Below are 59,208 nucleotides of genomic sequence, written 5' to 3' on the forward strand. Positions count from 1 at the left end.
GTGGCCTGCCAACAGTCTCCGAATTGCTGAACCCACTTGCTCTGCGACAGCCTCAATGCCCAACTCCACGGTCTAAACCTTGTGGATCTGTTCACTTCAGAATATTTCATCTCAGCAATTTCAAGTTGTCTAGTCTTCTCTCAAAATATTGTGGTGACACTGTACTTCAACAGATTTCATATGGATCACTTAAAAAAATGGTATGGCCACATATTAACTAAATAGACCATTTCTTCAGATTTGAAAATGAAGAACGATATAAACTATCTACTTACACAAATTTCATTTTATGTTTGGTAGTTTTTGACAATAACAAAAAAACTGAAAGTTGCTGTGTGATGCATTACTTTGTACACTGTCATCTATTCCAACAATTTTGGCACTTTTTATGATTGTACATAATGAAATATTAAGGGCATAATTTGCAATCTTTGATCAATGCTGATTGCTTGTGGAGAGGGAGGGAGGGAGGGAGGGAGGGAGGGGAGAGAGAGAGAGAGAGAGAGAGAGAGAGAGAGAGAGAGAGAGAAAGAGAGAGAGAGAACTGCAATTATTCAGGGGCGAGGGGAGGTGTATAATCTGATGTGACAGTATTTCTGCCTCACGAATACATTGTTGGAAAAAATAATGTTTTAGTCTATATATTTACATGATTTTATTAATATACTACAATTTGTGAACATATGTTGGAAGACGAGTCCATATGAAATTTGGATCATTACTATCATAATCTACAGAAGGATATGGGGATTTGCGATTTTTATAATAATCCGATGGGGCATGCATAACAAATTCCATGCACGACAAGAGTCTTGGTAGCTCCTCATCAGGACCTGTAAATCAGGTAAGTACACCGTCACATTTCTTCAAAGGAAAATATATACAAGTTAGCAATAATGTTAAAATGTCCTAACAAAATTTAGTATTTATGACAGAAAAATTTAGCTTATTCATAGCTGCAAAAGAAGTGCACTGTCAATAAACTCAAATATATTAGACAGGTAGTGTAGTAATGTTTTCTTCAGTGAAGCTAAAAGCAAGAAAATAACTGTTTATCTAGTAACAAACAAATATGCTCTCTCTGATCATGATGCACAGTTAGTTAGGATAAATAAAATACTGCCTCACAGTACGCATAATCCTCAGTGAAAATCAGTTAGAATATTTAATGACTATCATCACAAATGTTCTTAAGAATAGTTTACAAGAGATGACCTGAGATGAAATCTGTAATGAATCAGATGCTACCATAAAATTTAATCTATACCATGATAAATTCACATCATTATTTGAAAATAGCTTTCTGCATACACTAATCAGAAAGGGCTTTAAACAGTTGTGAATAAAATCATGGATATTAGAGAGATTACAGTATCTTGTGTAATGAAGAGAGAAATGTATTTGCTGGCAGGAATAAGTAGAGATCTTGCAGTACTTGTGCACTATAAAACCTACGCAAAATTACTAAGAAAAATTATTTAAAAAATCAAGGAACATGCACATAATATCATAAATCAATAACAGACATAAGGCTATACGAAATGTAGTGAAAGAGGGGATAGGGCAACTACCCGCAGACCAGGGTAACAACGCTGTTGAACTGAATGATATGGTTATAGATGGTGAGTCACAGGTAGCAAATATATTTAATAATCATTTCTTAAAGATAGTAGAAAGCATAACGACAAACAATTCAAGAGAAAAATTACAACATTACGTCCACAACACAACTCTCATAGAATCCAAGAATATGAATGTAGCATCAACTTCTGCTTCTGAAATGAAGAAAATTATACACCTTCTCAAAAATAGAAACTCATCTAGTTTTGATGGGGTTTCTAATAGAGTACCGAAACTTAGTTCCTAAATAATAAACTCTGTCTTATCAGAAACCTGTTATGCATTAGTAAAACATGGCATTTTTCCACAGAGACTGAAATATACTGTCGTCAAACCCCTCTTTAAGAAAGATAGAAGATATATCAATAACTACCTGCCTATTTCACTGCTGACACCATTTTACAAAAATTTTGACATGATGATGTATTCTAGAATAGTATCTCACTTGAGAAACAATAAAATCCTCTGCATATCGTGGTTTGGATTTCAGAAGAGTTGCTCTACAAAGACTGTCATTTAAATATTCACTCGCCAAATTTTACAATCATTAAATAACAAAATAACACCAGCTGGTATTTTCTGTGACCTATTTAAGGCACCTGGCAGTGTGAACCACAATGTTCTCCTAGATAATCTTAACTTTTATGGGATTGATGGTACAGCCAACCAATAGATAATGTGATATCCAACCAAAATAATGTAGGAAGTAGTACTTAGTAATTCAACCAATGTAGTCAACAGACATTCGGACTGCCAATCATGTATAAGGTTCCTAAGGGTCAATCTTAGCACCTGTATTGTTCCTTATATACGTAAATAATATTCCATGTAATGTACAACAAGCAGAGAGAGTTATTTCTGGAGATGACACTTGTATAGTAATCAATCTAAGCACTCGTACAGAAACAGAAAAATTTTAAACAGCATTCTTAGAAGTTACATTGACTGGTTTCCTCTGCTAGTATCATACTCAGTTTTAAAGATGCACAACATATTTGTTCCGCACATCTAGGAGTACTACATCAATGATAAGTGTAATATATGTTGAGGAAATAATACATAGTTTGCAAACTTCAAAAATCTTAGGTGTCATATTGTGGGAGTTTAAACTGGCAAAACCACATTTGGAACTCTTAAAACAAATTAGTTCAGCTGCATTTGCGCTTACAATTAGTGCAAATCTTGAGGAGAGACAATCAGTAAGGTAACATAGTTTGCATATCTTCATTCAATAAGGTCGTATATAATAGTGTCCTGGGGTTTTAAACAACAAAATCTTCATTGCTCCAAAACATGCTGTAAGAATATATGGTGCTCACCCACGATCATCTTACAAAGATCTGTTTAAGAAACTGGGTATTGTGATTACTGCTTCACACTACATCTATTCTATTATGGAGATTATAATAGAGGGAAACATTCCACATGGGAAAAATATATCTAAAAACAAAGTTGATGTGACTTACTAAACAAAAGCGCTGGCAGGTCGATAGATACACAAACAAACACAAACATACACACAAAATTCAAGCTTTTGCAATCAATGGTTGCTTCTTCAGGAAAGAGAGAAGGAGAGAGAAAGTCAAAAGGATGTGGGTTTTAAGGGAGAGGATAAGGAGTCATTCCAATCCCAAGAGCAGAAAGACTTACCTTAAGGGGAAAAAAGAACAGGTATACACTCGAGCACACACACACACACACATCCATCCGCACATACACAGACACAAGCATACATTTGTAAAGGCAAAGAGTTTGGGCAGAGATGTCAGTCAAGGCGGAAGTACAGAGGCAAAAATGTTGTTGAAAGACAGGTGAGGTATGAGTGGCGGCAACTTGAAATTAGCGGAGGTTGAGGCTTGGTGGATAACGAGAAGAGGATATACTGAAGGGCAAGTTCCCATCTCCGGAGTTCTGGCAGGTTGGTGTTAGTGGGAAGTATCCAGATAACCCGGATGGTGTAACACTGTGCCAAGATGTGCTGGCCTTGCACCAAGGCATGTTTAGCCACAGGGTGATCCTCATTACCAACAAACACTGTCTGCCTGTGTCCATTCATGCGAATGGACAGTTTGTTGCTGGTCATTCCCACATAGAAAGCTTCACAGTGTAGGCAGGTCAGTTGGTAAATCACGTGGGTGCTTTCACATGTGGCTCGCTCTGCCTTTGATCGTGTACACCTTCCGGATTACAGGACTGGAATAGGTGGTGGTGGGAGGGTGCATGGGACAGGTTTTACACATCCTTCACGAAATCCTCCCCACTCCACCAAGAGTCTTTCTGCCGTCCACCTAACCTTCGTAACCTCTTAGTTCATCCCTATGAAATCCCCAAACCACCTTCCCCACCCTCTGGCTCCTACCCTTGTAACCGCCCCCAGTGTAAAACCTGTCCCATGCACCCTCCCACCACCACCTACTCCAGTCCTGTAATCCGGAAGGTGTACACGATCAAAGGCAGAGCCACGTGTGAAAGCACCCACATGATTTACCAACTGACCTGCCTACACTGTGAAGCTTTCTCATGTGGGAATGACCAGCAACAAACTGTCCATTCGCATGAATGGACACAGGCAGACAGTGTTTGTTGGTAATGGGGATCACCCTGTGGCTAAACATGCCTTGGTGCACGGCCAGCACATCTTGGCACAGTGTTACACTGTCCGGGTTATCTGGATACTTCCCACTAACACCAACCTATCAGAACTCCGGAGATGGGAACTTGCCCTTCAATATATGCTCTCTTCTCGTTATCCGCCAGGCCTCAACCACCGCTAATTTCAAGTTGCCGCCACTCATACCTCACCTTTCTTTCAACAACATCTTTGCCTGTGTACTTCCGCCTCGACTGACATCTCTGCCCAAACTCTTTGCCTTTACAAATGTCTGCTTGTATCTGTGTATGTGCGGATGGATATGAGTGTGTGTATACCTGTTCTTTTTTCCCCTTAATGTAAGTCTTTCCACTCCCGGGATTGGAATGACTCCTTACCCCTCTCCCTTAAAACCCACATCCTTTCGTCTTTCTCTCTCCTTCCCTCTTTCCTGAAGAATCAACCGTTGGTTGCGAAAGCTTGAATTTTGTGTGTGTGTGTATCTATCGACCTGCCAGCGCTTTTGTTTGGTAAGTCACATCAACTCTATTATGAAGATTGTCGTAAACAATCCACCGCAGTTCAAAAGGAATGATGATGTGCATAATTACAATACAAAAAGGAAAAATGACATTCATTACTCCAAATTAAGGTTGGCTTTAGCACAAAAAGGGGTGTATAATGCTGCAAATAAAATTTTTGATAATTTATCCATGATATTTTGTCTAACAGACAGCAAAGTTAAATTTGAAAATAAACTGAAAATGTTTCTACTTGATAACACCTCCTATTCTGTAGAAGAGTTTTGTAATGTGCAAAAGGTGGTGGGTAGGAATTACTAACACACATTTATAGATTAAAAAACACTTATAAATGTTCAGCATGCAGCCACATTTGCAAATTACTTTGCAATGTGAATGTAAACTGACTCATTCTACATTATTGTGATTTATTGTACAAATGATCCATGGAAAAGGACTAGATATTCACCTAGCATTTCAGTCAACTGTCAACATTTATGCAGCCTGCAACAATATTCTAAGTAAAAATTAAACTAACAATAACAAAAAGTTTGCTATGTTATTTGCTGTAAAAGCAACATATTTCTTTAAGTTTTGTTCTTTTATAGGTGACTGACAACAGGTTATAAGTAAGACTCAACAAGAAGCACAATAGGCACAAATTATTAAAATTCAATTAATCTGCTGCTCCTGTACGACAGCTGACTTTTAATAATGTCTTATAAAGCTAAAACAAAAGCAAGGCCGACCTGCTGTTAGGGCAAATTATTTATTGGTTCCGTAATGTGAAACTAATTGATCTAATTAGTGAAGTTGCCAAGTTTACAAATTTCAACATTCATGCAGCTCTTTGAAATGTTTACTCAAAATAGCTTTTTATTTATGTCACAGTATTCTCCTACAGAAGCTCAGATATTCTGGCATCAAGAGATCTTGCTGACAACTGGTTTTTATCCTATCCAACTAAAAGAGGGGAAAGTGTTTTATTAAGAAACCAGGAGATCGTACACAATGATGATGTTCGGTTTGTGGAGTGCTCAACTGCATGGTCCTTAGCGCCCGTACAGAGGCCCAATTTAAAGACAATTTTTTAACACAGTCCAGTGTAGGCACTGTCATGAATGATGACGACGATGATGATGATGATGATGATGATGACGACGACAATGCAAACACCCAGCCCCAGGCAGATAAAATCCCCAACCCGGCTGGGAATCAAACCTGCAACCCCGTGATCCAGGGGCAGAGTACACAAAAAACACATTTTCAGAAGGGGGAATAATCACTACAGGTGTACCACAGTAATCAATATTGAGTCCACCCTTTTTCTTGTTATGCATAAATGATATGCCATGATATATCCAATAGGCTGAAATAGTTCCTGAATCGCAAGTATTATAATTGAGACTGATTGTGGAACTTCAACACTTGCAAATGTAAATTGGCCCAAGCATAAGCTCCACCTCAACATTAGCCACATACTTAATTTTGAAGGGGGTAAAAAGAAACGTAGTGGAGAAAAATGTATATTATATTATCCGTTCACAAAAACTGTTCACAATACGTTCATTATTTACCACTTTTTTTAATTTTTTTATTTTTTTAATGCTGTTATGAAGATAAATTACAGAGATTTATCAGCCTTCTGTAATCAAAATCTGCACTGATGTCACTGTTAAGTTCACTAATGGTATTTGTTTCACTGCTGTCAATATTTCCATTACTCTCTGCAAAGTACGTTCTGGTCGTTACCAACCAGGGATTGAAAGACAGCACATATTGAAATCTATGATGGCAGTGTCTCGTACGACTGTGAGCCACAAAGAAAGAATATACTCACGCATAAGGATGACTGATGGATTATTAATCTTGTCAGATCGCAAGAGAGGGTGATCTGCCTGTAAAAACCAATACAATGGAAAATCCAGAGTAGAATGTAAAAATATTTTGAAAAGGAAAGTTGCTGCTCACCATATTATAGCAGAGATGCTGAGCCACAGGTAGGCACAACAAAAAGACTGTCCCAAATAACGCTTTCAGCCTGTAAGGCCTTTGTCAAAAATAGACGACACACACACACACACACACACACACACACACACACACACACACACACACATTGCGAGCTGAAGCACGAGTGCGTAATGGGAGTGGCGACTGGGTGGGGGTAAGGAGGAGGCTGGGGTGGGGAGGGGGAGGGATGGTAGGTTAGGGGTGGTGGATAGGGAGCAAGCCGGGACAAGGTGGAGAGGGTATGGCAGCTACATTCAGTCGGGAGGTTAGACGGAGGGCAAGGGAGAGGTGAAAGTGGGGAGAGGGGATAGTGGAAAAGGAGAGAAGTAAAAAGACTGGGTGCAATGGTGGAATGAGGGTTGTATAGTGCTGGAATGGGAACAGGGAGGCTGGATGGGTGGGGACAATGGCTAACGAAGGTTGAGGCCAGGAGTGTTACGGGAATGTAGTATTCAGAGTGGTAGGAAATTCCTGTTACAGACTTCTAGAACTTGTAGCAGGGAGTGAGTATATTATATTTTTAATAGGAACCCAGGTCCAGAAACATCATCCAATGAGACTACAGAGCATCAAAGGTATAAGCGCGGCCGTCTGTAAATCATCACGGGGTGATTGCGTGATGATGTTACAGACTTTCTAGGATGTTGGAGAATGATAAATGTATTAACTTGAAGTAAGGATCTCTGTACCGGAAACAAACGAGTTGAAAGTTATAAACAAAAACCGTTCTGACACTTCTGACAGTTGAATACATGTACCAGTTCTTGTGTTGCGAAGAGTGTAGGGTTGGTAGCTTTCAGTGGTGGTAGTGTGGACAAAAACAAGGAAAAATGTCCAATAAACATGAGCTCTAAAGTGCGTACCTTAACAGCTATGAACACTTGCTCAGTAGAGGAGATGTGTTTCACATTAGCAAAGATGAACGAATGGTCATAGCTCTTCAAGTATTCAATTTAGAGTCCACATTTATTTGACATTTTCTTCTCATTTTTGTCCACACTACCACCACTGAAAGTTACCAGCCCTACACCCTTCACAACACAAGAACCGGTACATGTATTCAACTGTCGGAGGTATTAGAAGGGTTTTCATTTATAGCTTTCAACTCGTTCGTTTCCAGTACAGGGATCCTTACTTCAAATTAATACATTTATCGTTCTCCATCATCCTAGAAAGTCTGTAACATCACCACGGAATCATCACATGTATACGTACATTTACAGATGCCTGCACCTATAACTTTTATGCTCTGTAGTCTCATTGAATGACGTTTCTCGACATGGGTTATTATTTAAAATACAATGTACTCACTCCCTTCTACAAGTCCTAGAAGTCTGTAACGGGAATTTCCAACCACCCTGTATATTGCAGGGTAAGTTCCCACCTGTGGATTTCAGAAAAGCTGGTGTTGGTGGGAAGGATCCATATGTTACAGGCTGTGAAGCACTCACTGAAATGAAGAATGTCATGTTTGGCACCGTGCTCAGCAACCAGGTGGTCCACTTGTTTCTTGCCACAGTTTGTCGGTGCCATTCATGCGGACAGACAGCTTGGTGGTTGTCATGCCCACATACAATGCAGCACAGTGGTTGCACCTTAGCTTGTAGATCACATGCCAGGTTTCACAGGTAGCTCAGCCTTTGATGGGATAGGTGATGTTTGTGATCGGACTGGGGTAGGTGGTGGTGGTGCGAGGATGTACGGGACAGGTCTAGCATCGAGGTCTATTATAGGGGTATGAGCTGTGAGGTAAGGGGATGGGAGCAGGGGTTGTGTAGGGGACAGTATTTTTTTTTTTTTTTCAGCAATTCAGCATCTCTGCTATATGGTGAGTAGCAACTTTCTTTTTCATAATATTGGAGTCGATCTTTAAAATGACAACTTCAGTCACCTGTATTTTGAAGTCATAACTCTAGATATAACAACTAGGTCTGTCTTCAAATGCAGCAACTTCATACAGTGTGTCCATGAATTATCTTTACAACTTTAAAACTACATATTAACAAATAGCTTTCAATATGTGATAAGATAACTCAGAAGGTTCTTTTTACTGTCCAGGTGATGCAACTTTGATGCAATATTGATCTTGAAAACCTGATAAAATGCGGATGACACAGGAGAAAGCTTTCTTTGGGCAAAATTTTATAATTCAGAATAACAAAAGGGGGAGGTTTCCTACTCCTGTGGCTTGATTCATACACACGATGTCTAATACTGAAATGTAACAAAACTTCTTCCTGTGCCGTTTTGTGAAGGATCTGGTGTACCAAACAATGGTCGACACCTACAAGACTTGAAGCCATGCATTCATGGTGCATTTGACATTTGATCATATCACCATGGAGATCTCGAATTGTCTTTCCACTACGGGTGCACACATTGATGAGCATGAATAAGGGGGAAAAAAAGCACTTTACTAGTTTTCTTATCACATGTTGAAAACCATTTATCAATACCTAGTACAGTTTTAAAGCTATTAAAGCCATAGGTCATAAAGATAATTTACAGGCACCCTGTATTTTATTTCATATGTGAGGAGGATTTTTAAAGGCATTCAGTACCAGTATAGCTCTCTTACTGAGCTGCACACAAGTCTGTAATTCCAAACAGCAGCTAACTACTTCATCACTGTAGTGTTGTCCATACATTTTACTTGACGGAGGATCACTAACCACTTACAGAAATTTTCTTTGGGCAAAATTTTATAATTCAGAATAACAGGGGGGGGGGGGGGAAGGTTTCCTACTCATTTAGTAATAGCCAATATGACACTTAATTAGATACTCTGTGTCCCTTTATACACTGAAGCGCCAAAGAAACTGGTACAGGCACGCATATTCAAATACAGAGGTATGTAAATAGGCAGAATACGGCCCTGCAGTCGGCAGCGCCTAGATGAGACAAGTGTCTGGCGCAATTGTTAGATTGGTTACTGCTGCTACAATGGCAGGTTATCAAGATTTGAGTGAGTTTGAATGTGGTGTTATAGTCTGTGCATGAGCAATTGGACACAGATCTTGAGGTAGTGATGAAAAGGGAATTTTCCCATTAGACAATTTCACAAGTGTACCATGAATATCAGGAATCTGGTAAAACATCAAATCTCCAACATTGCTGCAGCCGGAAAAAGATCCTGCAAGAACGAAACCAACAATTGAAGAGAATCATTCAACATGACAGAAGCGCAACCCTTCCACAAATTACTGCAGATTTCAATGCTGGGGTATCAGCAAGTGTTAGCATGTGAACAGTCCAATGAAACATCATCAATATGGTCTTTTGGAGCCAAAAGCCCACTCATGTGCCCTTGACGACTGCACAACACAAAGCTTTACACTTCGCCTGGGCCCCTCAACACAGACAAAGAAGCCTGATGCCTGGAAACATCTTTCCTGGTCGGACAAGTCTCGTTTCAAATTGTATTGAGCAGATGGACGTGCACGGGTATGGATGAAACGTCATGAATCCATGGAATCTGCATGTCAGCAGGGGACTGTTCAAGGTGGTGGAGACACTGTAATGGTATGGGGCATGTACAGTTGGAGTGATATGGGACCCTGATGTGTCTACATATGACTGACAGCATCCTGTCTGATCACCTGCATCCATTCATGTCCATTGTGCATTCCAATGGACTTTCACAATTCCAGCAGGACAACGTGACATCCCACATGTCCATAATTGCTACAGAGTGGCTCCACCAACATTATTCTGAGTTTAAACACTTCCTCTGGCCACCAAACACCTCAGACATGAACATTATTGAGCATATCTGGGACGCCTTGCAATGTGCTTTTCAGAAGAGATCTCCACCCTGTCATACTCTTACGGATTTATGGATAACCCTGAATGATTCATGGTGTCAGTTCCCTCCAGCACTACTTCAGACATTATATGAGTCTATGTCACATGGTGTTACAGCACTTTGTGCTGTATTACTCAGCATGTTTCGAAAGAAGGGTATCTTATCAACACAACTGACATGTGTAAGTGGTAAGAGTACCACTGCCACATTTAGATTACATGGAATGGTTTCTCCATAAAATCAGTCTCTGTGCTATAGGAGGACTTTGCTGGATACAGGGGCCACTTCTCTGCATACATTTATGGCACCAACTGACCCTCCTATGGAATATTGTTTGTGATATATTTAAGAACTTTGCAATGTCCAAGGCCTTTTCAGGATGATTTGTCGAGAGCTAGGTATGCCATCATTTTTTATCTTCTACGAAAGGGAAGAACCCTAGCTTCAAGTACAGGATATGTTCCAGGTTTGGGGCCCTTTGCAGGATTTTCATGATGAAATGATACTTAATGTGATCGAAAGATGTATATTAGATTTCCTCTGATCAATACTTCTTTCAGATTCTCTAGCAGATGTACTCATCACATAACTAATAACTATGACATTGAAATATCCATCATAACTGCATCAAATTCTTAAGTTTGTTGATGTCGTTTTCTTATTGTCACCATTTATTGGTAAATAGTACGTTCTACTCTTTTAGTTTGAAAAAATCTGTGCCTGTCATGGCATAAAATAATGTAACTCTGAGTATCGTACCAGTTGCTGCCTAGACGGAATATCAACACTCAAAGACTGTTGCACTGTTCAATCGTATACAATGACTAATTTCCAAATATTGGTGATAGTGTTGCCCCATTCTGAATTAAGGAATGAGAAGTATAGTTGATGTTTCAATGACTGTGCAAATAGGCCATGACCTGGCTGAATTTTGAGGGAAAAAAATGTAACTTCTATTAGGGCCAGTTGCTACAAATGGAGTTTCATGGAACTTAAATAAACACAACATAAGCAATACTGCGCAGCAAAATGCCTGACCACACCATTAGAAATAATGCATGGAGGTAAATCATAATGGAAATTCAATATTCAAAATTATTATGTTTCTAATAATGTAAATAAAATAGAAAGAAACTTCCACATGGGAAAAATATATTAAAAACAAAGATTCCAAGACTTACCAAGCGGGAAAGCGCCGGTAGACAGGCACAATAAAATAACACACAAACACACACACAAAATTTCTAGAGTGCACGAGTATATACCTATCCTTTTTTCCCCCTAAGGTAAGAAGAAATTTTGTGTGTGTGTTTGTGTGTTATTTTATTGTGCATGTCTACCGGCACTTTCCCGCTTGGTATGTCTTGGAATCTTTGTTTTTAATATATTATTATGTTTTTATATTGATAAGAACGTGACTGGAATTTACATATAACAGACCAAAACTTCTCCTCATGGTGGCACCTTTCTAATACATAACATTTCACAAGACACCTTTCCACCAATATTTCATTTCTAGGTAGAGTACAATTCTACATTAAATACCTGGCAGTAGGACTCTATGGTGGGTGATGGTTCCAGGTGAGAAACTCAACAACTGACCACACAAGGAGTGTGGGTACACAAACTCAAGGGGTAGAAGCCTGTCTGATGCCAGAAGATGCCAGTATTACAAAACCAAACATTTATTGTTCACAAAACACAACAGTTGATGTACCAACATTCAGGCAGTCAGTGCTGGCGGGAGCACAGGCTGTTAAGTGCCTGCCTAGTATATGCTGACCAGGGGGCAGTCCATAGCCACAATGGCAGTGGCAGAGTTAAGAGTGTCAGCACCAAAGTCGTCATGAGATCTTTGCTCCACGGAGTTAGTGAATGTTGCCAGCTGCACTGCCCAAGACCGCCAACAGATTCCTGTAGATGATGACCAAGGTACCTACGATCCTGTCGTGGACTGCACACAGGAAATGAGTCTACCAGCTTATGCAGAGAAGCACCGTGGCCTCCTGGTATGAGAGAGATCAGCAGCTTCGAAGTTGGTCACAGGAATGGACATGGGCGGCAGTGGTGTCATGCCAACACAATGACAGATGATAATCTGTTCTTAGGTAGTGCCCTCATAGCTAGACCTTCAGATGGTCTGCCGGATAGTGGTTCCCACAGCTCCCCAACAGTCAGTCCTGCAGCTCATAGTGACCAAGTGGAATTCCAGCAAGAAAGGATCTCTGCTGGGGTGGAAATGCAGCAAAACTATGAGTTAACTTTGACTTAGGTGAGGGTACATAAATATGAGATTTGGTACTTAAAAGGCAGTTGTTTTTCAGGTCTGCTAGTTCCTCCACTTTGTTGTTGAAGTTCTGAAAAGTGTAAAAAGAATTCTGTCAAATCATACTGGTTTATATTGAGTAATGGGAAACATCCATTCAACCTCTTTTTCAATCACACGTAATGGTCGTGAATCAATGGTTGTATTTTTTTACAAACTGCTGATTTATATGTCAGTGAAACCATTTCAAAATTGTCTTCACCCTCCCTCCAGCCATACCTGATGACTTTGTAAAATATATCACTCTTAAAGCAGTAAAATAATGACATGCCATGAATGGAACAATGAAACGAACTGAGGGAAAAGTGTGCAACATCCTCAAACTATTGCCCTTGAGCAGCTTGTTAAGACATGGACCAACAGAGTGTGGTGGTGTGCACCAGAAGAGGAGAGAAATCTAGTGCCATAACTGGAAGTAACATGTATAAAATATTGGAATTATATATATATAGATCACTTGTTTAATATGCATTCTATGGTTACACTAAATGAACAGGAAAGGATGCTTTGAATTATTTTAGCACAAGTTTTTCATTTGTTTTACATTCCGAATTTACTAGTGTAGTGGCACCCTTGATGTTACTACTATCATATCGGTGTGTTGATGCACCCAGTTTGGAAAGCTGTGGTCTAAGCTCTGCAACATTTGCAATTTTGTATTAGATAGAATTACTTTTCCCATTTTCACTCACTAATGTTTTGTTGCCTCATATTCTGCTATAACTTCTCATTCAGTAACATGTGTTTGTTTCATGGAAGCATTCAATAAGAATAATATGCACTATCCACTCTAGAATCTGTTGTAGATAGCTCTTAAAAGTTTGGCATACTGGCAACAGTTTCACATTACACTTATTCCATATATGGGTGAACATTAATAAAACTGACAAACTGCAGGGATGGATACCTGACTGGAAATAGAGCAAGGAAGATCCTGTTAACATGTGTCTGGAAATGCATAACTGCCGCAGTAGATGGCCCTACTGAATGATAGTCCTCTGACAACGTGCCATGTGTTCCTTGTATGATGTAGGCTGTGCGATAGATGCAGCACATTGTAAGCAACAGAATTGTCACGTATTTCTTTTGGAAACAAACCAAGATGGTGTTTATGTACGGCCACACAGATGGAAATGGTCAAGAAGCAGCTTCGCTATACCAAAACCTGTACCCTTACAGACACCAACCACATCACACAACATTTAAAGCCCTTTTTGGGTGCTTCTGTGATAATGGGTCCTTTCAGACAGATGAACACGCTGGGAGGCTGCAGACTGTGTGGGCGCCAGATTTGAAGGACCAAGCTCTACAGGATATTGAGATGAATCCTAGTACAAGCTCAAGGTAAGTGCCCAACCAACACGGTATAAGCCATAGTACTATTATGTGTATCCTGCATGAGATGCTTCCCATATAGAGGCCACTCTGAATATCTGTTGTGACATGGATGCGGTGTGTGTGTGTGTGTGTGTGTGTGTGTGTGTGTGTGTGTGTGTGAGAGAGAGAGAGAGAGAGAGAGAGAGAGAGAGAGAGAGAGAGAGAGAGAGAGAGAGTCGTGTAATTGTGTAAATGGTCAACATGTTGCCACATTTTTTTTATAACTGACTCTTTATGCCTGCTAGAAAGAAGTTGTGATTACGATGCCTGAAACATCAAATAACTAGTTATTATAGTTAAAGCAAAATCAATCAATCTTTAATGAAATTTTTTTACTATGTACATAAGTTGTGATGAATTTATATAAAACCATTTATAATACAAAAAGCTATTTCATCATCATGTATGAAAAATATTCTTAACTTCTGTAGAGGTGTAGAAACATCAAAGTTGAATAATACTATGGGGAGGTCAAACAGGAAGCCAGTTCTATAAATCAGTTAACCTTCTACCCCTAAATTAAATTCCCGGGAAAAAATTTGAGGCAAAATACACATCACTCACTTCCGAAGACATCTAAGCAATTTGCGGCAGGGGTGAAGGATTGGAGAGGAGGAGGGGGGCAGGGGCAGAGAAAGACTGCTTAACCAGACATAATCAACATGTATGTAATGCACAGTAATCCCAAATTGTGAAAAACTAGCTGTTGACAATATACGAAATCTATATACTGATGAGTGTGATTTGCACCTGGAGAAATTGAACATGTCAAAAAAAGTTATATCACAGAGAACTTACATGCAACATATGAAACAAACACACCAGAGGAAATGAGTTCAAACAACACTTTAAGTTTAGTTTAATGCTCTCACTGAAGACCTAATTCACCAAAAATATATAACTTAGGTTGGGTGCAATTAACTGAACTAGTCCTGATGTCTATGTGAAATTGCAGCAGCTACTGCCTATAAGAGAAATAGAATAAACTTCCTAATTAAAGGTGAGTCAATCTCATAAACAATTAATTGGATTCTTTGAATTCAAAATATTAATCATAAAACCAATGTGTGCAAAGGCTTGTACAATAATGGGTAATAGCACATAATAAACAAGCAAAACACACACACACACACACACACACACACACACACACACACACACACACACACACACACACACACACACAAAAGCAAATGTACGAGCAGAGGATCTGAGAGGGGGATAGAGGGAGGATCTTTTGTATAGTGTAAGCTTGCTTGCTTAGTTACCAATTATGTAGGTTGATGGATCAAATCCCTCATTGGGATCAGGACTGGCAGTGGTAGGAATGAGCCACGTCAGAACACAGCTTTTTTCACAGTACTGATCTGTAAGAAGACCTCTTATTTGGGCATAATATAATCCACCATCAATGTCCTGCACAGAGACTATGTCTCCAACCTGGAAATAGCTACCCTGAAATTATAAAAGTACTTCTCATAAAACAAGCTTCAAGTAGAAAACAAGGATATGCATGAAATCAGAAAAAGTACTATTATTATTCTACCAAATAACTTATATACCCTCATAAATGAATCATATTACAGACAAAATAAACTTATGAGTTATAGTTTCACCCTCCTACTGACAAAAACATAAAATCAGTTTTTTAACATTTTTATGCAGAGACAGCATTTATATAAGAATATACAGCCTACAGTTGCAGATTAACTTTATCGTTTACCTAGGTTTCAACGTTAGTAATAACCTCTTCTTCAGAACCTGCAACACGTTAATATTATAATGCGCTAGTAAATTATATTAGATATGGTCATCCTACAGGATGCAATGTGTAGTACTTACGTAAAATATTATTTAAATGTGTGCCTAAAACAGGCCACGTCCTGAATGAACTTCATAAAACTTGATGCATAACCATAAGGTTTTGTCACTTCTATTAAACCAGCTGCCGAATAGTCACTTTAAGCCCGTTGTATTAAAGATAGAGGCAATTTACTGAACGATCAACTGTATCTAAAAAATAGAGCATACTTCGAAGGCTTCCAGCCTATACTAGGCTTACAATAATTCACAATGCATGTGACCTCACAGCTTCTGTAATAATAGATCCTTTCCTACAGATGTTCATACGAGATTTGTTGGTCAGTTTAGAAAGCTCTGTAGTAGAATGTAAAACATAGTCATGCTGGATACTGTAATTAACTTACAATAGTAAAATATAAAATTAATTCATAGCAAAAAGGTTATCTGACGTGTACATAATAAGAGTTTGATTCCATAAGTCTCGCGCATGCGCGCCGCCCTCTGTGAGGCAGACCACAAAGCCCTCGCGGTCTGCAGTCTCTAGTCACACGACGAGGCCCATACAATGGGCTTAAAGTGAATTTTCTACAGCTGGTTCAATAGAAGTGACAAAATCTTATGGTTATGCATCAAGTTTTATGAAGTTGATTTAGGACATGGCCTGTTTTATGCCAACATTTAAATAATATTTTACGTAAGTACTACACATTGCATCCTGTAGGATGACCATATCCAATATAATTTACTAGCGCATTATAATATTAACGTGTTGCAGGTTCTGAAAAAGACGTTATTACTAACGTTCAAACCTAGGCAAACGATAAAGTTAACCTGCAACTGTAGGCTGTATATCCTTATATAAAATCAGTTGCTTGTGATTTTAATCAAACATGTCTAAATGTTTATGAAATTCTGTAAGAGGCTTTACTTTTATTTTCTTAGCTTGAAGAGAGAACTAAACAAATCTCATTTATTCTCATAAAATGTATACTGATTAGTTTGAAACAATAAGAACTGTATCAAGATATGAAACTAGTTAACAGCTTGTCATATTGAAGACTATGACATTGTCATTTTTAATGCTGCTTCAATATCCATATCATTTGGATGCCTGTCCACCCCAAAGCAACAGACTCACAACACAGAGCTATTGAACTGGTTCCCCTGCACATCCTCCATTATGGCAAGCCTCCTGATGTAGGTGTTCACTAATCCTCATTCATCATGCGTCCTTTCATTCTTTCCACTTTTGTTATTCTCTTTTTTTTTCAAATATAGTACTCTCTCTCTCTCTCTCTCTCTCTCTCTCTCTCTCTCTCTCTCTCTCTGACACACACACACACACACACACACACACACACACACACACACACACACACACACATACAGAAAACTACTTTTGCAGCTAAGTTTAGCGATTATTACCAGAACAAACGCCCAATTTTCTGTTGCCACTGGGAGCAATCTGTCTCCAAATTAAGAGGTAAAATGAAGATGCAACAGTGACTCCACTCCCTGCAGCCCTTTTTTTTTATTAGAACACATATATTAACAGGCATCCCAGTCATAAGCTTTCCTGGGCAATGTGTTATTAAAACCTTAATGGAAGAGGATATGAAACCAAATTTGTTCATGACATACTTTCAAGGTTGACAAAACAAGGTACATTACAAGAAGCACTGGAGGTCACCTCCAATCACAAGTTCAACATGGTGTTGCACATTTATGAATGTTGCTGCCAGAGTATTGGGTGTGGCTGTCTGGATGTCATGGTGGATGGTGCATGATTTGTTCTTTTACACATACCTGTAATGTGACATGTGACCCTACAAAAAATGGGGGAGGGAGTGGGAGGGTAACTTATGTGACCATTGGGGCTATAATCCTGTGAAAATTACACTGTCAGGGAAAAGTGACTCCAACACAGTAGTACTAGCTTTACACATGTGATGTGGCATGATGCACCATCTTGTTGGTAGCAGCCAAGTGTCAGTTCCTTATCATCCAAATGATTCATAAATTAGTTGTTAGACTTCACTAGTGACAGTAGCGTAAAAAAAAAAGGGGGGGGGTCTGCTGATGTGCTGTTGTTTCAATGCACAGAACAAATGAATAAAGAGGTTCCTCAATGACTGCAAGTGGGTTGTCACTACTGCCTAAATGTGTGTTCATGTATCCTGACAAGTGAGACCATGCTTCATTACTGTATCATGTGCACTACCAGATCCCTGGCTTTTCAGTGATAACGCTTAAACCAATAGCAATATTTTAGAAATTTATCGCTATCAGTCTGCAACAGCTCATGAACAACTGTAAACTTATAGGGATTCAAGCCTGCTTTCTAAGGAGCCCCAGGACATATGTTATGCAATAGTCCAGATTCCTGCAATTAACAGCGAAGAGACTTTTTGGGTGACCAACACCAACAACTGCGTATCTCACTCACACTTTCTTCTGATAACTGCAGTTGCCTCACACCATGCAGCTCTAACAATGTTCCCTCTGTCTCCATGCCGATCTAGCAATGTTTCCTTTGGCTCTGTTTTGTCACCAAACCTTGGATGCAGTATTTAGATGGTTTACATAGATCACTGAAATATTCTAAAAACAATCACTGATGTGTCTTGAAGGTACCTCTTATGCAATATTGTTTCACAAGAAACACACACTCTTCAACAGAATATCGATACAGGAGCAAGTCATGCAGAAAACCACAAACAGTAAGCCATGCCACACAAATGCAAGATGTGAGACCCACACAAAGCTCACAGAACCTCAATGCTGCCACATTTCATAAGTGCTGCCACATTGAGTTATGTGAGAACATATGCCATGAAATTCAATACTCTGGCAGCAACATCAAGAACATGCAGAACTGTGTACACAGGTGGGGACAAATCAATTAGTGCACCTTCATTTCTCAACCATTTTTAACGGTATGTCATATGCAAATTTGGATTCATATCCTCTTCTATTAAGATTTTACTTACTTTTCTCAGGACCCCTTACAAATGGGACCAACTATACTAAGGAAGAAAGGTATTTGGAATTTTTAATAGATCAGACTTCAGCTGCACAATTTAATTGTGACAAATGAAAAATGTGTCAGGATGGGACTCAAACCTGGATTTCCCACTTCACGGGAGTGGTTACCTTAACCATTTCAACTATCCTAGCATGCCTTCATGACTGTCCCAAACTTCCATATATCACTTGCACAATTTTTGTGATTCCCACACAGGAGATACTTCATTATTATTGTTGCAGCCTGTTGAAACACCAAAAGTACCAATAAAATACCTTCTGAATTTGTAAGCTTTATTACAGAAAGTATGGTTAATATATAATGGACATAATAGTGTATTTATTTCTGACTGTATATGGCTAACTGTAAATATTGTAAATTACTGGGTAACAGCCAAGGAAACTTTATTTGAATGTATCAATAGCAATGATGAAGTGACAGTAGCTGTGTTATTGTTTATCTTTGCATATGGAGTGTGTCTGCCTTGCTGTGAGCAAGAGGAAGCAGAGCAGCTTGAGTCATGAAAGAGTGCGGAACCGTCTGTTCGGCGCTGCCGCAGATGCGGTGTGCAGCTATGATTGTGCCAGTGTGGACACACCTACTTCATTAAGCTTCAAGTTTTGGGAGCATGGTAGGAGCAGGCAGGCAGAGGAAGCTACAATTCTAACAATTGGCTGTCTCATAATTATCCGTGGCTCTGGAAATGACTCGTGGTTTGCAAATGACAGCAGTTCAGCATTGTCGTTGGCTACATTTCTGTCGTCTGCACAGCTACAACATGATAGGACTTTTAACAGACAGAATTACTAATATTGTACAGACATTACCCAGTGACATTTCTTTCACAAACTTTAATAATTTTATTGAATAATAAACTGCAGTAGCCAAAACTTTCAGGTCAACTGTGTTGTCATTGTCCTCCTCAGACATTATTGCCAAGCATAGTCCCTTTCCTTTCCATACAATCATCTTGTGTTGTAAAAATATGAAAATTGATTAACTATTTGCTGCCAGTTTTGTTTGTTTGTTAATGACCAGTTTCAGTCTACATTTTGCTGCCTCAGTAACTGTTCATTCTTGTATTGTATGACAGAGGCTTAACAAATTTGCAAATTTTGAATATTAACTCCATTCAAAGTAATGTAAAATGTCATTGGCAAAACTAACAACTAAAGATACAGAACAAATTAAGAGGCGGAAATTTCATTTATTTTGTATTTAGCTTAGCAAGTGATTTCTGCTGACTTGGTAAGTACCTTACTGCTTGTAAGTTAAAAGTAAATTAAACTGCTCAAATGCTTAAAGAAAATCAAATTCAATTTTGAATAATTAAAAGTAAATTGCTTGCCCTTTTCCAAATTTTGGATTATGTTACGCTGAGGTTACAGAAAGTAATTTTTTTCACGCAACAGTGTTTCAGTTACAGCCAGTCATTTATTTAACCAGTAACTTTATTTAACTTTGCTGTCAAAATTAGATTAAGTAACTGCAAACTCAATGCTTTCCAATTAATTTCATTTCCTCATAAACTGCTGTGTTGTGGAAAAGCGTAACAACTTTCTGTTGCTACACCAGCGATTATTTGCTTAATTTTCTTTGTCATTACCTTTCTTAAGAGTCTGGAGATTCAGTGCCCTAGTGGGTTGGTAACTGTTTAATTACCCCTTTCTTGCTAATCAGTATTTTCTGTATTATCAGTATTTTTTTGTATAAAAATATTAAGTGGTATCCTTTTCCCCCTGCACAGTTTGTGAGCGATTGCACTATATTTCACTCTATTCAAAACCATCATCAGTATTTAGATTAGGTTTAGAATAGATTCTTCCTTCGGAAGGCACTGAAGCAGAAACCGCTTTCATCAGAAAAAAACAACAGACCTCCAGCCTGCCCTCCAACGAGCTCTCACATCGGTTTGGGGTTGGAGAAATGTTCACTACAGGGTATCTGGCTTGGAACTGTCCTTTAAGTAATGAATTTGTAACATTTTGTTGTGTCACTGCAGTGCCAGCTACTGCTCACATTGCTGCTACAGATGTAGTGTGATGCACCAGAGCCATACGCCGAACACAATGGTCTTCCCGCTCGACAGTACCACGTGGCCGGCCAGAGCCCAATCTTCTTATGACTTTTTGATTCATGCTTATAGTGGTGCAAATATCAAAACAATAAGTGAAATTGAAAAGTTTTATGTGAAGAAGAACGAACACAAGACCAAAAACTGCAAGATTACCGTGACAACAATATGGATAATCCATCTGTATTGAACTCCATCATTGAACGTCACTTGTTTCTGAATGTAAGCACCTGAAGATGGGCAAAAGCCTGAAACCGGTCGTGCTGTAAATAAATACCTTCAATTGTGACTGGTAGCGGTTTTCATTCAACACCCTGAAAGGAACAGTCACGTAGTTCATCTGCATCCATTATGGGTAAAATTCAATTCTTGGACATTCTGACTTCAGGGCATGTCACCATTTTTGCAAAGTGCCTTCACAGTGAATGCGCATCGACTGTGGCTATACAGTCGAGAAACCCAGTGAGCAGAGGGGCCCTGTAGTCTAAGAAGGTCATCATGACATTCTCAAAACTTGAGTGAACAGCTTTGGATTTCTTTGGCCAGGAAGATGTAGGAAGTTTCCAATGTTGGCTTTGCCATTTGTTCTTGGGCTGTTGGATGGAATCAACGTTTTGCACAATAACAGCCAGCCCCACACTGCCAATCAGATGAAGGCTATGTTCCAATGATTTAGCTGGAAAACACTGCAACGTCCTCCATACAGCTGGGATCTTTTACAGTATGATTTTCGCATCCTTGGTGACATGAAGAGACACTTGCTTGGACATTGGTTTCAGTCAGAAAAGGTACATGCGTAGGTGCTGTTGTGGATTTGTCAGAAGCCAACCGTGTTCTAGAAAAAAGGAATTCCCTGTACTAAATTGATAATCTCATTTCCTAGTAGGATAAATGTCTTAATGTGTGTGGTGATTACTTCTGAATTGAACCATTCCATGGTCCCATTGATGTTATGAAGATCAACGAATGACTGTATGCAAAATAAGTTAATTTACTAATTTGTATGAGCCAAAAATGACAACTATTTATTGCTTGGACCTAAATGTTATATAATATACGAAAGTGACTTTTTCATCTTAAGTACCCATCAATTTATACTCCCAAAGGCCTCATTCATGCTGTTATACTATTCTTTTGTGTATTATTTTTCCTCAAAAAACCTGAATAAATCACATATTTTCAAAGTTTAAATAATATCCACCAGTGTTGATACTGACCCACAAATGTTGTAGCCTGCTAATGATAAATAATTACTAGATTTTTCTGGGCACATACAGCACTGTTACAATTAAACTGTTGCTACTCGAGTGAGCCCCCATGACAAACAGGTGACCATCAGACAATTAAACTTTTTGGAAACATTTGTAAGGATGCTTGGGAGGGAAATAATGAAAAACCATTGAAATAAACACATTTTAATTTCCACACGAGAGGGAAACATTTGTTAACTGCATACTATAATTACATTTGTGTTACAAACATCACTCAGTGTGACGACCATCTACATCCATGATTGCCTGGGACCACAGGAGAGAGATTGCTCTACTGCTTTCTGACACAATAGAGTATCATGGAAGGTTCACCTACCATGCAAGGGAGGCTGGGTTCGATTCCCGACAGGGGACTGGGTGTTGTGTCCCCTTCATAATCATTTACATCATCATTCACATGCAAGTCGCCGAAGTGACGTCAACTACAAAGACTTGCAATACGGCGGCCAAAACCCGAAGGGGATATCCTGGACAATAAATGCCATACGATCATTTCATTTCAACTGTCATGACAAAGCTTGTGCAGTGCTTGAAGATTGTGCATTGCATCCAGTATTCTCAGCCATGGAAACAGTAACTTCAACTACCTGGATTGCAATTGGCCATCAGCCTCTCCCAGGAGCAGGTCCCAAATCCTCAATTAAATCGAACTTCCATATCACGTTCAACCCAGAGCGGAAATAGGGACCCCGCTGATCTCCATTAATGCATCAATACTTGTAAAGGGCAGCAGCACTATTGCTGTTGTTCTGATAAAACTGCTATACGAGTAAAGCCCTGCTCACCTTGTCCAGACAGATGTTGACTGTCTGCAACTGTAATGCACACTGATGTTTGTTGTTCAACCCTATGTTGCTGTGCCAGTACCTGTGCCTATTGGCAAGTCATGACACTGACACTAACACTAACACTAACAACGCAAATCCTGCAGCGCACAGTCTGAACGTCACTCCTTTTGAAGTTGGGTATCAATACAGTAAATAGTTTCTTGTCTACACTGTTTCATCAAGCAAAAGTTTAACTATAAACATGCTGTATTTTGTGACTGACAGGTAGCTATGATTAGAAAACCATATGTTAGGACCATGAGTTCACAATCCCTTCTTTGGAACTCAATAAGTAGCTAACTTTGAAGTAAGCACAGGTATAAAGCTGATATAAGCACATTTATCTAGCTGATATGAATAAGAGAATTTTGTTTGCAGTTTTGAATACCTGAAGGTTCCTTCCAGAAATTAAAGTGTGTAAGGCAGAATGCATTTGAATTACAACAATGATCCACCAAGACTGTACAGTTAATCACAATAATATTTATCTATATCATACTATTTACTAATTTCAGCTACAGACCCATTTTGAATTATTGTAGCTGGAGTACAATCACAAATGTATGTCATACGACATTTGAAAAATGAGATCGTATTTAACACCAATAAATACATGTCATGTGACGCTTTGGAACTAAAATGTGATTTGTGTTGCATAGCCACGACCCCCCCCCCCCCCCTGCCCAGGGCACCCCCCACAGAGTGCCTTTTCTAAGTGATCAGAGCTGCCATATGATATACATTTATGGTTGTGTACCTGCTAACCCACTTGAAAATTGCTCATACAGCTACAACTGGCTAATAGTAATGCTATTATTACTAGCTGTGTTGTCTTCGCGAAACACTGACATTCCAAACATATCTGTGGATGGCACAAAATTTGCAAGACATAATCAATATCATCCTTTCCAGAATGAGATTTTCACTCTGCAGCGGAGTTTCAATATAATCCTTTGTTTGATAAAAATAACTATTAAATACTGTAGTTTGTCCAGTCAAACATGGGATACACAGTATTTTCACCACCAGTTTCCAAAACGATTGCATCACATTTTCCTTATTGTAACAACAAGGAAAAAGAAGGGAAATGATTGCAATGCATTATGACATTAAACAAAGAAATTATTTTCTCCCTCAAGTAAATTCTTTCCTTCTTACCCCCTTATCCCCTTTCTTATGAAAGTTCTTAGAAATCTAATTCTTTAGTTTGTAGAAATTCATAAATATTTTACCTTGTAAAATACGTAATTGCTTGTCACAGGTGTAGCAACAGCCGTAGGTGCTTTGGTTGGCTGCAAAAGTAAATACTTAAATAAGTGACACACCTAGTTAAGGTTCTATTTAAAAAATGGTGTATGCTCAGGTAACTCATGTGTTTCAAATAACAGCACAAGACAGTCATCATATTGAGAAAGTAATAACCATAATCACACTGCATCGAACAATATTTAATATTACTGTCATGAATATCAGTTATTGATAGATTAAAATATAAGATATATGCTTGCACTTGACTATGTGGGTTCATTTTACAGTGATGTGAACTTCCTGCAGGTCTACAATGTCTCATCAGGCACAGTGTCAAAACAATTTTGGTATAATCAGATATTGTAAGCAATGTGTTTTTGGAAATTTGTATTTATACACTTTTTTTTAACAACTATGATAATGGATAACGGTTCACTGCAGAGGAAATTTGGATACCCCCTTCCAGAACAAGTTTCTCTGAGCAGGTGGGAATTCTTTCTCCAGCATATCACGTGCTTTTGCAATCCCTCTGGCCTAAACCCCCCCCCCCCCCCTCTCTCTCTCTCTCTCTCTCTCTCTCTCTCTCTCCCCCCCCTTCATCCCCCTCCCCACTTTTCTCCTTCCCCCACTCTCCCTTTATATCTCCCCTCACTGTCTCTCTGTTCATCGCCCTCTTCCTCTCCTTTCCTCCCATCCCTTAACCCCCTCCTCTTCCTGTCTCTCTTATGTATTCTGTACCCTAATCTCCTTTGATCTTGAGTAGCCACTGAGTTATCTGCCGAAAACCTGCCTTACGCTACTTCACTACCGTCTCCTTGCCTCGTGTGTCTTTCCCCTTTCCCCTCTTCCTTCTACACAGGCAACTGTTCTCAATAAAGCAATTCAGTAACAGTCACACTCCTACTGTGGGCTAGTATGTTTGGATCTCCATGTGGTTGTGTGAGTGAATGTATGTATTTTTACAAGAAAAAGAGAAAGACTTTGAAAGCAAGTGTGAATACTGTTTTCTGTTATACGTTTATGAGCACCAGGTATCAATCTGCTGCAGGTGAATGGTTGCCTTTCCCTTATTTTACAGGTTTTTATGAGAGTGCAATAACTTTATTCTTGCCATTAACATTAACTGCTTGTTAGAAGTGTGGCAGACCAAGCTCATATCTGGATGCATGCTTTCAACAGGCAGCATTTTTCGAATTGCCTACCCAAGCATGTGTAACAGACTGACTACAAGGTTTAACTTTCTGCTAGCTTCTCTTCATTCATTCTAAACTCCAAAGAGGCTGTTACACGATACTAAAGGCCCATCACTGTTGGATAATGGATGTAGTTGAAACTCTGGATTCAGTCCATCCTCTGGGCCATAGCTGAGGATTTTATGCTACATTTTATTCTTTCCGTGTCATGTGAAAGGCTCTGTAAAGTTGGTTGGATCTGAATATTATGGAAAGGAAGAGTAGTGAATGAGAGGTGTCAGGAAGGGGGATGGAGGTGGAAGAGAATAAAAAACCACACTTTGGATCTGTTTTGAGGTCTCACTGAGTGATTCAGTTGGAAGAGTACCGCCTACAAGCCATGAGTATCTGCATTTAATTACCAACTTGGTATAATTTTAAGTAGTTACAAATGATCATTTTTGGTAATACATTTGATCAACAAATGTGATTCCTACTTCAAACAATAACGTTAAATATGCAGCAAGTGTAAATTCGACCCTCCGTATAACACCATTCTTTTAATTCACGTCACAGGCGTGAGCACAAAACTTTCTAACATACACTCTTCACATTAAAATTCACAATAATAATTTGACACTTCCAGGGAGTGAAAGTGTACTAAGAGTGATCTACACGCCTGTCTCAAAATATAATATTCATGAGACCTATTGCTGTGAGAGGGGATGGATAACAAGCTTGACAAAGCAAAATTATCAATAGCCATTAATGAAAGAATAACATGACATACTTTCAATCGTCATCAAAAATGTAATGAAATGCAGCAGAAGTAAAAATATGAATAAGTCATATACGTATCATTTCATCTTATCAAATAAAACTGTTATCCATTAGTTAAAACTTCTGGGCTGAGAGGCTGTGGACGATCAGAAAAACCTCTTCTTCCTGACGTTTCACTGCCGACTGTGGACAACATCTTCTGAGATGAGACAACAACAGCTGTTGAGTTAAAGACAGTCATTGACTCAGTTCAGAAGATGTTGCCCGCAGTTGGCAATGTAACTTCATCTTCCGAGATGAGTCAACGACAGTCGTTGAGTCGACGATAGTTGTTGGCTGAGCTCTGAAGATGTTGCCTGCAGTTGGCAACAAAACGTCAGGAAGAAGAAGTTTTACTAATTGACCAGGGCCTCTCAGCCCAGAAGTTTTAACTAATGAATACACCAGTCATGAAAGCCTACACATTATGAAAACTTATCTCCCACCTTAAGCTAAATCTACACATCAGCAAGTTACAAGATTTAAGATTTTGTTTTTATAAGAAATCATTAATAACTATTTCAACATAAACAGTAAGTGCAAAATTGCAATAAATATCATTAACGAAAATATCAACATGAGACAAATGAAGAAAGTGATAGAAGGGCTTCTAGACCATCCAAGCAGCTTGTGTCTTCTAGAATAAATACAGCATACATGGTAATATTGGCTACCTGTATCATAACGTCATTAGCTCCTTATAACTTGGCATGATAATGCATTACTGGCAATGATATGATCTATACCACACACAAGGACAATATATGGGCAGGGTACCTCTGAAAAACATAAATGGTTAACAAGACAATTCTCTGAACCTAAGAACACAAGTCCTGAGTAACATATCTTGTCCAGCTGTCAGATGTTTGATCTGCTTGAATAAGGGTTCTTTCTATAAGAGTATTTCTGCAATAACTTTAACAAACTGCTTGTGAGATATATAGAAAAAGCACTGTTCGCAGGAATAGATGGCATGAAAGCCTTAATAATAAATAACTTAGTGCTGTCTACAAAATGTGTGATCTGAATTATATTTTCTGAAGTAAGCAAAGAGCAATATCTGAGCTCTTCAGAAACAGCACATCTTGGAGGCACTTATGTCTTCCACTCTCCTTTTTTTTCATATGGAAGGAAGTTGTTACATTCGCCTGCTTTATTTCCTCATATATTGTCCTCGGTGTCGACATACTACGTTGCTATACTGGCTGAAAAATGGGGATGCAAGATCAACACTGACTACTTTAAATGATGTAGCCGACAGGTGCATATTTGCGTTTCACAGTTCTTTACTTTCACTGTTCACAACCCCTCAATAATACACAGTTATATGGCCAGTGCACTATTGTTTAACTTTCGATAAGCCTCATTAATTTGTTGCAGGCAAACATCCACATACTGCTATGACAGTTTACAGTTGAACATCTATGAGAAGTAAAAGCCTGACTACATATATCACAGTCTTTCAAATAAACTGAACAGACACTGTCATTGCTTAAACACATGGCCTACTGGAGTAACATTTATTTCACAGTTAAGTTGATGCATTGTTGTTGATCTAACCAATATGGGTTCTGCGTCTGAAACTCTGCTGTGAACTGACTGTCTCGGGGCCAAAACCGGGTCCTTATATATCCTCACAATAACAGGCATCAAAACTATACATTGTTCAATGTTTAATTTACAAAAAATTACAATTAAAGCTTGACTCATTAAATTTACTGAATACACCGAAAAATTATGTGATTTTAAGAGTTTCTTCTACTACAAGGGTTAAGTCACATTATTTGTTTAAATGATGAAATTAACATATATACCTATGCAAACAATAATTTTGACGAAACTAAAAATTGCTTTGGAATTCATTAAGCGCTGACTTTGCTAACATGGTTTTGAATAGAGCCAAATACATTCTTCAAGAATACCATTAGCTGTTCCTCCAAATGTTTGTAATTAGTACAGAATTTATATTTGTTTACATGTCAACAATAGAATTTAAGTTACAAAATAATTACTGATTTCACACTATAACAAAAGTATGCAGACTATACTCATGTATGTTCATAGCAATTAGTCAAAAATGAAAAAAAAAAATGAATTTAAGGGGACAGATGGCAAAACAAGAGGGGAAGTAAAAGGATCACAGCTTACTTCGTCACAGAGTTGCTTATTTACTGTGAATGGTGGTAACAAGTTCTCCCTCAACTTGTGTTACTCTTTCACTATAAATCAGCAGCATACATTGGGAAAACCAACAGGAAATACCATTTGCTTGACAAACAATGGGATGGAGAAAATGTCTTCGAATTTCTGCTGGAGTAACAAATATGTGCTTTACACAGGTATTCCATAAGAAACATGTGATTAGACATTTTCTCCTTTTGCAGCGAGCCACCACAAGCTTGGAGGGAGGACAGTGTAGAAGGGTGTCTTAAGATCCTGAATTGTGGTCAAATAACATCTCAGAGATCTATCAGTGATGAATCACTGCTCCAACATGTTGCTTGAGATCTCTTTGTTAAGATATGGCATAACGCTAGAACAAGGTACAGCGCAGTCTGCCACTCAGCTCACAGTGAAGTCACCTATGTGCACATAAGCACATCTACTGAACATTATTCTTGACTATCAATCCCTACCTTTGTATGGACTGTGAACTTGTTTCAGTGTAACAGAAGCAAATTTAGATAATATACTGTAGCTGTTCTGCACATTTTGTAATTACTAATTTTATTAAATACTGTCACTTAAAAGAAGGTATAATTAGATGAATGATGAACACTAACTTCACTTAACAAATGTTTATTCAGTACTTGGACGTACAAGAGCGCAGAGCGAACTGCCTCTGGACAGAATACGTACAGTGTGTATACATACAGTTACAGAACATTTCAGTACAGTGATTCTTGATATTTGTGGATACTCCTAGTGTGCTCAAACTGAATATAGAAATTCAAATTTTACAGTTCAGGTGAGTTTTGAGCTCACGACCCTCCATGCAACAGTCTAGTATCATAACCACTACAACACAATGACTGTGCTACTCAGCTTATGTGACATTGCTCCCTCCTTAAGAGAACAGTGTCTCTGTGTTACGTCCTCCTAGTCCGGGAACAAGTCATTGGTCCCGCATACTCCAACTCCCAACGACTGATGTACGCCCTGGCGGTGATCATCTTAGAATTTCCTTTGCCACTACGCTCTTTGTCAACTTTCCACTTTTTGCTTGTTGCAGGAGCTTCGAATTTATCCTGGGCTGCAGGATCCTTACAGGCCTTCATTCAAAGGAATGAAGCTCTGATCTTTCGTCGTCTTGTGTCAGGGTCGAAATCTTCAATTTCATAAGTAACATCAGACAACTGCCTTACAATCTTATAAGGTCCAAAGTAGCTTCTGAGGATCTTCTCAGAGATCCCAACCTTCTGAACAGGAGTGAAGATCCAGACGAAGTTGCCAAGCTGGTACACAACAGGGCAGTGGCTCGCATCATAGCTTCAGCGATTGTTTTCTTGAGCCCACAGCGTGCCTAGTCCAGCTAACTGCCGAGATTCCTCAGCCCTGTTTAACACCTGGCCAATGTAGTCGTCATCCATGTCATCAGGATGCAACAGAAACACAGTGTCCATCGTTTTAGTCACCTCACGCCCATGCACGAGGAAAAATGGCGTACATCCTGTAGTGTCTTGTTTGGCGGTGGTGTAGGCAAACATCACAAAAGGTAGCACCTCATCCCAGTTGCTCTGCTCAACATTGACAAATAGTGATAGCATATCGGCAAAGGTCTTACTAAGGTATTCAGTAAGCCCGTTATTTTTTGTATGGTAGGCAGTCGTCATGTGATGAGTCATGTTGCACTGATGGTTTATCTTTGTCACAAGATTTGACTGAAAAACTTTCCCTTGATCTGTAATTAATGACCCTGGGGCACCGTGTATTAATACAATGTCTTCCACTATGAATTTGGCTACCTCGAATGCTTCGGCTGTTTTCACGGCTTTTGTAATGGCATAGTGTGTCAGATAATCAGTGCAAACAATAATCCATCTATTGCCACTAGCAGATGTTGGAAATCTTCTGAGGAGGTTAATCCTAACACGCTGGAAAGGCGTTTCGCCTGGTGGAAGTGGTATGAGTCGGCCAGTTGGTTTCCAAGGCACTGACTTTCTACTCTGGCACTCTCGACAGTGCAACATATAGTGAAGGGCACGCCTAAATAAACCAGGCCAGAAAAATCTCTTGCAGATCCTATCGTATGTCTTAATAAATCCTAAATGTCTGGCCTCAGGTGTGTCACGGACTTTCTGAAGAACATCTAAGTGCAGGTGTTTAGGAATCACTGGTAGCCATCTCTTTCCAAACGGATCAAAGTTTTTCTTGCAAAGTAATCCATTAACTACCTTAAATAGTCCTTTCACATCCTCTAACCAATTTAAGGCAAGCATAATTTGAGATATCTTGGGTGTCCTCCTCCTAATCAGCAGAGAGATTCTGAAGTGCAGTGAGACAGTCACTATCTTCATCAAAGTCTTGATAGTCTTGCACAGGGTTTCTTGAGAGACCGTCAGCATCTTGGTGTTTTCTTCCACTTTTGTACACAATGGTAATGTCATACTCTTGAAGACATAGTGCCCACCTGGTGAGTTGTCCTGTTGGATCCTTAAGACCTGTCAACCAGCAAAGTGAATGATGGTCTGTAAAAACTGTGAATGCTCTTCCTCAGAGATACTGTTGAAATTTGCACATGACCTAGATCACAGCTAGACATTCTCTTTCTGTAGTTGAGTAGTTTCTCTCAGCTTTTGTAGGTGTCCTAGAAGCATAGGCTATAACTTTCTCTTTTCCATCCAAAATTTGCACCAGAACAGCATCGATCCCATACCCACTGTCATCTGTATGTAGTTCTGTAGGTGCTCTATCATACAGACAAAGTACAGGGTCAGTTGTCACAGCTTTTCACACAACATTGAAAGAATCTTGTTCAGCACCATCCCAGATAAATTTAGCATTGGCTTTTAATAACTCTTGGAGTGGCCTGGCTTTGATACAACAGTCTTTGATAAAACGACAGCAATAAGAACATTATCCGAGGAAGCTTCTCACATCTCTAATACTTTTAGGAATAGGAAATTCTGTTACAGATCTCACCTTTTCTGGGTCTGGCTGTACACCTTAATTTGACACAAGGTGGATTAAGTTTCAGTCCGCCTTGTTGGAGACACTTAAGAAAAGTCCTCATTCTTCTTGTGTGTTCATCAACTCTCTCTGCGAACACTATAATGCCACCTACATAACAAAGACACATTATCGACTTCAGGTGCCTCAGAAGATTATGCATCATTGGTTCAAAAGTTGCTGGTGCATTACACAAACCAAACAGCGTTACCTTAAACTCATACAGGCCCTCAGGGGTGAGGAAACACAGTTTTCTCACAATCAGCCTCATCTACTTTGATTTGCCAGTATCCCGAGTACATGTCCATGGTTGAGAAAAACTTAGCCCCCTTCAGACAATCTAGTGTATCGTCAATTTTTGGAAGGAGGTAAATGTCCTTTTTAGTTATCTTACTAAGCTTCCTGTAATCAAAACAAAATGCCAACTGCCATCCTTCTTCCTGATGAGAACCACTCGTGACGACCATGGGCTCTGCGAAGGCTGAATGATGTCATTCTTCTAAATAACATCCTTGTTAAACCCTGCAATATTCCCAGACTACCTTCTCTACCCAGCGGTTCCTACCCCTGTAACCGACCCCGCTGCAAAACCTGCCCCATGCATCCCCCCACAACCACCTACTCCAGCCCCGCTACTAGGAAAACATACACAATTCAAGGAAGGGCCACGTGTGAGACTACACATGTCATTTATCAGCTGACATGCCTGTACTGCACAGCCTTTTACATCGGTATGACAACAACTAAACTGGCTGAGCGCATGAACGGACACAGACGAACTGTCCGCCTAGGAGATGTCCAATACCCAGTAGCGGAGCATGCCTTCCAGCATAATTCTAGGGACCTAGGAACCTGCTACACTGTACGTGCCATTTGGCTTCTCCCACCCAACACCAGTCCCTCTGAACTGCGGAGATGGGAACTTGCACTCCAGCACATCCTTTCATCCCGCCATCCCCCTGGACTAAACCTACGTTAAACAACCTCACTCCCATTTACTTTTCAGTCTTCTCCTCTTTCCGTTTCCTCTTTAGCCATTCATGCATCTTTCCATCCTACGTCTTTATACTATACACCTCTTTACTTCTGTATGCATCCTCTTTGGCTTGAAGCTGGCACAGTACCTGCAGTAGAATATCTTTGGCTTCCCTCTGACAACCATGCCTCCATCCTTGCTACCTTCCCTGTTTTCCTTTCCCTGTTGCTTCATAACCTGGGTTGTGAGTAACTAAATCCACTTTCCCTTCTTCCCTTTCTTTCCCCTCTCTCCTCCCTGATGAAGGAACATTTATTCCGAAAGCTAGGAGCTTAAATTTTCGGTTGTTTTTTGTGTCTCTATCGGCTGTACTGAGCTGAGGTAAGTACTGGCCAGCCCCTCTATCTCTTTGTTAGTGATGTCATTCTTCATCATTTTCTCTACCTCGTCGCGAATTACTCAACATTCCATTGTGACATGCGGTATGCTCTCTGGCTTATTGGATGATGGTCTCCAGTGCTAATCCGGTGCTTCACCGTCGATTTGTCTAATTTGCTCATCGCCTGTGGATTGAAGCATTCAGAGAACTTGAAGAATGGCAAGTAGCTTCTTCTGTTGTTCCTTAGTGAAATCTGGTGAAAGTCGAGCTAGAAGATCTTGTCTCGTAGTGGTAGCACTAATTTTGCCCACAGACTCGGTATGGGAGGTTTCTATGATGCTCAGCTGTTTGGCAATTAACGGATCGGTGTTTGCTACGCAAATGCGTCTTGGAAGGATCTGCGGTTCTCAGTGACAGTTAACTATCCACCAATTCACTGAATCCATTCTTAAACGAGACGACAGAGGCTGGGATGACCAAGTTATTCTTAAGTGGTATGCTTCTCTTACATTCCACAGCAAGATCCATGGGTTGATGCATGGCATGACACATGACAGTTACCTTTCTAGCACTGGCTGCAGGAACGATCACTTCATCCAGCACACATAGTCTTCACACACTCAGATGCACATCTTCCTGTCCACAGTATCTCACCTCATCTAGCATAATCTTCAAGTGACCACAATCTATGCCTGAGAAGCTTTCAAAAAGTCCCATCCGAGAATAACATCATGACTACACTCTTGTAAGACAAAGAATTCTAAGGGCTGTGTATGACCACTTATACCCACATGAATGACCCATCTTCCTGAAGGTTTTACATATTTCCCATTAGTCACCTTCAGCAGAGATGTTTTGTTGACGATGAATACGGTTTTCTGCAACTGGCGAGGTACTTCTCCAAAATGACTGAATATGATGCTCCAGAGTCCACAAGAGCTGAGGTTGGTTGGTTGGTTGGTTGGTTGGTTGGTTGGTTGGTTGGGGGAAGAGACCAAACAGCGTGGTTATCGGTCTCATAGGATTAGGGAAGGATGGGGAAGGAAGGCGGCCGTGCCCTTTCAAAGGAACCATCTTGGCATTTGCCTGGAGCGATTTAGGGAAATCACGAAAAACCTAAATCAGGATGGGCGGACGCGGGACTGAACCGTCGTCCTTCCGAATGCGAGTCCAGTGTGTACAAGAGCTGAGGCTGACCAGCCATCCATGTGGATAGTGATGTAGTTCCTATCATTTTTGTAGTGATCAACGGCAGAGGATTTTTATCTTTGGTAGCCTCACCTCCAAGGAAGGTCGCACCCTTTAGTTTTCCAGGTTGCGGTGGCTAGGTGATTGGCTGCAGCTTCTAAACAGCAATGGAGACCGTGATTGGAGTGTTGGGGAGCGTCCTCTACAGCGGCTAGCTTGCGGTGATGGTGACCTATTTCGTCTTGCACCCACATCCTCTTGTTCATCTGCATCATCCTGGAGTTGGCATTGGCCAAGATCGGTCTGCTGTCTTCTGGCACAGGCGTCATCAAGTATCCGCTTTCTCGAGAATAGCGCACCGCATGTCCCAGTCATCTGCAGTGGAAACATACTGGTTGGTTATCCTGGGTCCTCCAGATGTAAGTCTTCCTTGGTGCCCAAACAGGTTTTCATGTGGCACTGTAGGAACATAGCTTCGCCTGGGTCTCGACTTTTTCACCGCTTTAAAGGGAAATGAAGGACGAGAGATTGGGTTCAATGTTTGTTCCACTTCCTCCCTTATGACCTCTTGAGGCGTCTCTGTTTTTTGTTCGCTGTGCAATCCACGTGCCTTCTGAACTTCCTCTCACACTATCCGAAGAAGAACACTCGTTTAATCAGTTCCCTCTTCCATCACAGACATCGATTTGATGTTTGGAAGCCGTTCAAACTTCTTGCATGTAATTCTTTTTTTTGTCTCGATATACTGGCACTACTTTAAAGTCATCTGCTGTCGAAACCTCCTTCAGGAATAGGGCTTGATACATGTTCTCAGTAACACCATTCATGAGATGTGCAACCTTATCGTCCTCCTTCATTATAAAATCCACTATTTTACACAGCTCCAAGACATCTTGAATGTAGGATGATGTAGTTTCTCCTGTACGCTGTGCCCTGCACTTTAATTTATCTTCAGCCTTGCACTTCTGTCATTGTGTGTTGCCAAAATACTTGCGCAGTTCCACCTGGAATACTTCGCACCTTGTGAAGTTCTCATCGTTGTTCTCATACCATTGCTTGGCAGTGCACTCCAAGTAGAAAAAGACGTTAGCCAAACAAAAGGTGTCATCCCATTTGTTAAATTTGGCTACATGCTCATATACCTTCAGCAGTTTGTTTGGATCTTGGCCCTCGTCGCCAGAGAACCCAGAAGGATGTCTCATGTGGTGGCACACAGTTGCTGTCATTGTAACATCCTCTCCTTCTTCTGTCTCCAATAGATTGTGATATTGGCTTGAACTCGGGTTTCTCACCACGTAAATGGCAGCTCTGCCATGGCCTGATGGGAGCCACTGTGTTGTCGATAATGTGCGCTATCACAAGTTCCAATACCCGCCATCTCCACCAGAATAATGTCACGTAGAAGAAGGTGTAATTACATGAATGACAAACAATTCTTGATACTTGTGGATACTTCTAGAATGTACTCTAACCGAATATAGAAATTAGAATTTTACAGTTCAGGTGAGTTTTGAATTCACGACCATCCATGCCAAAGTATAGTATCATAACCACTACACCACAGTGACTGTGCTACTCAGCTTCTTCTGCAACAACAGTGTTCTTTTCTATTTTAATTCACTGAGGGTACAGACACCCTGTGAAAACAAAAATGTTTTATGGCTATTTATTAAAAATAAACAGTTAAGGTTATTTATCATCAACATAAACAATTAAATTGTAATTTTAATTCATTTAAATGCAAGGAGTAGTCATTTTGATTAAACGGTTTGTTAAAGGAATGACTTAACAACACAACTAACCAAACAGTATGTAAAAATGTTAATAGCAACAATCTCCAACTTCAAGGCTGTAGTAAACTCACTGTTACAACTACTGCCCACAGCATACGTAAGGTGGGTCATCAAGGCAGGCATAGTGTGTGCCAACATTCAAATGGTGCACCCACAATTACACAAGATGGCCACCAGGGACAGCCCAGCCACTGACCGTTATCACCTGGTTTGCCGTGCGTGTGCAACGCCACATCAGTGACACCTGACTGGGACAGTCCCTTTAGAAGGATACATCTGTCAATGTATTTGAGGCATGTAAATACCTTTACTGAGTTGTCAAAATAGCTACTTGCACAGTACTCAAGGATGGGTGTTCTATACATGATCTTTTTCATAGATCAGCCACACTTTTCTAAAATTCCCCTGATAAACTGAAGTCTACCATGTGTCTTCCCTACTAAAGCCCTTAAGTGCTTGTTCCATATCACATTGGTTTGCAATGTTACAGCTAAATATTTAATCACCATGACACTGTCAAGCAGCACACTACTAATAGTGCATTTGAATATTACATTATTTTTCCTACGCATCTGCATTAACTTAAATTTTTCTGCATTTAATGGAAGCTGTCATTCATCACATCCAATATAAATTTTTTCCAAGTCATCCTTTATCCTCCCACAATCTCACAATGACGACACTTTCCTGTACAGTACAGTGTCATCAGAAGACAATCACAGATTGCTGCTTTTTCTATCAGTCAGATCATTTACGTATATAGAGAACAAGAGAGACTATCATTCTTCCCTGGGATACTACTGATGACACCCTCGTCTGTGATGAATACACACTGTCCAGAACAATGTACTGGGTTCTATTACTTGAGAAGTCTTTGGAGCCACTCACATACCTGGGAACCAATTTCATATGCTTGACCTTTCTTAACAGTCTGCAGTGGACCATGCCGTCAAATACTTTTAAGAAACCATGGAGTACGGAACTTGCCTGTTGCTCTTCATCTATGGTTTGCAGGATATTGCGTGAGAAATGAAAGTATGTTTATTAAGAACACCGACATAAACCCACAAGAGAACTGAACTCCCAGACACAGAGTGCTGCTATTTATACAAATATCAAATATTCCACAACATAGAAACATTAAAAACTCAAGAAATTTCGAGAACCTTCCAGAAATGTCAAATACAAAATAAAAAAAAAATAACTGCTAGTGCTTAGATTTAAATTGGATACTCACAGCATGCCTGCCATTGATGCTAACTGCTATGCCACACTGCATGCACTACAGCTCACAGCATTGCTTCCTCTCCTGGAGAAACAGTGACCCACTGTTTCAGAAGTTTCCACTGGAGCTTACTACAGCATCCTGGATCCAGATCTTATCAATTGTCATCCTTATGGCAGCACCTAGCAGATCCTTAAATTCTGTCCAAATTGTCACATGCTCTTCACTATGATGAGCGTCGAAGGTAGCAAGTCTTTAGTTTCCTCGAATGAGAAGCCCCCATCAGGACAGTAGTACGCCTTCTTAAGGAGGACATGGATGACATCTCTGCCCTGTCTGCTTGAAGGGTCAGAATCCTGCACTTCATACGCGACATCCAACAAGTGACGAGGGATACAATAAAGCCCAAATCGCCATTTCAATAACTTTTCCCACAGTCTCACTTTCCACACAGATGTAAAAATACATATCAATCTCCTGAACGTCAATATGCGAGTCAGTTGTCTTGCTTCTCTGGTTATGGTGATGAGATGTTTCATGTAGTCATCCTGAGTTAAAATGAGAAAAGTATATCCATTGTAGTTTCAGGATTGTGACCATGGAGCAGTAAGAACAATGTGAAGCCTATAGTGTCTTATTTCACAGTTTTGCTGTATGCAAATGTCGCAACAGGCAGTATCATATCACAATCTCTCTGCAGTATCACATCAACATGCATTGAGAGCATATCTTACAATGTCTTATTACAGGGTCCTGTGAGACCATTTGTCTGTGTATGATAGGCAGTTCTCACCCTACAGGTGCTATTGCAATGTGAAATTACCTCTGACACTAGTTTCAAATGGAAAATATTTCATGAACAGAGACTGTCACATAGTGCTCTATGCTTCAAAATTATGTCTTCTAAAAGGAACCCTGCCATTTCAGGAGCTGGCACAATCTTCTGCAAATCATTATTTGGCAACAATTTTTTAAACACGCCTTTAGAGCTCTTTAGCATTCACACTATAATGTACTTACAGTGTATGCAGTGGTGGCTCGTGAATATACATTTTGGTTGTTCACAAATTTTCAGATTCAGAAAAAAAAATGTGAAATTAACAGCATCTGCTGTATAACAGTTATGCATATCAACAAATTTATACAACTACAGCCACTGCAAATAACACCAACAACATTAATATTAATAATAGTAGTAATAACCATAGTAATACTAATGATGATGATGATAATAATAATAATAATAATAATAATAATAATAATAATAATAATAATATGCATATCTTACCTGACAAAAGAAAGAATTGTTTTTGTGGAATTTTATTGTTTGTACATAATTAAGTACAATTTCGGGCAACTCTCCATTTCACATTTTTGGGTAAGTGGGAGTTTTCGCATTTATCCATTTTTAAGACAAATGTACAAGATTCCAAAGACATGTATTAGTTCACGAATTTACTTATGGGCATAAAAATCAGATATTTTTATGCTGCACCCACACAACAACTGTAAACTTCCTTGTTAAATGTTTGCTTGTAGTCATGCTTATTTGAGTTCGTCACTCTCTCGATCAAAGGATCTGTTCTCAGAGACCCTAGTTCCTTTGCAGTTAACTTTTCCTGGTAATTTACATTTCTGTTCCCGGATTGAGATTTTCACTTGGCTGTGGAGTGTGAACCGATATGCAACTTTCTGGCAGATTAAAGCTGTGTGCCGGACTAAGACTTGAAATCGGGACCTTTGCCTTTCACAGGCAAATGCTCTATTGACTGAGCTACCCAAGCACGACTCACGACCCAACCTCATAGCTTTACTTTTCTGTTAGCATTTCAAATAAATTCAACATAGTTCACATTTACACTGCACACGAAAGCTCATTTCTGCACAGCAAACAACCAACTACAAACACAAAATGCCATTGGTGGAAATGATTGAACTCAAATAGTAATGTCTACCAACATGGTCACTTGATGAGAATACAAATGATGTGCTGAGATGCATAAGAGCCTAAAGCACATCGCCATAAATCCCACATTTAAGTGAATATCAGTATCAGTGATACAGCTTTTCATGAATTTTCATATATGCTCTGTGGGCCTACAGCACACATAAACCTGATTCACTATAAGATCAACAGTTTTCAGAAGCATGAGTAAATCCTACAAGCTCACAATAGACTGTGACATGCCTTAGGCCCTTACGATTCTCACAAGGGAAACTCCTCATTGCATCCCCTTCAGATTTAATGGTGATATGGCCTAAAGGAAAGCCCATCAAAAACTGAACACAGATCCAGTGTGAAAACAGGAAGAACTGTAAAAAACAGTGAATGGTTTGAACTTAACAAGTGCAATATTAAGCACACATTCAGAGGTATGGCGTCACAGTTAAGTGGTCACGGTGTTTCCTGTGAAGCGGACGAATCGTGTTCAAAACTCTTTCATTCCATTTTTTTTTTTTTCCCCTACAACATTAAGAACTGTATGTCCAGTCATTGAAACTTTTTGTTCTCTTTCCGTAGTCTTGGCAATTGTCATACTATACACTGGTTACAGAATATGAGTCACATGGTAAGAATGTTACTGTCACAAGTAAACGTGATGAATAGTGATAGCAGGCAAGATACCACACAGACGTCTAACAGAAATGAAAAACAACAAACACCGAGCGAGGTGGCACAGTGGTTAGACACTGGACTCACATTCGGGAGGACGAAGATTCAATCCAGCGTCCGGCCAACCTGATTTAGGTTTTCCGTGATTTCCCTAAATCGCTCCAGGCAAATGCCGGGATGGTTCCATTCAAAGGGCACGGCTGACTTCCTTCCCCGTCCTTCCCTAATCCGATGAGACCGATGACCTCGCTCTCTGGTCTCCTTCCCCAAACCAACCAACCAACAAACAGATGTGCACTATGTTATGACAAAGGAATTCAAGAGTCTAAACTTCCAAAACAGAATGCAAGTTCAAAAACGTTAAAAACATATGTTTTAACAGAGTACAGAGCAACTGTGTGGTTATGAAATGGTCACATTCATTTTTTTCAGCTTACGTGACAAACTACCATGTTTTCATCATATCCTTGGGAGTGAACACATTCACATTCGTATGAACACCTAAATCACGCAAGGAGGCATATCTCACTCACTTACCAGTTGTACAAATTAGTTGTGTCGGTAAGAGATTCCTATCATATGACACACGTACTGTCACTAATGCCATGTATGATGCACCAGATGTGTTTTCGGTGGAGGGTTTGGTTTACTTGTCGCGTTGTCGTCAAAGGTTTGCAGTTCCCATGCGGAAGCCACTTCCTTTCAGCTGCTAATACAGTAGTTGTGCAGAATGAACTGTCATTACAAGCCCCTTCCTTACATCTCGCTTTTGCAAACAAGCATTGCACTATGATACAGACACAAATTTGAATACAGTGAGTAGCGGGGAAAAAATGTGGCACCCGGGGGATTTGATCACAAGTCACCTGCTAGGCAGTACACCATGACCAATTAGCCACGACGCCATCACTCTTTCAGCTTACTCTTTATTGCAGTTATTTTCCTCGGACCATTCACTGTTTCATTTCGCTCCCCCCCCGCCCTCCCACCTCCCCCCCCCCCCCCCACACACACACACAGTTCAATACACCTTCTTTCTGTTTTTGTGTTCAGGTTTCGACGATGTGTCCACTGGGTTCTCTTGCCGCAGAATCGGATGGGGGTGTGAAGGGAGTTTCCCTTGTCAGCGCCCCAAATTGATTACTGTCTGATAAAGTTCAAAACTTAATATAGTATAACTCTTTCAGAAACCCAAAAATAGGTCTACCATCAGTATAACTTTAACATATATTGACAACCGATCTAATTTTGCTGCAGTATGTAGTGAATGAATTAGCATATCTGAGGAGTGTGCTATCATCTAGCAGGATTTGTGCTGAGCGAACAGTTATAAAAGTCTGCCGTAGTGTGCTACCACCTGGTAGCACTGATGTAAACTTCTAATTGAGTGGCAAGGGCTACCAGTGCACATCGTATTTGGCCCATAAGGCAATTATGCCACACGAGTTACACAAGTGCAAAAGCTCCTTAAAATGTGCACAACTGATGGTGTGCTTGCCACCCTGTTGTCAATCATTCAAAGAAAAATAACCAATAAATCCACTAGATATCAAAAGTTAGGGTGTTGGTTGGTTGGTTGGTTTTGGGGTTTGATGGGGGCTAAACATCGAGGTCATCAGTCCCCAGTTCCAAACAGACATACTTGTAAAAGGCCTATACAGTAAAAGCGTAACCTCTGCACCCAGGGGGAGGGAACACCAAGGGGTACAGAGCTAAAATGAACACTGCAGTAACACAAAATAGAGGATACTTAAAAGGAACAGAGCAAATAGGTGACTAGAGTAAAACAGACTACAGTGGCTGATGGATCAGGTAAAAGGTCAACCTCACAACTACAAATGAAGAATCTCCAGCTAGAAAGCATTGATAGAGGTACCAACACAACTTGTTACCATAAAAGACACTAATTTGGTATCCACACAACAATTAAAAGTCACTGGAGTGGGTATAGCCAGAGAAATCATGCAAGAGCACCCACACTAGAGCGAGTGATAAAACCGAGCTGCACAGATAAAACGTAAAACTGAGTCAGCTATAGAGGCATCGTCACCTAGAATTAAAGGATTTGCAGCTGGAAAATTAAAGGACTGCCGCAAGGGAGCTAAAGGGGGCAGTCCATCAGAAGATGGACCACTGTCAGCCCTGCATCACAGCGACACCTGGGCGGGTTCTCACAACAAAGGAGATAGCTGTGGGTCAACCGCATATGTCCAATTCGGAGATGGCAGAGAACAACTGAGTCCCTATGCGTGCCCCTCTAAGATGAGTTCCATACGGCCGTGGACGACTTTACCTTGATGAGCTTATTTGGCGTGTTCAAGGCAGACCATTCAGATCTCCAGACATCGTGTACCTTGCGATGTAGGGCTGACCGGAGGGCTCTTTCCACGAGACCAAGCTCCAGGGGTGGCGAAGTGGTGGCCTGCTTGGCCAACTGATCGACACATTTGTTTCCTGGAATGCCGATGTGGCCCGGTGTCCACACAAACGCCGCTGAACGACCACACTCAACGAGAGCAAAAATAGCATCTTTAATACCATGCACCAAAGGATCCCGAGAAAAACACTGGTCGAATGCTTGCAATCCAGTCAGGGAGTCACTGCATATGACAAATGACTCCCTAGGGCAGGAGGAAAGGTGAACGAGTGCACGATAAAGAGCAACCAGCTCCGCAGTGAAAACACTGCTCCCACAAGGCAGGGAATGCTGCTCAATGTAGTTGCCGTGGATGAAAGCAAACCCAGTGTGCCCATCGACCACAGAACCATCGGTGTAGACTACATCTGCATCGCGAAACGAGGCAAGAAGAGCCAGGAATTGTTGACGAAAACTGGCAGGTGGAATGGAGGACTTGGAGTCGCAGGACAAATCCAAGCAAAACTGCAAGTGAGGGAGGGACCAAGGAGGGGTAGAAGAAGAGGGCCGGAAGGATGGAGGAAGGGGAAAGGACTCAAGTGGCGAGAGAAGGGAACAAACGCGGACTGCGATCGGGAGACCCGATCAAGGCCACCGTCGTGCGGAGGGGAGTGCAGAAGATGGAAAAAGGAGACTGCGGTTTGGATGGTCAGGTGGGGCATGGACGTGGGCGATGTACGACGCAAGCAACTGTTGTCAGCGGAATCGCAGGGGAGGGATTCCAGGTTCTACAAGAAGGCTAGTCACCCGACTAGTGGGGAAGGCACCTGTTGCCAGTCTGATGCCACAATGGAGATGCTCCACATCATCTTCAGGTGCAGTGGTGAACTCCTTTTCTGTCTCTATGTCCTTCTCCTTTTTCTTTTTTTTCTTTTTGGTAGGGTCCCATTTTGTCCCTCAGTTTATCAGGCTGGGTGGGCTTTTCCGACCCAGTCTCATGGACCGAGGAAGACCTGGAAGCCCTACGGCCCTCAGGTGGTGGCTTTTTCAGCCACTGGCTGACATCTGGAGGGGCAGTAACCATGGAAGGGAGGGCACCAAGCGATCCTTTCCGTGCGAGGGGAGCCGGGGGAGGTGGGCACTTCTCCAGTGCAGAGGTGGGGACTGAAGTCCCCAAAGAAGGAGGGTTTGTTACTCCCGATGTTGATAAAAAGGGAGCAATGGAAGAGGGTGTTCCCAACTACCTGGGTGGGGGGGGGGGGGGGGGGCAGGAATAGACGGCTGGGCTGGTGGGCCCACAAAAAGCGGCCGAGTTTGGGGGCTCATCGCCAGGGATGGCGACATCGAAGCTGCTGAAGCAAACGTCGATGAAATGTGCACAGGGTGAAGTTGGTCATAGTTGTGTTTTGCCTATGTGTAAGTGAGCCTGTACAAGGTCTTATACTCCATAATCTTCTGTTCTTTTTGATAAACCACACAGTCTGACGAGCAAGGTGAATGTTTCTGTCCGCAGTTGACACAAACAGGGGGCGGAATACACAGGATGTTGGGGTGAGAGGCACGTCAACAATTCCGACAGGTAGGGTTGGCATCACATCTCTATGACATATGCCCAAACCTCCAGCACTTAAAGCAGTGCACGGGAGGAGGGACCTATGGCTTAACATCACATCGATATACCATCACCTTGACCTTCTCGGGCAGGGTGTCTCACTCGAAAGCCAAGACGAAAGTGCTGGTGATGACCCTACTATCTTTAGGTCTCCTGAAGACACGTCGTACAAAGTGGACACCGCGGCATTCCAGATTTGCACAAAGCTCTTCGTCAGACTGTAACATGTCATGATGAAAAATTAGTCCCTGAACCATATTGAGGCTCTTATGAGGCATAATGGAGATGGCATCATCACTGAGCTTGTCACAAGTAAGCAATGCCCATGACTGTGCTGGGGATGCTGTCTGTATGAGGACTGCTCCAGACCTCATTTTAGACAGGCCCTCAACTTCTCCAAACTTGTCCTCTAAATTTTCTACAAAAAACCGAGGCTTTGTGCTCAGAAATGAGTCCCCATCTGTTCAGATGCAAACCAGAAATCGAGGAGAATACGTCTCACCAGGTAATTTAGACCACCGTTCCTCTCCTGGTGTGGACAGGGAAGGGAATGATTGGGGGTCATACTGTAAAGCATTGAACTTTCCTTTCTCAGAGACTCGTGCTTGCGCACTATTCGCATTTAGTTTTGTGGTGGTCCCACGAGCAGCTACGAGAAGCAATGTCCACCCAGACAGAGCCCCGCTTGCCTGGGTAAGCCTAATACAACCGGGTGGGCGGCAGGATCCCCAGAGGTCACCCGTTAGCAACTGTTCTACCTCAACAGCCTTGAGTCTCCTGGGCACGCAGTACACCTTGAGATTGGTGTTTTTCTGAGGTTTATACCATCCTCCTGACCCAGGCAGTTCAGCCAAGATCCTCAGGCTCTGTACCATATAACATTCCACTGTTGCGCCTTACGGTGGTTGTTGAAGCACGCTCAGAGCTTACGGTATTGAGGACTGGTGGCGCTTCCCAGTCTCCAGCTCAGGGACCCCGGGGTCGCCCAGCCCGTACCCAGCAACTAAATGCTGAGCTCCCTGAGGGGAAAGTTAGGGTGTTCATGTGCTCTTACACAACAGTTGCCACTCGGTGTATGGATGGGCTATGTAGCAGGTGGATCACATTGTCAATCTACTGCAACAATGCTAAAGTAAGTGTTACCACTATTTCTACATTTATTCCTCTTTGGCTAATGTGGTTTCCACTCAGTTGTGTTTGGTTTTTTTTTTTTTTTTTTTTTTTTTTTCTGCAGCCTTGATGGTTACCCGAAAGACCTATGTAAGCCATGCTGATAACTTTTATCTCTTGCAATTTTTTAAAGTTATTTTTATTGATATTTTTACTATGTTACTATTTGAGTATTGTTGTTTCTTTGGTCAGAATGACAGCTTACACTGCTACTTAAATGACTTGGTAGAAGCCCAGGTTACCCAAATGACTTTGTGGAAGCCCAGCTGATAATTACATTTCCACATTTTTTTACTATGTTATCATTTGAGTACATTGTCGTTACTTTGATGTAACCACAGCTTACAATGCTACTTAAATGATATTTTCAAGCCCAGACTGCAATTTTTAACCTTGAATTTTTAGTATTTTTAAAATTTTTAAATATATATTTTGATGGCTCCATATGTGTGTCTGTGGTTTTTGTAAATTGTTAAATCCTGTTTGCAGTGACCGTACCAAATATGAATTCAGTTTTTATATAGGTACATTGCGTAATTAATGCTATAAAAATGTTTTCAGAGCCTGCCTTAATTATTAATCAGCAATCATGTTTTTAGAATTATTTCCTATGTGTTTCAGCTAGCACTCTGTAATGTAATGACACAACTGATTTTAAATAACAAATATATGTTACACTAGACAACTGTCAGTCCAATTGGCAATGCCTGTCCTTTACCAGTCACGACCTTTCAGTCTAGTGGTGCCCTGGCTGCAATGATGCACTCTGTCGTGAGTGCCATAAGACAGATGTATGTGGTGAACAGCTGAATATAACTGTTTTAATTTTAACTTGCTGGTGCATCAGTCTTTTAGTCTGTTATGTACCAGCCAATTCATGAGCAAGAGTACTTATATCCTATTTTAAGACATATGCAATTGCCTGTCTGTCAAGGTAAATTGTTGTACATATAATGCACTCGCTTGCGCACGCACACACACATATATGATTCTGTATCTTACAGTTGTTTTGCCTATAGTCACATTGTACAATTGCTTTCCAGATCTGAAAGGTGTAACTTTGATTACCAAAACCAGTTATTGAGAGTAAAGGTTATTATTAGCAATCTTGGGAAATAAGTTTCTCTCACTGATCTATAGTTCCACTCTTCAGTGCCACTCATACTAAGACACCCACTGAAACACCTAGACTGAGAAGATGCTGCTGTGCCCCTTGACTCAATTCTGGACTCCATACTCAACTATGTGCTACTGTTCACCTGAAAAACTAAAGATAAAACCCTTGTGAAAGCAGTAAATCTTAATCAAGTACTGAAGCATGACAAGGTTGGTTGGTTAGTTGGATGGTTACCAGGACCATACTATTATGCCATTAGTCCCTTTGTCCTCAAACAGACAGGTCTATATAACTAAATCAGAGATAGCCCACAATGAAGAACCCAAGGGAAGAAAACCACAAAGTCTACCAATGTCAGTGAAGCTGAGATAAGGGAAAAAAAGAAGGGGGATGAAGGAAGAAAGGCAAGTAAGGGGTCCATTCTAGAGAGCAGCCCCTGAAAGCTGAGTGCACTGAGGAAACATACACTCCCCACCGCCAATTACAAGAGGTGCTCTACTCTGAGACTGCTTTGGAGAGACTGGCAACACGGACAGGAAGAGAAGCAAAGAGAATCAAAAGATGAACAAGACCACGTGAGATTTGGGGGGGGGGGGGGGGGGGCTGCAGCTTGCTCTGGGCAGAGAAGGAAACAGTTCTGCCAACCCCTCAAAGGGCCGATAAGGTTAAGTGGCCCACCTTTAAAGAAAATGGTAAAAACCAGCTTCATGAACAAAACGTAAAACTAAGTCAGCTCCTGGGGCATCGTCTCTTAACATCAGGGTTAGTGAGTCAGGGAGGCTGAGTCCGCCTTAGGGCACCTAGGCTGGGACAGTCCAGCAAAATGTAGGCCACTGCCAAAAGGGAGTCGCAACAGAGGAGATCACCATGAACCAGTCAAGTAAGGCTGACATGGAGCTGGCAAAGGATGGTAGAGTTCTTGCAAGAAGCCTGCATGGAGGACCTCTACAGATTCAGAGTCTCCTTTATCACCCAGGGTTGGTTTGGTGAAGTCAGAGTGAACCATTCCGTACTCCAGACACCTAAAACTTGGCGTAATACCCATCACAGGTCTGTTTCTTGAATACCGATCTCAATAGTCATTTTACCAGTAGCCAGTTTGGGCAGACTATCAGCGAGTTCATTCCCCGGGATCCCAATGTGGCCAGGGGTCCAGACAAAGGTCATTGGGTGTCCACACTGTTCAATAGCATACAGGGAATTCTAGATAGCTATGACCAAAAGGATAGCGAGTGTAGCATCTTTGCTTGCAAAATGCTCAAGCATTTGGTGCAGAAGATAAAGGACACGCCAGTGCAGGAACGGATGTGTTCAAGAGCATGAGAGATGGCTACCGACTCTGCAGCCATCTGGCAAGGAAAGCAGTTCAGTATGCCCCACATGAGTATAAGTAAAGCCTACATAGCCAGCAACTATCGAGCCATCAGCTTAGACTACTTCTGTACCCTGGGATGCACCTAGGATGAAGAAAAATTGGTTGCAGAGGGCCTTAGTATAAATCAAGTCTTTCGGGATTTGTGATTAGTCAAGACGAAGCTTTAGCTGAGGGATGCACCATGAGGGTGTATGGCCGTGGTTCAAGAGGAGAGGTGGAAGGAGAAACAATTGAAGTTCACAGATGATAGATCACATGCAGACTGTGATAATAATTCCTGATTGGGGCCACCATCGCAGGAGATGGATTATCGTGTTTGGAAAGAGGAGACAGTAGTTTAAATGCTTAGGGGAGCTGTGAATGTGAGTAGTATAACCGACAAGCTGTTGTTGGCACCTGATCCACTATGGAGGGGCTGCAGACTCCACGAGTATGCTGCTGACAGAGCTAGTTCGAACGGATCCCGTCAAAAGTTAAACCGCACAGTGGTGTATCAGATCCGGTATCCACAATGCTGAGGGCGATACCAGACTTCCATAGTTGAGGTGGGGTTGTATCAGGGGTTTGTAAAGCTGCAGAAGGGTAGTGCAATTTGCACACCAGCTGGTATTACTCAGGCAGCGAAGTGCATTAAGATGCAGCCAGCACTTTCACTTGAGCTGGGGAGGATGGGGAATTCATGCCAATCAAGGCCAGTTCCAAAAAGCGATAAGTCTCCCCCACATTGAGCAGTTGGTTATCAAGGTAAAGTTCTGGTTGTGGGTGAATGGTATGATATTGACAGAAGTGTATAAAGCATGTCTTGGCAGTGGAAAATTGAAAGCCATGGATGAAGGCCCTTGCCTGTGCTTTTCATATGGCACCATGCAGTCAACGTTCAGCGACACCCACGTTAGAGGAGCAATAATAGAGCCAAAAATCATCAGCATACAAGTAGGGTGATATCAAGGATGCCACAGCTGCTGCTACACTATTGATGGCTACTAGAAAGAGAGACACACTCAGTACAGAACCCTTGGGACCCCATTCTCTTGAATATGACAGGTACTGTGGGAAACACCAACTCAAAACCAGAACATTAGGCATGGCAGGAAGTTCTGGATGTAAATAGGGAGTGGATCCCGGACACCCCACTCTTGTAAGGTAGCACAGATATGGTGTCATAAGCATTTTGCAGGTCGAAGAAGAGGTGTGGATGTTAGGCAAAAGCACTTACTGCAGAGGCAATTACTGTATATGGGCTGTTGCCTCTATTTCTAGGATTTCAAAATAAACACAGGTGTCAGAAAGCAGTTACATTCAAGGAATAAAAAATAGATAGTTCTCAATGCAACTTATGACAAAGCTACAACTATTTGTTTCAGTTACAAGACAAGTTGTGGACCTACTTTTTACCTGCAGCATGCTGTAAGTTCCTTTAATATTTCTACTCACTAGATCACTTAAAGATATCCTGCCACTCTCCATATTGAAAATAAATGTAATCAATTATTATCTATGGCCACACCCCCATAATCAGAGTCAGTGATTCTCACTGTTGTCATATACTACCATCTGATTCACTACAACTGATATCATCGAACTGCCAACATCAGCACACAGTAGAAGAGCCACCGATACCATAAGTGCTTTTCAGTTGGGCGATCTACTTACTCATTATGATATGAATATCTTGATGCATAGCTTTGAAAGGTATTCCATAGGAACAATTCATTTATTTTATAAAAGAAGACTTGTTATCACAGTATTTTTGTGATTCCTTCAGTGTGTATACCTCCAAAGTTTGGTATTCAAATTTTCAAATATCCACTTTTCAGGCCCAAAAATAACAAAAATGGAGCTATTGTTTCCTATAGTTAGATATCATAAACTACTAGTGTCATATAGAGCAAGAACACTTACAAATGTTTCCTTAATTTTTTACGAATTTTTGAAATTTGTAAATTTTCATTTTTTGGTAAAGTTTGGGGTTAGTTATCTCACCTGGGACTGAACATAAAAAATGATTTTTGCACAATTTGTACACCTATATGATAGCAACGTACTGTAAAAATTTCAAAATTGATATCTGACTGTGACCAAAGATATGAATTTTTGAAAATGAGGAGATAATTCATTTCATTTCTTTGGTGCATATTAGATAAACGCAATCCATCTACAATATATTGCTTACAAAGCACTTTGAGCAGTACCCTAGAATATTGCTCAAATGTTTGGGACCCATACCAAATACAGCAAACATGGAATATTGACCGTATACAATGAAGGGCAGCTCGAGTCGTTACAAATTTATTTGACCCATGGGACAGTGCCACTAAATGCTGAAAGAAAGTTTAAAGAATGACAGCTCTATGAACATACAACAATGAATAAGTAGAGCACACAGACAAGTCAAGAGTAATTACAGGATGCATAGAAGCATTTAAGCAATATACGTGACTGGAATACAAACAAGCAATAACAATGTTGCATAAAGTACGTAATCACACTTATTAGTCCTATTTTATAAGGTGCCACACACTTCAGCAATATTCTAGGATGGGTCACACAAGTGATTTGCAAGCAATCTCCTTCATAGACTGATCGCATTTCCCGAGTAGTCTACCAATGAACCAAACTCTGCCATCTGCTTTACCTACAAGTGAGCATATGTGATCGTTGAGTTTCATATTCCTACATAATGTTGCACCCAGGTGTTTGTATGAGTTGGCCGATTCCAACTGACACTCATTGATATTATGATCATACGATACTTTTTTCCTTCTTTATGCTTTTTGTGAAGGGCATAACTTACATATATGAACATTTAAGGAAAATTAACGATCTTTGCACCGCTTTGAAATAGTAACACGGTCTCACTGAATATTTATGCGACTTCTTTCAGATAGTACTTCATTTAATACACAACATGTGCACTACAGGTCCCAACACGCTTGCCTGTGACACACTTGAAGTTACTTCTACACCTGACTATGACTCCCCATCCAAGTTATCTTTCTGTGTCCTCCTTATTAAAAAAAATTAAGTCACTTCAGCACTTTTTTAGCGGCTATTCTATTACAGCCTTTCCATTTTTTTCACTCTGTGTTTGCTACCAATACCAGATGGAGCAAATTTACAACATTCAGATAAATCTATTTTATGAACAAAATACTGGCGTTCTGGGAATATTACACTTACGTGGGATCGCTTCGTAATATGGAACTAATTTGTGTAAATTTATGTACAGAACATTTAAACACTGCACCACAGGGATCAACAAATTGTGTGTGAGAAAGATAAGTTACTCACGGTTTTCTTGAAGATAACACGTCTCCCTTTACCCTTTGGAGTAAGAGGCTTCGGAAGAGCGTATGGATTTAATCTTGTTTTGTAATTCCGCGTACTTCTTGTACTCTTACGAGTTGCAATGCGTGGCGCTGTTTCTTGGGATTTCGACGACTGTGAAGCAATGTCTTCATTCTTGGGAGGGCAAGAGGTCTTAGTTACCAAATCACAACAGTCCACACACACGAAGCCATCGGCTGTCTGTTTCCAAAGTTTACTTTCAGTTACATTACACTTATAGCACTCAGGCTTTATGCCCAACGGCATTGTATCATCTGACATTCCACCATAACAAAACAAGTACCGATTGTCACTTTGATGCAAGGAGTTTAGAAATTCGAACCTCCTTGCTTTGAAGAATCTGTCAGAGGTGCCAACATTAGCAAAAACGAAATTTTTCACGGATACAGATTTTATATATATATATATATATATATATATATATTTCACGTAACAAGGTATTCGCAAAGTTGAATTATTTCGTAGAGTGGAAGAAAGAAGACTGAGAACTTTGGAGATGGAGAATTAGTACTCTGTTAGAAATGCCATAAATTCCGTGCAAGCTTTTATTTTTGAGTGTGTAGGAACTGGTCAACGAAAACGACTTTCATGATGTGTAGAGACTGTCAGCGTTACCGATTCATAAACACAATGTTTATAAATTATATGGACAGATACCACTTAAACACTTGGCATGGAGAGCTGAAGTTGTGTTGCGGTGTGCTGTAGGTCGTCTCTGGAGATGCTGTCTAGCTCGTACTTGTCTAAATGTCTTCATTGGGGCAGCTGTCTGCCTGTTCGTGAGGTCGGTACTGGCTGAGTGGGTGGTACTGGAGGTGCCATCGTTAGGTCGACCGCCGGTGGCTGTGTGTGATCCTGTTGTGGGGGCGCAGGCAGTCCAAGATTAGCGACGCAGAAGGAGCTAGCAAATGCTACGGGCCCCGGCCCGGACTTGGGGGCCGGGGAGCGGCCGCGCCTAGATGCGAAAACTCTTGTCAAGTTAGAGGAGTCTTTTTCTTCTTTTTTCTTTCTTCGACAGTCATTACAAATATAGCATTTATTTTATGCAAGTAGACTAGTGAAAGAGGTGAATTACCTAACCATTTGGTTAAGTTCGCAACATTCTGCCAACTGATTAATAATGTTCCTGGCGTCACGACGGATAACAGGGTTATCGGTGTGTCGGAGCTAACCTTGGTGGCCAGCAATAGCTTCTTAGTGACACTTAGTTCGTGCATCAAACCCCTTGCATGCTACCAACGCCACATGTACAACAATTCGATTCCAAAAGGGCAGTTGACACAAGCCTCGAGAGGTTCGGATACCTAACAATCGGTGGTTGGAGGCCAAAGGTCAACTTCTTTTGCAAAGTAGAAGATCATTAAGTGGATGACATCGCTTTTATATAGTTATTCCAAAGTTGGTGACTGAAGCATAAGGTAAGGTTTGTTCATATATGCCCCAAAGTATAACAGCATAAAAGTATGTCAGTTCTCGGTATGCAACTATGCAGGAATCAGCTATTTGTGTGTGATATCATCAAAAAACACTGCAGTTTTTATTTGGATGATTTCAAATACAGTAGACATTTATTTAGCGCTCAGAATTTGTTCATCATTCGTTCTGGTATATAGTGGAGAGTTTTTAATACCACAATGGAACGTCGTCGACTTGAAGTCTTATTTTAAAGAAGAAAACAGAACATTGGTGAAATAACAACCTTGCAATCGATTTTGAGTCAAAATTTTCATAGTGCGCAGCTTTGACCATCTGTGGAGTACATTTTAAGCATTAGTTCGTTGCAGTACCCACCCCACTGTATCCTCTCAATGGTAAAGCGTGAAGCACGAACACAGCTAATTGGTTAAACAATTATTTTAATAGCAGGTAAATAATTTTCAAGATACAGATCCATACTGTTGAAGAACGGTGTAGCTCTTGAATCTGTATTCACATTAATGTTGTAAGCTTTACTATTCAAAAGAAGTGTTCCTTCAGTGTTACCTCTAACAATTTTACAAAGGATGGTGATCTGGAGTGACGTCCATCCAGCTACTCAAGACATTGGCAGCGAAAATCATTCAATATTGGACATGGCTTTGCTGCATATAGGCCGATAATCTTTAAATGATATGCTCAGTGGTTTCCAGTGCATTGTGAATTTACAATTATAATAAAAGTTATAAGAAAACTGGACATGAGGAAGTTTTTTATAACAGCTATCGAAGCGAAAACATTATTTTTAGAATTTTTGAATGTTTGTCTGTACGGGCATCACGCAAAAACTAATGCACAGAATTGGATGCGATTTTCAGTTGTATTTTTGCAGGTCTAACTTAGAATGTGATGCAACTTTCATTTTGACACGCCACGTAGAATCAAAGTTATCGCAGTTTTGCCATAAAAGCTTGTGCTATTACACACTACAGGACATTGTCGCTTGCTACAAAGAATCAAATGTGCCGACAGGACGGCAAAGCACCGGCATCCTTTATATGCGGACGAAGTTACGAGTGAAAGCTAATTGCAGTATAAAAATGTATGTTACTGGCACCAGCTACAGACTAATAAAACACGTGAACAGTCTCAAAACTATATTTCGTGGGAAGTAGCGAAAACAAACATGTGTACAGGAGAGTGATTAAGTGTGCGTGGCACCAGCCTTTATTTAATGTCCGTTGAACGAATTTACGCACACAACTGTCAGAATTTAGTAAAGTTTTAACAAAGAGTGTTTATGAATGTGTTGTTTTCAATCATTCCAATTTCTCCGACAACAGAAACAAGTCCGGGCTTATCTCAGACAGTCCCTCCCAGATATGGACAGCCTTGAATAAGGTCAATGCAAAGATAAATTCGGAGAAAGCCAGATTTGTGACAACTCTAAACCAGTACACAATCTTCTTCCACCTGTTTTTATTCCGGAAACGGCAGACTGTTCAGTTCCATGTTCTTCATTCACTGACAAGGTTTTGTGACCTAAAAACTATTAGAGAATGACAACTAATTTACTAATGATTTTAGAAACCGCGTCTTCTCGCGACATCCGTCAGTATTTCTTGTCCATAAAATGACATGATCCCCATAAAACAAACTTTGTTCATCTCGTGCCCCTAGTATGCACGTCGCTCCTTTTAAAAGTAGAAACAGAGGTGACAGCAAGAGTCGATCTGCAGATAACGTTGGCATGTTGTGTAATTTTATATCGTATTAATGACGCACAAGACTGCAGGAGTGTGTCGTCTTTTGTCCTTTTTGACAGGAGGAGGACCATACATGATTTCTAAAATGAAAATACACGTATACATATTCTGTATATCGAAAACTAACATAGGCATAGTAGCTAGGGTGTTGCTGAAACATTCTTCATACACAGTAAATATGACTGTTGCGTAACGATACCTAGTTGTTTTGTTTTAGTTAGATGGGTTACCTTTCGCACAACAGTAGAACTCTTACTGCATACGTACACCCATGTGACTGATTATTTTGAAAAATTGGGTCCACTTGTATTATGTCTATAATGCCCTAGTTTCCAATGTCTTAACGTCGCGTACCGTCACGTTATGTAGCATACGATACTAAATTTATGTAGATCGATTATGCCGACCTTTGAAAACATGCGTACATCGCTGTCTACCCTATTTACTGTGAATTTAAAGATTTTTTTTACAATAATTGAAAAATATTCTTAAAGGCTCTGAAAGATTCTCTTCTTTTTAGTCTTTCAGAAAGTGACAGACCTTTCGTATACTCCTTCACTATCATCTCGAGCAAGTACTGATGATTTTAAATCATCAGAACAGTCTTCATAATCACTTACTTCTTCATTTTAGCGTCCATTGTCCTTACAACTACTGGAGGTTGTAAAGAATTATCGAAAGTCAGTCCATTATTTGCATCTTCATTTGGAAAGTTGGCTATGGTATCTGCAACGTATAAATAAGAGTGCAAAGAAAAGTCAATTCACTTTAGTTTGCATGTGAAATAGCCGGAAAATAATTATTTTAGTCAGTCACGTCTTTATTAGCTCTCGCTATTTTACATTCAACCATTTCAATTTGACCGTCTGTCCATTCAAATCCAGGAACTGCCGCACTGTAGCCGCTGGGTACCCAGTAAGTCGAGGTTACATACGGAATTCGCGCTTAGGCTTAAATAGCTGCAGTGCGGCAAAGCGCGTGGCGAATAATCAGTGCGCACGAGTATACTCAGGTCTTAACTGCATACTTTCAGTATATTGTCTACATTCTCAAGTTAGATCGTTTGTGGGGGTCGACATGTTACCAGTGTTCTTCCCTTATCAAATATAAAATATGAAGCCAAGTGGATGATGTTTTTTTGAGAGCGCAAATTACGAATAATTTAAAGATGTGCCTAAGTTTGTTTTGATGGGTAGATAACAGCTGAGAGCTCACTCTCATCTCGTTTCCTTCTCCTGCCTGCATAATGCCTATGGACAGAGATTCAATAGATCTCGACAGGTGGGAAGCTGTAGTAGTCTGAACTCTTGGAGGTGAATGTCGGTTTCACCCCACTCTCGTATAGTGCTAGTGAGCAAATTCTCGCTTTTGCTTGCAAGGTACGTATCATTTGCACAAGCTGTATGGGTGAAAAACTCTCATATATACACAATCAGATTAAATGGCAGTGTTCCATTTTACTTTGTAATTTATTTTCCCTTCTGCACAGATCGAGTTAAACAACATGAGAAGGAGACAGAGAGATACTGGACGCCACTACTCTTCTGGAAGTGCAAAGCGTAAAGCAAGAGATGGAAAGGAGGGGAACACACATGCTGTTATATCTAAAACATGTAAACTGTCTGAGTATTTTAATGTTCAGAATGATTTTGCCGAATATACAGAAAATCAAGTACAAGATAAAAAGCTGTAGTTGACTGTAAGGATGATAGTTATACCACAGAAGATTCACAAAATATGCAAATTTTTCCCATGGAGTTACGTTTTCCACAAGTGATACAGCACTTTTGAACAGACGGCAGTTCTTCCAGTTCAGCCACATCATCTCCAAAAAAAAACTGAGCAGAAATGCATAGGAAGTCCTATTGGCCCAGAGACCTCGTCTTCAGGACAACGATAAGTCGAAAAAAATTTTACAGGCTTCTGATTTTGCAGCATCTTGTACAAGTGGAACACAAAGTGAAAGTAAAATGTATTCTAACAATATTAGTGACGGGCCAAACAACTTTGAGAGAGACTGTTGAATTATGAAAGGAAGTAGCGAAGTTCAGCATATGAACAATAGTTTTTTGTCTTCAATGAAAACATATGTGAAGGAAAATAAGCCCAAATTCTGTAAAAAAAAGTCGTTTTTCACATATAAACATAAACTAACGAATTAAACTTACACGAGAGATTGGTTGTCCCATTCAGAAAGCAAAGAAAAACTGTTCTGTTTTGTTTTCAAAGTGGCACATTCTGACTGTATTCGGACAAAGGCATGACTGGTACACTCTGCATTGTTGCTAGATGTATCCAAGATGGCGGCGATATCGTCATCCAAGATGGCGGAGTGTAGACTTGACAACAGCGCATGATGTCATCCACGAGGGCAGTAATGAAGTTATCCAAGATGGCGAGAAGATAGGTCAATTGGGCTACCTCCACAAACCTCCCCCCCTCTCCGCTCTCGAAGAAAAAGGCGGGAAGTTCAAATTTCATCAGAATAATGCAATACACCACAGTTACCTCTACTAAGCTATGAAAAAGGTGGGAAGATAGGTCACTTGGGCTACCTCTACCAACCTAAGAAAATGGCAGCAAAGAAAAGGCACTTGGACTACCTTCACTAACCTAACTCACCTGAGCTACGGTCGCAGGTTCGAATCCTGCCTCGGGCATGGATGTGTGTGATGTCATTAGGTTGGTTAGGTTTAAGTAGTTCTAGTTTCTAGGGGACTGATGACCACAGATGTTAAGTCCCATAGTGCTCAGAGCCATTTGTACCATTTTTTTAACTCACTTGACTGCACCTGTTCCTAGGGATTGGCAGAAGTCTGAATTTTTGTGTTAAAGAAAGGTCACTTGGGCTATCTCTACAAACCAAAGGAAATGGCGGGAAAGAAAGGGCACTTGGACTACCTCCACTAAACAAAGTCATCTAACCGCCAGCTCTTCCTAGGGATTGGTGGGAAAAGGACTCGGGCTGTGCTGGACATAAGTCTTTATTATTTTGCATGCACTATTTATTTAAACAATTAGATGCAGTAAAGTAGGTCACTTGGGCTACCTCCACTAACCTAAGTCATCTGATCACCACCGATCTCCAATCCAGCAATATATCGCTGCAAAACATGTTGATGTAGTGAACATATAGTTATTATCCTGCGCCATACAAAATCATCCCTTTTCATCATTTGCACATATACCACAAAAACAGACAGCACTGTATATACCCCTCACAGCATTAGATATTTCCCTGCGAGGTCGGCGGCCATCCATGACCGGCAGGTGACCAGAGCACCCTCAGCAGACCGAAGTCACTCTCAGAACTGTTCTACAAATTCGGGCTCGCTTACTCTCGGCACAAACGCGTTGCTGTTTCTAGCCTGCACATGCTTGCTTGCTTGCTTTTCTACATCCACCTCTGGAGTCTGGGATTACAGAACACATGTATTTTCGCATGGTTTTCCATAATATTATACCATTATCGCAGTACTTCTCGATAACAAGCACTCAGCAGTAGCCTACCAATCGATCGCAGAACATAATTCTGAAGATATAGACTGGAAATTATTTCTCTGCAAAACCCAAAACTTCAGCGTTTACCCCGCCTATAAAGACCTTTATGGGAGAACTCGAAACAAATAGAGGAAGCTGATACATCCATTCATAAATACCAATGTCCGTGATGTAACAGATTCCAAATCATCCCTATAATCTACTAATGTGTTTCTCATGTCTAGAGAGCCAGGAAATGCATCTTTCATCTGCTAGATGCACATACCACAATCCATGTTCCCTTAACTAAATAATGTGCAGAAGCAGTGAACCGATCAGTTTACATGGGAGGGAATAACGGTCCAGCAGAAACATAACTCGATTTTCAATCTTCTCAATTTTCCATGTGATCACGAAAGCTATCCAAAACATTAACTATTAGGTCGCTATTCGATCGTCTAGAGGATGACACAGGTAAGTCATCTACATTTGCATGGCTCCTATTGTTAACCATAAAAATGAATCATTCGTGCACAGGTCACTTATGCTGCACGAATAGCCAGAATCATCATCCTAAGAAACCACCCTCATATATATTTTATGCCTGTACTTACAACTAAATTTTAGGATTTCGGTCTCAATTGAATGACATACGACAATGAGTGAAGTATCAGAAATACACCCTACTGACAGCAGTGGCTCTGGAAATAGAAACATCTGTACCATCGTTATCACTTTAGATACTTTTCCCTTTGCATATTTTAGAACACAAACACATATTTTATAAGCCTCATGCTCAAGGTCAATCTATCACGCATACCCTGCTACTACTAAGTATAATAGTGCGCGAGTAAATGATTGCAGACAATACAAAATAATACTGACTGAAAAAAAGCAATGTCTGGACATGCCTAATAAGTTTTTCTGTGTCTTAGATAGGCGCAATCGTCTCATATGTTATAAAAACTGATCGCACCAATTACCCTATGTTACTGTCGTAAGCGCTCTTAGGTTTACAGGTGCACACTAGTATCTACACTCCTGGAAATTGAAATAAGAACACCATGAATTCATTGTCCCAGGAAGGGGAAACTTTATTGACACATTCCTGGGGTCAGATACATCACATGATCACACTGACAGAACCACAGGCACATAGACACAGGCAACAGAGCATGCACAATGTCGGCACTAGTACAGTGTATATCCACCTTTCGCAGCAATGCAGGCTGCTATTCTCCCATGGAGACGATCGTAGAGATGCTGGATGTAGTTCTGTGGAACGGCTTGCCATGCCATTTCCACCTGGCGCCTCAGTTGGATCAGCGTTCGTGCTGGACGTGCAGACCGCGTGAGACGACACTTCATCCAGTCCCAAACATGCTCAATGGGGGACAGATCCGGAGATCTTGCTGGCCAGGGTAGTTGACTTACACCTTCTAGAGCACGTTGGGTGGCACGGGGTACATGCTGACGTGCATTGTCCTGTTGGAACAGCAAGTTCCCTTGCCGGTCTAGGAATGGAAGAACGATGGGTTCGATGACGGTTTGGATGTACCGTGCGCTATTCAGTGTCCCCTCGACGATCACCAGAGGTGTACGGCCAGTGTAGGAGATCGCTCCCCACACCATGATGCCGGGTGTTGGCCCCGTGTGCCTCGGTCCTATGCAGTCCTGATTGTGGCGCTCACCTGCACGGCGCCAAACACGCATACGACCATCATTGGCACCAA

At 40.7% G+C, this 59,208-nt stretch overlaps 1 protein-coding gene across 1 annotated transcript; it reads right to left on the reverse strand.

The window, feature by feature from the left end:
- Nucleotides 1-638: 638 nt before the first annotated feature.
- Nucleotides 639-51,152, reverse strand: LOC126346251 (GATA zinc finger domain-containing protein 1). The gene is made up of 4 exons (XM_050002171.1): nt 50,757-51,152; nt 24,485-24,544; nt 15,521-15,707; nt 639-833 (listed from the first exon to the last, which is right to left on the reverse strand). The coding sequence occupies exons 1-4, from the start codon at nt 51,072-51,074 to the stop codon at nt 667-669; spliced, it is 732 nt and encodes a 243-aa protein (XP_049858128.1). The 5' UTR covers nt 51,075-51,152; the 3' UTR covers nt 639-666.
- Between the last annotated feature and the right edge of the window lie 8,056 nt (nt 51,153-59,208).

The sequence above is a fragment of the Schistocerca gregaria genome, chromosome 1, assembly GCF_023897955.1.
Source record: "Schistocerca gregaria isolate iqSchGreg1 chromosome 1, iqSchGreg1.2, whole genome shotgun sequence".
Lineage (NCBI taxonomy): Eukaryota > Metazoa > Arthropoda > Insecta > Orthoptera > Acrididae > Schistocerca > Schistocerca gregaria.

Excerpts from the sequence above, each read along its gene's own strand:
- LOC126346251 (XM_050002171.1), bottom strand. The coding sequence starts at position 51,074 with ATGTCAGATGATACAATGCCGTTGGGCATAAAGCCTGAGTGCTATAAG. Across the intron at positions 15,708-24,484 it reads GCAATTACGTATTTTACAAG|GGTAGCTATTTCCAGGTTGG; the intron begins GTAAAATATTTA and ends TTATAATTTCAG. Across the intron at positions 834-15,520 it reads TCCATCAACCTACATAATTG|GTCCTGATGAGGAGCTACCA; the intron begins GTAACTAAGCAA and ends CCTGATTTACAG.